General features: G+C 40.7%; 1 protein-coding gene across 2 annotated transcripts; it reads right to left on the bottom strand.

Annotated features, from left to right (window-relative positions):
- Positions 1-25,594: 25,594 nt before the first annotated feature.
- LOC131227930 (uncharacterized) lies at positions 25,595-67,601 on the bottom strand. 2 transcript variants are annotated; one of them, XR_009162623.1, is made up of 5 exons: positions 67,450-67,601; positions 64,152-64,327; positions 55,270-55,508; positions 55,010-55,108; positions 25,595-25,742 (listed from the first exon to the last, which is right to left on the bottom strand). XR_009162623.1 is itself a non-coding variant. In XM_058223760.1 (4 exons), exons 1-4 carry the CDS (start codon positions 67,502-67,504, stop codon positions 55,093-55,095), a joined length of 486 nt encoding a protein of 161 aa, XP_058079743.1. In that variant the 5' UTR covers positions 67,505-67,601; the 3' UTR covers positions 54,882-55,092. The 2 variants fall into 2 exon arrangements, 1 of the variants encoding a protein (XP_058079743.1); XM_058223760.1 differs by lacking the exon at positions 25,595-25,742 and having other exon boundaries at positions 54,882-55,108.
- Between the last annotated feature and the right edge of the window lie 4,488 nt (positions 67,602-72,089).

Below are 72,089 nucleotides of genomic sequence, written 5' to 3'. Positions count from 1 at the left end.
ATATACAGTATGCCTTACGACTTGGATTCCAAGCGTCGAACAATACAACAGAATATGAAGCATTGTTACTCGGCCTTCGACTCGCCGCTAGCATGGGAGTCACGCACCTAAGCGTTTTCAGCGATTCTCAGTTGGTTGTTAATCAAGTTACCGGTGTATACCAGACACGGAAAGACCAATTAAGAGCATACATGGAGAAAGCGAAAGAACTTATCAATGGATTTCAACTCTGTCGTGTCACTCGGATCTCTCGTACAGAAAACGGCAAAGCTGATTTATTAGCAAAGCTCGCCTCCGCCGATGAAGATGATTTACCCAGGTCCGTCCCTGTCAAATACGTCAATAAGCCGAGTATAAATGAACCAATTAGCGAGGCCGTCAATACAATCGACTCGGAACCAACCTGGATCGATCCAATCCGCCAATACTTTGACAAGGGAAAGCTGCCTGAAGATCGTGCCGAGGCTCGACGAGTTAAGATCCGAGCCTCCCGTTACACCATACTCAACGGAACCCTCTATAAGAAAGGTTACTACGCTCCGTTGCTGCGGTGCCTCAAACCCAGTGAGGCGAACTATGTATTACGTGAAATCCATGAAGGAATCTGCGGAAACCACTCTGGAGGGCGATCTCTCGCCCACAAGGTCCTACGACAGGGATATTACTGGCCCACTATCCAACACGACGCTCGCAAGCTCGTCCAAAAATGCGACAAATGTCAACGGTTCGCGGCAATTTCGAGGCAAGCCCCCGAGACACTGACGCCGATGACTGGTCCCTGGCCCTTCGCACAGTGGGGTGTCGACATCATAGGTCCACTCCCTATGGGAAAAGGTCAGACCAAGTTTGCTGTGGTAGCAGTGGATTATTTCACGAAGTGGGCCGAGACAGAGCCATTAGCTAAAATAACCGAGCAGAAGATCACCGAGTTTGTATGGAAAAACATTATCTGCCGATTCGGAGTACCCCGTACCATTATTACAGACAATGGAAGGCAATTTGATAATAGGAACTTTCGCGAGATGTGCGACAACCTCGGAATCAGAAACATCTATTCTTCACCTCATCATCCTCAAACTAACAGACAAGTCGAGGCAGTTAACAAGATTATCAAGCAACATCTTCGGACCAAGCTTGATCGGGCCAAAGGAGCATGGGCCGAAGAGCTCCCGAAAATTCTTTGGGCTTACCGAACTACAGCTCGAACCGCCACAGGAGAAACTCCCTTTTCACTTGCATATGGCTCGGAAGCCGTCACTCCCGTTGAAATCGGATTACCTTCGGCTCGAATCACTTCGTTCAATGCGGAAGAAAATGAAGAACTCCTTACACTCGGGCTCGATCTTCTGGACCAACAAAGGGAAGTGGCGCGGCTGCGCACGGAGGCACGGCAACGACAAGTGGCTCGGTTCTATAATACTCGAGTTAAGATCAGGAGGTTTCGAATGGGAGATATGGTTCTCCGAAAAGTATTTTCCAATACCAAGGAATTTGGATTGGGTACGTTGGGACCCAATTGGGAAGGACCCTATATCGTCTCGGGCACCATCCGACCAGGAACGTATCGGCTAGAAGATCTAAACGGACAATCATTGCCTCATCCTTGGAACGCTGAGCACCTCAAGATTTACTATTCTTAGCTCGGTACTTAATGTTTAAAGACTCTGAACTAAGAAAGATTAAAGCCAAGTCAAATGAATAAAACTAAGCGTTTTCTTTCATTCATCAACCACATGCGAAGTACAACATGTGAATACATCGATTTAAAAAAAAAAACGCAAGGGGCCCTGGTTACTGTCCTCCGGTAGGAACGGTACCCGAAGCATCCTCGCATGTACTGGCCTCATCCCCAGCAGTGACTTCAGCAGCGGCGTCCGGATTCTCGGATTTCGAGGCTCCTCCACCCTCGATTTCTGAGAGATCAAGGTCAGGAAAAGATTTCTTTATGTCTTTGACACATTCCAGAAATCCGCTTTGGAACAAGCGATCCCTCTCATCCTCGAACTCCGTTGACTCAAGGAAAGCTTGGACGGCTTGGTCCCTAGCCTTCTCACCCTCCCGAGTCTTCTCGTTGGCCTGCTGAATATGCCTCGCCGCCTCAAGCTTAACCCGAGCCAAGTCATCTGCACAAGAAGCATGGACTGCGAGAACTCGTCGGTTCTCTTCTTCAGCTCTGAAAAGGAGAGCCAATACCCGAGTAACCTCGGCTTGCGCTTCATCAAGGGCTCTCCTGGAGGAAGCCGCCTCTGCTTTTGCGTCTTCGGCAGCTTTCCGGGCAAGGGCCGCCTCGCCTATTAGAACGCCGACCCGAGTTTCAGCATCCTCGCGTCGCCCTTCGGCTTCCGACAGAAGAGTCTGCAGCCGATGAGTCGAAGATAACTCTTTGCTGGCCTTAACCAAGCAGGGAGCGAGTTCAAAAAGCACCCTTGCTGCATGGCCGATAGTTTGCGATGAAGGAGTGTTGTAGAGACTGATAAACTCTTTTTGGCTCCCATGGGCTAAGGCCCAGGGAACCATCCCCGACACCACCTTGTGCAGGACGGACGACCCTTCTTGGTTCGTTTCCTCCCCTCTGGAGGATGCAGTCCTCGCCTCTTCTTCCCCTCTGGAAGACGCAGCCCTAGTCTCTTCCTCCTGTCTCGGAACATCCGTCGCAACGTGTCCCGAGTCGGGTGCCGCCTGAGGTTTCGAGGCTGCGGCCACCGTCACTTCCACCCTTTCTTCTGGGTCAGAAATTACGACGACAGTGGGGGCAGAAGAACTCGCAGGCTCCTTCTCCTTCCGCACCACTCTTTGTCTCTTCGGCAGCCGAGGCTCCGACAGAAGAACTGATCGCGGAGGAGCCTTTCACTTTGAAACTGCCCTAAGAGGAGGATGAGCTCCAGTCATTTCCGAGGGGGCCAATTCGGGAACAATCCTGAGATGGGGTCAAGCTTCGGGCAAATCTAAAAATAATAATAAAAAAAAAACGAAGTCAGGAAAAATTCAGAAGATACATGAAAATACATTTTCAATTACCTGTGACGGCCGAATCTAGACCTGCGAGATGAAGACGCTCCGGCTGTAAGAGCACCTTCCAGGACCTATCTGCCGGATCCAACGTCCTCAACTCTTTGATCCGAGCTGAAGCACTAGAGTCGAGCTTTTGCCGCTTCTTTGGAATATCTGACAGACACAAGCCCGTCAGACTCAGAATATTATGAAAATAAAGAAGGGCAAGAGAGAAGACCTAAGTCACCTGCTCTCTGGAACGCCCGAGGAACACGAGCCTCGCAGGACCCGGACTCAGCCGTCTCCCAGCGACCGCAGGCCCAAAACCAACGTTCTCTCCAATGTTTGTTGGAAGTGGGAGGGTCAGTTATTAGGGAGCCGCCTCCGCCCCGCCAAGCAGCGAAGACATAAAAGCCAGGGTAGTTCGGGTTCACGCGCACTTGGTATAAGTGGAGAAATTCGTCGACTGTTAGCGGTGGCTGTTCCATCTCAGCCCACAACACCGCACACCCGAATAAGTTCCTCCACCCATTCGGAACTATTTGCCCCGGGGCAATCTGAATACGAGATAAAACTCCCCGGACAATGGCCTGAAGGGGCAGACGCAAGCCGCATTGCATCGAGACTTGGTAGATCGCGACCGCCCCAGCAGGAGGTTGATCCGGCAAGTCATTCGGACGGGGGAGATAAGTGATAACCGATTCGGGGATGTGATACCCGATTCGGATTCTGTCTAAATCCGCCTCAGTTAAAACTGAAGGAACCGGGCCGCTTAGATCATCCCCCGATCCTTCTCCTTCAGACTCGGCGTGTGCCGACTTATCAACAGGAACCGGCCCAGAGGTTCCCTCGGCAATCAATATTTCCTCTTCCTCCTCCTCTTCTTCCTCCATGCCCCTTGGAAGATTAGGCCTTCCCGGGCGGGTTATTAAAGACGACCCACCACGAGAAGGATCAACAGAAGCAGGGCGCTCCGCCGGAGCTTCAGTGACCCTCTCAGAAAGAAAAGCAGCGTTCGCATCAACTGCTATCTCTGTCAGTAAGGAAGGCGATTCCGCAACATTCCAAAGACGTTGCGCTTCGCCTTCATCTCCGGAAACTCCCTCCTGGGGACTTCGAGAACCTCTAGCCGCCATTATCACTAAATAAAGAGGAAGGGGAGACTCACCGGAGGGAGGAAGGCAAACGGAAATGGCGAAAGGAGCCGCTGACAGTTAAGAAAGAGGAAAGGAAGAAGACGAAAGACCGAAAAAGCCCCAAAGGAAATGCAAAGCGGGAATGGCAATAGAAGTTCGAAATGCGGGACCCCCACCATTTTATAAGATCGCCATGTGGCGGAAGCAATTAATGGGAAAATGATTCGACGCCTGCATCGACTCCCCCACTCGACACGTGGCGCACGTCGACTGACGACAATAATGCCCTTGCTACGTGTCCAACCCTCATTGGTGGGGTGAGCGATTTGACGGCTGACGGCGCATGCGATGTTAGGAACTGAACCGTCTCCCGTCAAAGGCGACACAGAATGCATTAAATGACTACTTATTGTCTCGGACTAAGTTATGAGCCGACTCAAAACTCGCTACTCCTAAGTGTCATATGAAACACACGGAGTAAGGGGGCTTACTGTTGGGGATAAAAGATACAGAGTTCGGAGACTCGGACTTAATGCCTCAGGTCGCCAAAGGATGTGTCAGATCTGAGGCATGGTTCACTAAACCGAGACAGAAGTTAAGTCGGTTCGGACGACACATCAGCAATCCGGGCATGCATCGGGCCGATCTTCTTATCGATCGGCCAGCGCAAGATAAAGCCTCATCCCGAATATCTTGGGATAAAATCCCCGACCCCGAAGCTCAAGGGATCGGATGAAGGCTGGAGATGGGCACGATCCTGTCTCCGTAATACCAGGAGAGGATCCCGCACACGATATCAGGAGAAGAATCCTCGTACGATTAAATGCTCCAGCAGCTATAAAAGAGGAACCTCCATCGTCTTGTGAGGTAAGACAAAAATTCTTTCTCAAAACCCCTCAATACCTTTAGACCCAGAATCCAGGCCTGACTTTGGCATCGGAGGGTCCCCTGCTCAAGCCAGGGTCTCCTTTGTCCTCTTTCCGTGCAGGTATACGAAGGTCCAAGAAGACGAACCAGATTTTTGCATCAACATACTCTAATGGGCTAATCCTAACTTAATTTAGTTATGGCACCAAACCATGAGTAGTTTAAACGAATGGTCCTGCGGCAAATCCTATGAGGACGCCTCAGTACACTGTTCTGGTTAGACAGGACGTTACATGATTAACCGGACTCGTGTGGTTCTTCACTAGTACACCCTGTATAAATTGACATTGAGTGCTAATGGTCATTAAGTAATATTTAGGTTAATTAAATAAAATAAAAATAAAAATAAAAATTGATGGGTTTTTTTTGAAAATCCAAAACAGTGAAAATCCAGTTTATACAAAATTCTTGGGAAAGCCCTTGGCAGGAACTTCCTGCGCGCTGGAAACCTATGTGGGGCAAACGTGATGTTTGTCAGAAATCTACCCCGTTCATCCGTTTTGGGGGCTCATTTTAAGACTTGAGACCAAAATTTAGCATGATCCGAGACTCAGGGGCTGCATTAAAGGAAAAGGTAGTTAGGAAAATTCTTACCATTGAAACCTACGTGGGGTCGAAAGTGATGTTTACATGTCATTCATACAGTTCATAACGTCATTACTATTGCCATGAACTGAAAACACAAAAATTATCCCCCGTGAATATTTCAAAAGTGGACGTTCAATTCTAAGTTTTCATCCAACTTGAGTCCTGAATCCGGCTCATTTTTGTACCCATACGCGTCCAATCCGCGTTGGACGGGATTTCTTGTGAAACGCGAGGTTCTTGCGCGGAAAACTTAGTTTGGGCCATTTTGTAAAAAATCTAAGCTATCTATCTATTTTTTAAGCTAATTTTAATTCTCTGTAGGAAAAATAAGAAAGATCCACCATTCACACTATAGCAAAACCAAATATTTTAATTTCCTTTTATCCTTGTAATTTAAATTTAAATTTAATCTCACCGCGGGCATGGGTCACACGTGCATATGACTCTAGAGTAGTTTCCTAACCATTGTCTATATATAGCATGTACAACACGTTGTAAGTAGGGCTGAAAGTTGGGCAGGTTCAACTCGACCGACCAATGATTGACCCATCATTGGGTTGGGCTTACGCAGGATGTATCTAGTTTGTTCCGGAGCTTGGGCTATATAAACACCAACCCGATAAAACTTGGGTTAGGCTCAGGTTGAGGTCTCGGGTTGCCCAACCCAACTCTAATCCGATCAATATATATAAATTATACTTATAAATTATAATTGAGTATGGATCATATGTGTTGAGGGCACATGAAATTCCAATGTCATCGGGTCTCATTGGTCCACGCCATTTGCGATAACTCAAGCTACCAAGATATGTCGAATTTCTCTCTCCCAAATAGATTGCGTGCTACACAACACGACTTTTAGAGTAGTATCCTATATTTTAGATTGTTTGTCTAGAAAAATTGAAGTTTTTTACGATAAATAACTACATATAAAATCATAGATACAAAAAATAAGATATATATTAAAATATAATAAACTAATGTAATAACGAAAATATAAGCATGTATCCACCCAATCAACTTGATTCATCCCGCTTGAGTTGGGCTCGAGTTGAGAATTCTCAACCCGAGGTTGAGTTGGATAAGGCATAGGAACCTTGAGTTGGGCTAGGGTTGAGCACCATCTTGACCCAACCCGCCCGACTTTCAGCCCTAGCATCAGCTGTAGCATTATATATATATATATATATATATATATATATATATATATATATATATATATATATATATATATATAAACAAAGAGATAATTAAAAAAATTGAACAGCCCTGTTGTTGTCTAGCATTCATCCACGACTCCTTGCTGGTTTAGAGAGAGAGAGAGAGAGAGAGAGAGAGAGAGAGAGAGATTAAAGAAAAAAGGTGGCAGGAGACGCTCCTTTTTGCATTATTTGGACAAACATGTGAGTGAAATTTCAACACATTTTTTTATTTTTCTTTTATTAATTTATGCACTCATTTTCTTGCTTCAATCTTTTTGTATTTTGTATATTCTTTATCCGTAAATGTTAGCAGTTCACCATCCTTTTTTGAATAGTTTGATTGGAGTAAAATTTTACACAGATTTGATTAATTGATTTCCATAAATTGTAGAGTATTTTGAATTGTTTAATTGGCATGAATTTTTGGACAGATTTAAATAGTTTGATTAATATAGATTTGGATACTTTAATTTGGTATGGAATTCGATAGTTTTTGTATAGGATGAATGACAGGAATTTTGGATAGATTTGGACAGTCCAAATCGCATGAATATTGGACCGAATTGGGTGTCCCAATCTTTTAAAATTTTAACAGTTGTTTAGGCACCCAATCTGCTCAAAATCTAACTGTTGATTGGACATCTAATTTATCAAAAAATTGATCATTGTTTGGACGTCCAATTTGTCTAAATTCAAACATTAAAAAGATCCGTAAATTTGTCCAAACTGAACTTATAGATGGATGTGGAAATCTGTCAACTGATCAACTGTAGAAAGATGCATAAATCTATTCGGATTGAATCTAGCTAGGAATAAACATGCAGATCTGTCTACTGATCAAGTGTATAGTCATGCACATGGTTGTCTTTTGATCACGTGAATCATCTTGAATAAATCTATTAAGAAATAAGAAGCATTAAACCATGTGTATTATTCATTAGATTGGGTATTCAAACCACCTTCTTTTAGCCATTAAGCATATATAGATTTTGTCTAAAGCTAGCGACCCATTGGACGTATAAATTTGTATACTTATACCGTTAGTTTTGATGAGTAAATGTATATAAATATGATCATCAATTGATGTGCAAATATATACAAATTAGGTTATTGATTAATATGTAAATTTATATAAACCTAGCCATTAGTTGGATACACAAATTTTGACTAAATATAGATATGCATTTTACATGAACGTGTATAAATCTGACCATAGTTTAACTTTCACATTTTATATTACGTATAATCATTAGTTTGTCCTAACATTGTAGTTGTTTTAATCTTTTTTTATGTGCTATCATAGCTATCATTTTGTGCTTATATTATTTTGATTTAAAATAGATAACCATAAATGTTTAGATTATATCTTAATCAATTATCTTATTATGAGGTTTTGAATGAAATAAGTTATTTTTTTTCCATTTAGATCAGAATTTACCGATGTATGAAAATCATGCGTTTTATCTCAACATGAATATTTGGTTAATTTTTTTGGAATGATGTACATTCTATAATAGTATTGTGAACATTTTTATTTACTTATTTTTTTTTATAATGATTAGATGTGAGTAATCGTATGTTTGGCTAAGATCTATAACCATGTAACTTATTCTGAAAAATATACATGTAATGGTTAGGATCCTTGAGATTCATTGAATTTTCATTAATTGCGCCACTTATATAATAGTTTTTGTAGGTTATACAACAATTAGATCAATAACCTTTGTATGGAATAGGATTGTATCCGAATTTTGTTACTGCATGTATACATATACGCTTCGAATCTACACTGTATATTAGATATTTGCATTTTTTAAGTATTAGATCATTTTTTATTTAAAAATCTAACGAGGTGTTTAATGCTCATTACTATTATATTTCATTTATATTTATAAAGAAGAAAAATTTCTACTTTTATATATATATGCATATGATGTTAGAAAAGACTTATGCCTTGGATAATTGTTATGGAAGGATACTTACATGAAATTGTGTGAATGCAAAGATAGTAAAGTTATACTTCAAAATATATTTCATAGAAAAATAGATGATAAAAAATTTATTTTTAGAAAGTTTTGTGAGGAGAACATGAACATAGATTCCCAAGAAATAATAGGGCGATACACCCTCCCTCTGATTGCAAGTTTCGGAAAGTAAAATATAAGAGCTTTTTAGACCCATTAGATTGAAATTACCTTAAATGTTAATTGGATCCTCTTAGCCTACCTTAGCCTAAGTGTAATATTGTGATAAGGCATCACTTACATAAAAATGACATATAGTTTTTTCCCGAACAAGCTGATCACATCTCTTACCATGGTTTACATGGATGGATATGATGAGAATTAATTTAAGAGGCTACATATTAGAAAGGTATTGTATTAGTAAAGAATTGTAGCCTATTGGTGATAAAATGCCCTGATGTTACCAATGACTTGTTTATGTAGGTAATAGTACACCCCTTGTGCATTACATAATGCATATTAGTGTAATTTGATACTATAATTTATATTAACATTAAGATTTTGTTCACTTTATAATTATTTATATTTTTAAACTCACTTGTATTAATTGTTTTAATTAAATGTTATAGTAGGAAACCTGTCATATATGAAATTGTTATTTTTGAAAATGCTAGATTTTTTTCACTATTTTATTTGAAAATTGTCGTATTAAATTGATCATTATTACGAAACTTTCCTTATTTAGGAACATGTTTTATTTGAAATTTATAAATTTGGGATTATTATCATTGTTGATATGTATTTTAGTATTGTTGTATTTGAAAATTTATTATTTTTGTATTTCTACTATTTTTTGTAAGTACTTATTTTGGAAACTAATTGAGATCATTATTTCTGGGCTTTTCAACTCACTTATGTTTGGGACATTTTAGTTGCAAGAATTATCGTGGAGGATAGTGATCATAAGAATAAAGATTACCTTAAAGAACGAATTAGTTTGTTTACATTCTGTTCTGGAACAATTGCTTGGTGAAGAAAGCCTTGTAATAAGACCTATATAATAAGTCTGATGATTAGTAAGACTTTATTTATGGTTGTGGATTTCTTACTTTAGTTTGTAGTTGCGGTTTTCTTATTTTATTTATAAACATAAGTTTAATATCCTTCAGCAGTTAATGTGATTGAAGTTCTTATTATATTTCATGAGATTTAGTTTTAATGTGATTATGAAAAGAAAATATTGTGTAATTCATATACATCATACCTTCAAACTCGGGACTAAGGCATTGTACTCGGTGCCGAATTTTAGGAGATTAACAGTAAATTGGGAGAATGTTGGGAAGAAAATTTAGCTATAAAACTAATATTAGAGTGGAAGACAGAAATGATCGAGCTGGTTGATGGGCTTTAGACTTTAAGTTTAAGCCCAAATTAACCTGCCCTCGGGCCTAATGCTCCAACCCAAGTCTGGCTACCAATATTAGGAGTTAAGACCAATGAAACTGGGAGCGGATTGGGTGTTACCCTATGCCCTACTCATGGGCCCACCTTAATATATGTGTTTATATCCACATTGCCCATCAATTTTTCTAGCTCATTTTAGCACATGGTTCCAAAAATGAAGCAGATCAAATCTCAAGTGGACCACACAAAGGGGAATGAATGCCCACCATTAAAAACCTTTTGGGGGCCACAAAAGTTTGGATCAAGCTGATATTTGTGTTTTCTATTTATCTAGTTTTGTGTGACCTTATCAAGAGGTTCGATAGCAAATAAACGTTATAGTGGGTCCTAGGAAAATTTTAATGGCGAGCTTTCAATTGACCGTTGTTTCTTGTGTTGTTGTCCACTTGAGATGTGGATCTTCTTAACTTTTGTGACCATGCCTTAAAATGAACCGGAAAAACCAATGGATAGCGTGGATATACAACACAAGCATTAAGGTGAGCCCCATGGTCAGGGAAACACCCACTAACATATTACCTGAGTAATACCAAATCTGCTCTTCGTAAAACTTGGGGCCCATGATTGATGACCCATGTAACTTGGGGTCTACCATTTTGACCATTTATTAAATTTAAATGTGTGCCAGGTGTATAATTTATAAATGCATGCTCATAAACAATCCATCTCTAGGACATATATAGTTATTAATTTATGAAGGCGTGCTTATAAACAATCCGTCTCTAAGACGCGAAATTATAGGGCCCACTGTGATGTGTGTGTGAGAGAGAGACAGATTAACATCCACTTTGTCCATCACTTGGCCTAGCTCATGTTAGGACATGATCCCAATAATAAGGCCAATCTCAGGCTCAAGTAGGTCACACCATGAGGAGAAATGTGAATAGAGATACCAACCATTGAAACCTTGGTGTGTCCCACTCAAGTATTAGATTAAGTTGATATTTCGCTTGTACTTTTATCTTGGTGGCACTTAACTTATGAACGGATTAGATGGCATACAAACAAAACGGTGGGATACAGGACAATTTCAATGGTGGGCATCCCCATTCCTCTATTCACCCAACTTGAGTTTTGGATTGGCCTGATCCCCAATACCACGTCAAATGCATGTGTAGGATTTGAGATATTCACTGGATGACAACTTTAACGCATGTCATATCCAAAGACTTATGTTAGCCCACCCATTAAGTGAGTAACGTATGTACATTGAATGTAGATAAATGATCTCGTTGACTGTCTATTTTCTATAGAAGTGTTTGTCTTACTTGATTACCTATGTACTTCCACAATAGATGTTCTCAATTCAAGGATGCAGATTGCATGTTGACGCTATTAATAACTTGTAGCCATTAGATGTTGCCTGTGGAATTCACCAAGATGTATATGATTTATCCATGCTGTCCATCCATATTTTATATCATTTTAGGGCTATGAACACTTAGGAAAACTTTCCCTGTGCTGCCCACTAGGCGTCCAAGTTTGATCGTCTAATGATTGCATGAGTTGAACAATGCACGTGTGTGTGTGTGTGTGTGTTGGGGGGCGTCGACGCGGATTAGAGGGGTTGATAAAAGAGTTTTAGGTATTTGATTGATATGTGTAGTAACGTATAAAGGCCCATATCCGAAGTCTATCTAGATCTAGTAGAACTCATCGCTAAGACTTTCATACTCGAACCTCGAGGAGGGGTTAAGAAGAAAAGCTAATAATTGTACTTATCCCATTCGTAACCCCTTATGCAAGATGTTCATATCCTCAAACGCTGGACCCAGGGGGTTGCACTTGGTTTAAAATAACCCAATGATTTTAGGTTCACAAGATTGATAGAATGACTCAACTGAGCACTATTTAAAAGTTGCCACTAGTCAGAAAATGGCTTCATAATTCACAGTTGGATAGAATCCGTGAAATTTCTAGAGATATGGAAAAGTAAAGAATTCCTAACTTGAGTAACCCTATTTTGATTAGGATTATGAATTTTAAATAAGGGCCTCAATTATACAAAAGGAAAAAAAAAAAAAAAAAGGTTAGGCAGCCTTTTACCGCTTGTGTGAAACATGGTATCTACTTTACAATATTGTATGCTTTCAAAGGGGATTCAAATAACTTCCAGTAAAATACTAAGCTTTACATGTCTAAATTACAAAAGATAAATTAAAAATGAAATAATAATGGTAGAAAAGAAAATTAATTTTTTTATAGAAGTACAGAAAAGACAAAGAACATAAAATTTTCGATTACTCCTTCAAGTTGCGTATTCTGATATAGAAGATCCTCAAGAGGGACAACTGTAGAACATACTTTACATGATGTCAGATCAGAGCCTACTACCTCGGGTGTTCAAACAGTGAGATTGAAATATACAGACTGAAAAAAGATAAATCAAGAATACAACATTAGCTATAAAGTTGAAATAGAATAAAAGAGATTGAAAGAACATAAGAGATTGAGAGAATAGACAGAAAGCCGAGCTTCGGCTTTTGGATGATAGAGGTTAGCAGGAAAAGCTTTGCCTTTGTCTCTCACTTTCTTTCTCTCTCTATTGCAACTCTCTCTCTCTCTCTTTAGTCCCCCTCGTCAGACTCACTCTTTATCCCTGAGGGCTCTCTTTTGTATGCGAGTGGGGGGTGAAACCCTCTTTTATAGGTGTTCAAGGCAAGGACACGTAAGGCTAAATTGTTATACCTGTATTACGGAATCGACGGATCGTCTATGCATCAACAATGGAGACTTAAAACCATAATCTAAAAGCGTACCTAATTGGAAAGACATTTTGCCGACAGGAATCTTGATCTTCCATACCTTATACCTTTAGGAGAACATTCAATGGACTAGGTTTTCTCTATTGTGTTGGTGAGAGGACCAAGACGTCTATATATAGGAAAGAGGGCTAGAAGCTTACCCATCACACTTCTCCCTCTAGGGTTTTCACACTGCAGGTTTCCATATCTAGCTTAATAACCGAGTATAGGGACCGCGGTTCAAGCGTCCCGCCCCAAACCTATTTACAATAATCACAACTATAGTGGGGCTCACTGAATCACTCGATTTGAATAATCCAACGGTCATATCTGATGATCATGTGTGGCCCACCTAATAGGAGTCTTACATAAATGAGTAAGATGGAGCAAGTTCAGTTTTCTCAAGCCTTAAGCCTTGGCATCAATGCCAAGCTTGGGCAAGCCGAAGCATATCATAAATTGGTGTAAATCAGGGGTTGGTCCAATATATAAGTAAGGCCAAATCAAGATAAACCCGCATCCAGCTGAGAGGAGGCCGGTCCGATGTAAAAAGACCGCAACCGATAGTGTTGGTACCAGTTTTGTGCAAAGTTAGTGCTGGTAGCAACGACTTTGTGCAAAAAGCCAGCACTTCGGCAAAGTCGACACTTTGAACCATTGTTTGCCTTCCTGTTGTGATTTTAATCGTGTTTACTTGCTCAGATTGAGGACTTACCAAAGTAATCAAAGCACGTAGTCGTGTTTTGACTATGAGGTGCATGAGCCCAAAAATGAGGCAGATCCAATTCTCACGGAACCTGTGGAGATTAAACTCCGACCATTCAAAACTTCATAGGCCACAAAAGTTTTGAATGAAGCTAATATTTGTTCTTTTACCTTCATCCACTTCTACATAACCAAATTAATAGATTAGATGGCAAATAAACATTATAGTGGACCTTAGCAAGTTTTTCATGGTGGGCGTTAAATCACTATTATTTTCTTGTAGTGTGCGATATGGATCCATCTCAATTTTAGGCACATATCTTAAAATGATCTAGAAAAATAGATGGCCATCATAGATAAAACACATATATCATGGTGGGCCCACAGAGAGCTATCCAGTAGCCACTTCATTACTGGCAGCGTCAGCAGGCAATCCGTGTCCCTAATCCAACGCTTGAACAAGTGGGCCAGTGGATGTTCCTTAATACAGTACTTGATCAGGTGGGCCAGACATCAACAAAGTAATAGAAATTTAGAAAAATGATAACCAAGGTATATATGGTAGATGCATGTGTTGCCTAAGGACGCGGATTAGCCACTGAAAGGTTGAGTAGCTAGTCTAGCTACTGAAGTGATGTCACCAAGTTTTGTTGGTCCCTCCATGATGTATTTTTTGTATCCACACCGTCCATATCCGTTTGCAGAGATCATTTTAGGGCATGATCCAAAGCTCCAGTGGAACCCACCACAGAAAATAGTGGAGAGAGTGACACCCACCATTAAAAACTTTAACGACTACGAAAGTTTTCGATCAAGTTGATATTTGATTTTTTCCCTTATTTTATGTCCGTGATAACTTATGAATAGGTTGTATTTCAGAGAAACATTATAGTGGACCTTAGGAAGGTTTCAACGGTGGTCATTACTCTCCTCACTATTTTCTGTGGCGGGGTCCACTCCAGATTTAGATATGAGTCATTCTTTGTATCATACCTTAAAATGATCTCTTCAAATGTATGGACGGTGTGGATACAACACATACATCATGATGGATCCCACATAACTTGGTGACGTCACTTCAGTAGTGAGCCTCGCTACTCAACCTGTCATTAGCTAATCCGCGTCTGTTGCTTAACAGAAGATTGAAATAAGATGCATGCATCAGTGGCCACATGTAGACATGAAATCACTCCGCACCAGGCCCAAACCCGGGCTCAGAAATGGATCGGTCCACACAAGCTGGATACAAGCCTACCCAACGGGCCAAATTAATAAGTCCAAGTGCAAATCAGCACCAGCTTCGACCCAAAACCTCATTGGGTGGGGCTGCCAATGGGCCAGACCAAGGCTGTCTTAGCCCATCCTGCAAAGTAAATTTTAGACCAGTGACCGAAAACAGGCTGAACCCAGCCCAGGCTGATTATGCATGGTCTGGTCCCAAGTAGACCCGTACCCAAGCCCAACTACCCTCTTTAGTGCAAGATCTGGGTTGTTTATTAGGTGAGCCAATCATGCTTGATATTGACAAGAATGCCCTTGAAACCCTAAATAGGCCGTGCTGATGGGCTCTTATGCATGGCCCAAGCCCAGCCAATTAATGTACCTACGTAATGATTTAGGCTAAGGCTCACCCCTTGATGCACTATTTTCTCCCAAAGCCCAATAATCAAGGCTGGCCCATTAATAGACCTATTAATGGATGAAATTGGACTATCAATGGGATGGACCCAGGCCAATCAAACTTCGAATTTTGAATAGATGAACGCACAAATCCTAGCTTGAACGGTAGCCTACATGGGCCTATTTAAGAGGCCCAAGCCCACCCAAAAATGGTTGGGCCCGAGGTAGACGCTCCTTGACCTGAGTATATTCCATCACTGTGGATTAGGCAATCCAAAGCTATGCCTTCTTCGGCATGCCAGACGTTGAGCTGTGAACTAACTCTTACCAGAGTTTCAATACTCACTTTATGAGTGCAAGATTTCAGTTACTGATCGAATCGGTTTCTCCATGTATGTGGCGTGGATTGAAATCGATCCATTTATCAGATGGGCTTGAATGTAGACTTCCCCGTTTTTTTAGTGGATGTGGAACTGAACTGACTATTGGATCAGTTGGGTCACAGAACCTAATGAATGTCCGGACCTCGCACACACATACTAAACATGTGTAACAATCAAACATGAGATTTTGGGTCCTTTTTTTTTTAAAGAAAAAGATTCCATTTCTTTGATATTAGGTTGGCCATTTAATGCATTTTATTTCTTTCTTGAGAAATTAGAAATTACTTATAATTTTTGTCTAAGAAGTACCAAAAATGACCATTTTATAGTAACAGACAGGTTGGTTGGGGATTAGGCCTAGACAATGATGTTGATTAGAGGTTGTTTCCTCTTCAGGTCCTTGTAGAATAAGGTATCATAAAAAGTGCTCCATGTGAGGCCCACTGGGACTGTAATGTGGGGGCATTTTCACACCGGGCTTGAGTGGGGTGACATATAGGATGCAGGGGCACCCTCGGAGTGGGCAGCTAATGGAACCCATGGATTTAGGGGCTATGTGATACGGGTGGCTTATGTGAGGCGGAACTCATAGATTTGGGGCTCATGAGGAGGGTTTGGCCGATGATCTAACCCATGAATTTGAGGCTTAGGCTATGAGATAAAAGGATTAATTCGCCATGCTCTATCAGTTTGAGCTTTTAGCGCTAGTGGTTAATTGTCTTGGATCAACTTGTCAATAAGTTAGGTTCAGGTCAAGTCATGTGCTACCTATACCCGTATTAATTGGGCTCTGGTCTTGCTGGGTCTAGGTCTAGTTCTTGAAGGTTGGACCCAAATCCGTTTACGTTCAGGTTTTCATCAAGTCTTTGAATATATGTTTTGAGTTGAGTTTGGGACATCTGAGAGCTTTTTCATGGTTGGGCCCACACGATGATGGATTAGAATGCACTCACATGTGCCACTTTAACACTTGTATCGTGTGTAAACAATCTCTTAGAAACTTTTGAATTACATCTGTCTTTACTGGTGAATCTTAATGAAGATAAGAAATGGTTTGGGATCCATATACATACATGACTAACCGCATGATTTTCTCATCTACAATTACTTGCATGAGGAATGTTCTCATTGCACCAAAAGTTTTTTAGTTTTTGAAAGAAATGTAAATTGAAGGAAAGCTACTTTAACCTAATTAGTTTATGGCATTTCTCTTAATTAAACTGATAGTTGGCAATTCAGTTCGCATGTGCATTCAAATGCGGCATGATGATCATTTACAAGGGCCTTTTTTATTTTTATTTTTATTTGTGTGTGTTTTCTGAAAATGTAACCACTAAAAGGTGTTGATTTTCTGAGCATAAACCCTTGCCACAACATATTTGCATTCGCTAAATTAGGTTTCTTGGTTGATGGATTATTTCTTAAGGATTAGAGGATTGCATCGAGATTCTTCCATCTCTATGCTGTAAGTGCCTGCATGAGGAGTTTATTGGTAGCTGCTGATTATGAAATACCCCATCCATCACCATTGTTGCTCCACATAGGAAATTTATAGAAATTTTTTAGGGGCACTATTTTAGGTCATCCCATTATCAAATACTTGATAACCCAAATCATGAATCAACTTATCTTGGGACCTTTCATCATGACCTTCAAACTTTGTACTAGTCAAAAGTTTGTGTGGAAGAGTGGGCCCTCAGGATCTGACAGTGTATACAATATGAGACCTCCACAAAGCCGAGGATGAATGGTCCAGGTATAGCAGTCCACCTAATCACTAATGGAGCAGATTGGTCTAATCACCCCTTTGATTCTACAGTATAGATGGCATCGAATTATGATTTATGACTTAGATTATTTAAGGGACAAGATATATGGACAATATTATTCTCTTAATTTCCTCTATATCCTTTTATTATTGCTTGATATCATTTTCATGAGAGGACATCTTCACATTCATTAGGAAATACCTCTTTCCATTTATAGGAAAGGACTATGGTAACAAAATCTGCAATTTTCTCTATTAAGGCAAAGGCTTTTTTCTGGAGAGCTAGGACTATAAAGGATGCTTTAGAATTCAAAGGTTTTAACCTAGAACAGAATATATGAAATGCAATTTTAGTAATAGTAGGAGCGAAAGTGAAGAGTACTTAATTAGTATTATAGACACAAAATGATCATTTTAAATATCTTGAGTTAATAGTTCACATTAATAGAGAAATTGATAAGGCCGTTGCTCATAAAATTTAAAGTTGGGCAAAAGAAGTGAAATAACCCACTTTAGTGATTTAAATTGTCTTTATGTTGTCACTTGGAACCATGTTCACCGTTCTAAACTGGCCGTGTACGAAGCCGAACAAGGGAAAGTGAATTGCATGCCGCGGTGTGTTGACGTTACCAAGTTCTATGAGCCCTACCATAAGACGTGTTATATACATATTGTCTATCTATTTTTACATATCATTTTACGGCATGAACAAAAAAAAAGAAAAAAAAAAAAGATCCAAAGTTCAAGTGGACAACACCATAGAAAGCAATGGAGACAATGATCCCCCACCGTTGATCACCTTTCAAGGGCCACCACTATGTTTGCCATGTAACCTGTTCATGACATTCAATCCCTACTACTTTTTGTGGTGTATTTTACTTGAGCTTTGTTCTACCTCATTTTTGTATTCTGCACTAAAAGAATCTTAAAAAAAGTAGACGATTGCCAACAGACGTCACAAGTGGTGGTGTGTGGCACACCCTACAATCCGCTTCACAGGAAATAGAGCGAGGCATTGGATGGATTTCACGGAAGGTGGACACTGAGAAGTGCACGTGCAATCTTTTAAGAATACACAAGAAAACGTAACGAAATGGTATTTTTATGATTTTATGATTACCGGCAAAATAGAAAAGGGATGACCAGATTCCTCTACAATATCTGTTTCAACACAACCGTTAAAACATGTAAGATCTGTGGGGACCAACATTTTGAATATATAAAATCCACTCCGTCCATCAGCTTCTATCCTTGATTATGGTTGCTGAAGTCAAATATCAGAAAGTTCCACAAATCAAGTGAGCCACACTACAAGGAAGAATGCCTATGGTATGCTAACCATAAGTTTGTGTGTGAGGTAACCATGGTACGTAGCTTTCATCAGGGGTGCTATGGTACATAACTTTCATTAAACCTGTTAATCAGTTGCAACTTATGAGGATGAAATGAAGATGCAAAAAATCCCCATGATTCAGTAATCAAGTGAGCCACACTGCATGAACTTAGTGGTATTGAGAGTAATTTTACATTATTTCCATTGGTGTGGCTCATGTAAATTAATTTCTATGGTATGAACGGTCCAAATAAAACTTCTCACCTGATGGACGGAGTAGATTTTGCATATACAATACATGTGGACCCAGAGAGATGGGGTCTTTTACCACTTTGGAAAATATGCCAGTGTAAACCACCCAAGCTCCATCCGTAGAGGATCATATTGTATATGTGAAATAAACTCCACTCATCATGTGGGAAATCTTATGTTAGCTATGCATACAAATCATCATTTTGATGAAAATATCATATGGACCGCACAATCAATCATCTACGGCTCAGTGGTAAATAGACTATCTCAACATTGAGATCATGAGATCAAGTGTCGATGTGGTGTGGTATCCATACTCATTGTTTGCTGGGCCCACATCAAAGTTGATTTTATACTATCAAGGAGCTTTACTGTTGTCTCCAGCTGGGAACTGGCAGGAGGTTTGAGTGGCCACTGTGATGTATGGGTTTTATCCACACCGTCCTTCCATTTTTATGTATCATTTCACGATATATTACCAAAATTTAGGCAGTTAAAAGGGTCAAGTGTAACACACAATAGGAAGCAGCGGTGATAATGATTCTTACCGTTGAAACTTTTCTAGAGCCCATCGTGATGTTTATTTGCCATCCAACCTATTCATAAAGTTACGTATAACTGGATGAAGAGAAAACACAAATATCAGCTCCATCAACAACTTCTGTGGCCCCCAATAAGTTTTCAATGGTAAGAGTTTAATCCCTATTGTGTAGTTCACATATATCTAGGATCTACCTAAGTTTTGGGCGTATGTCCTAAAATGATAGGAAAAAATGGATGGACGGTGTGAATAAGACTCATACATCATGGTGGCCACTCAAAGCTCCTGACCGTTCTGAGTCGGAGACGGGCAAATCGCAATCCATCCAGCGAACACGATATTTCTGTAATTCCTCCTCAATGGGCAAAATGATTGACCAAGCTTCAAGTAGAATTTGGATTCGGTGTGTGTACCTTTGGGATCGTTTTCGTCCTGCCCCGGCTGGACATCAATCCGTCCACGCAGATGCTCCGTGGAACCACCGTGATATATTAGTTTTATCACGCCATCCATCCAATTCTAAACATTAATTTAGAGTATATGAGTACAAATGAGGAACATCCAAAGCTTAAGTGGATCACGCAAGAGTAGAAGCAGACATCCACCGTTGAAACCGTTCTAAGGGTCAGTCTAATGTTTATTTGTCATCCTACCTCTTCATAACGTCGCATATACTAGGATGAAGGGAAAACACAAATATCAACTGGATTCAAAACTTCTGAAGATCTCAATAAATTTTTAACGGTGACCATTTAATCCCCAATGTGTGGTACAATTGAGAGTTGGATATAACTCATTTTTTCTTTATATCCTAAATGATATGGTAGACGGTGGGGATAAAACATACATCATGTGGCACTCAAAGCTCCTGGCCATTCCCAGTAGGAGACGGGTCGGAACGACAACAAAGTGAAAAATGATTGGCCAAAAGTCTAGGCTCTACGGTAGAGACGGGCGGGAGTAGGAGACAATCCGCGCAAACGCATAAGGTAGTGGGGGGAGTGCCTTTTACAAAAAACTAATCGAGTCCTTCCGGCTGCACGTCAATCCGTCCATGGCATTTGTTCCATTGGACTACTAATATATTGGTTTTATCCATGCCGTCCATCCACTTCTTTACATTATTTAGAGTATATGATCATAAATGAGGGACGTCCAAAGCTTAAGTAGATCAAACAAGAGGAAGCAGACATCCACCGTTGAAACTGTCCTAAGGTCCAGTCTAATGTTTATTTGCCATCCTACCTGTTTGAAAAGCTCACATAGACTAGGATGAGGTGAAAACACAAATATTAACTTGATTCAAAACTTCCGCAGAGCTCAATAAACTTTTAACGCGTGACCATTTAAATATTCCTAATGTGTGGTCTAATTCAGATTTGGATATAAATCGTTTTTCTTTATGTCGTGAAATGATATGAAAAATGGATTAGACGGCATGGATAAAACATACATCATGTGGCACTCAAAGCTGGTGGCCGTTCCAAGTTGGAGGATCCAACGCAATCGTACCGTGACAAATTGAAAACAGAATGCAAAATGATTGACCAAAAGCCCAGGCTCGGAAGTGTCATTTCCATTAAACTGATTGAGTCCTACGCCGGCTGCACGTCTATCTGTCCATGGCATTTGTTCCGTGGGACCACTAATATATTGGTTTTATCCACACTGTCCATCCATTTCTTCACATTATTTTAGAGTATATAACCATAAAAGAGGGACGTCCAAATTTTAAGTAAATCACACAAGAGGAAGCAGACATTCACCGTTGAAACCGTCCTAAGAGTCATTTTAATGTTTATTTGCCCGTCTAATGTTTATTTACCATCCTACCTGTTCATAACGTCACATAGACTATGACTAAGGGAAAACAGAAATATCAGCTTGATTCAAAACTTATGTATATCTCAATAAGTTTTTAGTGGTGACCGTTTAATTCCCAATGTGTTGGATATAACTCATTTTTTTTTTTTTAATATCCTAAAATGATATGGAAAAATGGATTAGACGGCGGGTACAAAACATTTAAATCACGGTGGAACCGGAAAGAGACCTGACGACGAATCAACATGGCAGCGACGGCGGACACAATCCGCTTAACTCCTCGCGCGTAAATGGTATTTACCTAAAATAGGATCCACCTGTGTGGGCCCCACCATGATCGGAAGCGGATTGCGTACTGAGTAAACTCTGTGCGGTCCGCCATGATTTATGTATTTCATCCACTCCATTCATCAATTTTAACAGATAATTTTAGGCGTGAGCCCAAAAATGAAGTATACCGAAAGCTCAAGTGGACCTCACCATAGGAAACATTGTGAATTGAAATTCTACCATTGAAAAACTTTTAGGGCCCAAAGAAGTTTTGGATCAAGCTGTTATTATCTGTATTTTCCCTTCATCCATGTCTATGTGATATTATGAACAGGTTGGATGAAAAATAAACATCATTGTCAGCCTTAGCAAGGTTTCAACGGTGTAAGTCATTATTCCCGCTCTTTCCTGTGGTGTGGTTCACATGAGATTTTTATATGCTTAGATTTTGGTCTCAACGAATAAAATGAGAGGAAAAAATGGATGGACGGCGTGGATAACTAAATACGTTCAAAGTGACGCTAACTGAGTTTACTCAGTACCATAAAAGCCTACTGAGTCACTCAGTACGCAATCCAATTTCACCATCATCTATATCGAACAGCGTAAAACACAATCACTCGGAAGCTTCCTCTTCCTAATAAATACCCCATGTCTCTCCGTTCCCTCCCTCAACCTCTCTCTCTCTCTCTCTCTCTCTCTCTCTCTCTTCCTCTCTCTGATGGGGGATTCTGAGACAGAGAACACTGACATGGGAGCAGCTATGGAGTTTCACCTGGACGTTGAAGAAGGTCCAGGTGAAGAATCTGTGATCCGGAATCCATCAAGAATGAATTTTTTTCAGGTGGGATTTCCTGCCATATCTGTGAGCGGTGCCTTCATCTATCTCTCGTTTAAGCCACTCTCAGGACTCTACGACTTTGTAATCTACAGCATTTTGTTCATGGGATTGCTGCTGCTACTGGCAGCCGCATTTCCCTCATCGTTCTCAGCAACCACTGCTAAAAGGATGATCTTTATTACCAAATTCATTATATATGTTGGAATTGCACTCAAAATGAAGCTTTCTGTCTCATCTTAGAAAGTTGATTATATATCTTGATTTATTCTTCTTCTTCTTTTTTACTAAGGTCCTGTTTTATTATTGTTGTTGTTACGATACTCAGAGCTGAGTGTGTATCATATATTACAGTTATATACTGAGATTTCATGATATCATCTATTACAGTTATTTCATTTTCTGAAGGAGTACCATATCTGTATTTATTTATAATGGTGCAGTATACATGGCCTATATGCACGTTAATCATGTACCACTTGAGGAGTGAGGGTTTCAAAGGGCCGGATTAGGCGGGTCAAGCTCTGTTCAAGCCCAGCCCGTATGTTTACGCAGTGTTTGGCCCCAGCCCAAGCCCAGGAGAAATGAAAAAAAAAAAAATTGAAGAAAAAGAAACGGTATTCATATTTGGAGGATTAGGGTTGGGTTTGGAGTTCTTCTTCATGTGGTTGGGATTTCGGTTCGATTTTGAGGCAAAATAGGAAGGAGATATAGGTCTAGAAACGGGCCAGGCTGACGAGATTTTAGACATCTAGTCCAAGCACAGCCCGATTAGAAACAGGCTCGAAGTTTAAGCCCGAGCCCGCCGGTTAGGCCTCACGAAACTGGCCCAGAAACCCAGGCCATTGATGGACCCATGAAAATTGGGAGAGGATTAGGTGTTACTCGGGCAACACGTTGATCGGTGTTGTCCTGACCTTGATGTATTAATTGTATATCCACACCGTCCATAATTGTTTCCAGATAATTTTAGCACATGGTCCCAAAAATGAAGCAGATCCAAGTCTCAAGTGGACCACACAGTAAGATTGAATTCCCACCATTAAAAAACATAAAAGTTTTCGATCAAGCTAATATTTGTGTTTTCTCTTCATCCAAGTCTTCCAGACATTATCAACAAATTGGATGGAAAATAAACATTATGGTGGGCCCACTTTTCAACGGTGGGTGTTAAATGATCACTGTGTTTCCTATACTGTGGTCCACTTGAGATTTGGATGCACTAAAATGAACTGGAAAAACTGATAAACAGCATGGATATACAATACTGGAATCAAGGTGGGTCCCATGGTCGAATGGTATTACCCGGATAACACCTAATCCAATAACCCCATGTAACTTGGGGTCTACCATTTGGACCGTTTATTAGAGTTACACATATGTTAGGTGTGCAATTCATGAGTACATGCTCATAAACGATCCATTTCTGAGCCTGTGATGATTATGCGAGGTCTAGCCCCAAGAGGACTCAAACCGACACCCAAACTGCCAAACCCGTGATGATGGGCTCTTATACACGACCCAAGTCCAACTAATTAATAAACCAGCAAAATGATTTGGGGCCTGGCTCGTCCCTCAAGTCCGACCCAAAAGCCCAATAATCCAGCCTGGCTAATTAACAGACCCATCAATGGCTGAAATTGGTCTATCAATGGGCTCGACCCATGCCGAGTAAACTCCAAATTTCGAATAGACCAGCGTGCAAAGCCCAGCTTGAAGGCCCGGAACCATGCATAGCCCGGATGGGCCCTTGATAGCGGACCCAAGCCCGTCCCAACAAAGGTTGGGCCTGAAGATGACACTCCCTGGCCTGAAAATTAATCAAATCCCTATTTTGGACGTCAAAGTTTCTAATCCATCCATTGATCAGGTGGACCACATTCACAAAGAGATGGAGACTTGGATAAATGATCAATCCTTCGGTTGGTTAACATACAATTAATTGGAAGATGGACCACATGTATTCGTGAACATATGAAGTTGGACCGGCCTGTCTGAACCCGCCCCAGTCGGGTAGGCTGCTGGCCCATTGCTACCTCTATGCCCCGACCATTGGCTGGATCTGATCAGCTGAAAATCCAGGCCGAAGGTTACCATAGGCTCACAGCCATAACTTGGAGGAGTACGAAGTTCCTGCGCAAGGATTCTGGGTGGGGCCCACTACGATGTTTGTGAGGAATCCAATCCGTCCATCCATTTTTCTAGCTCATTTTAGTATATGCGACCAAAAATGAGGAGGATCCGGAACTCAAGTGAGCCATGCTAGATGAAATAGTGGGGGAAATGAATGATTACCGTTGAAACCTTCATAGGCTCCACCTCGATGTTTATATGCTACCCAAACCGTTTATAAAGTCATTTTCACTGGAATGAAGTGAAAACACCAAAAAGTTTGACCGATACCGAACTTCTGTGGCCATATAAATATATCAACGTGGTCACTAAATACCCACTGTTTCTTCTCGTGTGACCCATTTGAGTTTTGGATACACCTTATTTCTGGTTGGATGTCCCAAAATGAGCTCTAAAAATGGATGGACGGGTTGAATTCTCACAAACATCACAGTGGCTCCACCCAAAATCCTTGCGCAGGAACTTCCTGACATAGGCTTTCGCAGGAAATCCGCTGTCCCTAGGTGGGCTATGAATGTCCATATCAACGTACATTTAAAAAGACCTACCTAATGAGCTGATCTCCCTTACTTTTGGTTTAGGCTTTATGGAGGGCCTAACCTGATGAATGTCTCTGATTTTAAAACATCCTGACCATCCAATTAACCGGTTAACATATCATGCTTATGATTAGAGATCAATTTTGGTGGTTGAGGACCTAAAGAGAATCATAAACCTCGATGCATCAGGATGTAAATGGTGCTGTGCACAAGATTTTGGAAATGGGGGTCCATGATTTGGGTGATCCAAACCTTTGCTTTAATGGACCACACTGTGGACAGGGGATGCCTTGAAATAGACACTAATCCTGTGATTAGTCACCTACAAATAGACACACGAGAAATGATTTGAATTAACTTCAAGGATCCATGGTTCAGGACCTCTGGAGCAGTTCTAAGGAGCACCATCTCCTCTTCCTGATATGCTTTCCATCAAATATATCATCCATTGGAAGGAGGAAATTGTCTATATTTACACTGCATGGTTCAATGATCCAGATCGTTAATCTGCTGGACCCCACTAGAGAGAGAGAGAGAGAGAGAGAGAGAGAGAGAGAGAGAGAGAGAAATCAGGTGATCAAGTGCAGATCGCCGTACCGAGGCCCTTCTCCTTCGGATCCATACCCTGCAGCCATCCTGCATCTTCCCCAGCCAGGTAAGCCTTTGATTAGCAAATAAGTTCTCTCGCGGTGTATACGCATCTTTCTCCTAATTTCTAGTAATTTGAAGCTATTAGGTTTGGAAACTCATCATGTTCAAGTAAATCTTTAAATTTTTTATGTTAGGGTTTGTCAGTGATTAGCTTGGGGTCCTCGCAAGCAATTTATGACGGCTCATTCTCAACCTGGAGCTGTATTCGAGTGCGGCTTCGTGTGAGCTTTGGATCTGCAGTACTGACCTTAAGCTCCTCTTGCCGAATCGATAAAGGATTATCTAAATCGAGATGGATAAGTTATGTTAGAATTTAAGTTATTAACGATATATTTGTCGATGAATTAGGGTTTAAAGCTTTCCCCTCAAATTCTCTATGCCTAGGTTGCATTGTGTCACGCCTCGAAAGTCAGATACTGAGTGTGCACCTTCAGACCTGAGTTAGGATCCATGACTCATACGCTTAATATACTTAAATCAATGAGTCACATCTTTTTAATAGATGCATAATATAATCTGAATTCTATATTCTTATTAACATCTATCAATACACTCATACCAACCACTAATCTATTTACAAACATTCACCACTACACATACATAATAATTAACAATACAAGCTAAAATATTTTTGTCCACCAATTTAGGATTTTTATTAAATCATTGTTAAAAATAATTTTGAAACAGAAATGAGAATAGTAATAGGAAACACATGTCCCATTTAATTATTCTACTGATACTGTGAAGTAAGTTCGTCTTCTGTTAAATATGATCATTGTTCATGTGGATCGTATACTTGTTTGGCTTCATATTCTTACTCTTGAGTTGTTGTATCTACTTCAATTCCATTTGTACTGTTTTTTCAAAAATACACCGTTGGCTAGTCAGGCCCAGTGAGTGAACCCATCACGGTTCGTGCACGATACCATTAAAATAATACATATAAGTAAAGCATAACAGTTAAGCATAAAAATTAGAAATACAATGCAACTAATGTAATTAATGTGAATACTGTGAATGATGTTGATGATGTATTAAGTGGGTATAAATAGAAATCGTCCACTTGCTTGAGTTGGATATTGACAACCCGCATCTGCACTCAGTATGATTCTACCATTGGTAGGCATGGGTAAGGCCCGCATCCCCTCCCATTGGACAGGCTTTCACATATAGTGAGCTTCTAATGGGTACAATGGGTTGTCTCACAGGTAATAGTACAAGAGTATTAACAATGCAAGGCATGAATGTTTAATACATTAGTAATTATAATACACCAATTTATTTTAATCATATGAAGAGGAAATATGTTGGGATTACTCAGGCCATGCACGCTAAGCACAAGCACTGTCGAAAGTCAGGTGGGCCACCTGGCCCATTATCACCTGTGCACGGACCATATCAGCTGAAATGCCAGTCCAAAGGTTACCTTAGGCCCAGCTGATTCACATCCTTCACATGTGTCAAGATGGAACATGTGTGTAAAATTAGTTTCAAGACGAGGTCATGTGTTCAAGTACTCATTGTGGTGAAATTCTATGTGCTGTGTGTGTGGGTGTGAGTGGAAAGTAAAATAATAATAATAATAATAATACAATAAAATAAAAAGTTATGCTTTTTGTCTAAGAGGTACCCAAAATGACCATTTTCAAATAGCAGCAGACTAGTTAGTTGGAGATAAGGCCTAGATAATGATGTTGATTAGATGTATGATTTTTGTGTAAGACGTACCCAAAATGACCATTTTCAAGTAGTAGCAGACTAGTTAGTCGGGGATAAGGCCTAGATAATGATGTTGATTAGATGTAGGTTCCTCTGCAGGTTCTTGTTGAATAAGCTATTATACAAGTATTCCATGTGGGCCCACTAGGCTTGTCAACAGGTTGGGTTTGAGTTGGTTCCTATACTACCGTACCCACATTAACTGGGTTCTGGTCTTGCTTGGTCTGGGTCTAGTTCTTGAACACTGGACCCAGATCCTTTCAGGTTGGGTTTTCATCAAGTCTTTGCATATAGGTTTTGAGTTGATTTTGGGCCCATGGGATGATGGATTAGATTTCACTCACATGTGCCACTTTACATACATGGTGTCTAAACAAAATTCTTAGAAACTTTTGAATTGCGTATCTTTATTTACTTGCAAATCTTAATGAAGATAATAAATGGGTTGGGTTCCATCTGCATTTGAAGGATATTCTCGTTGTAATAAAAGCTTTTTAGTTTTTGAAATAACTGTAAATTGAAGGAGGCCTACTATTACCTTAGTTTATGGCATTTCTTTTTATTTAAACTGATCATTTGCAATTGAGTTTGCATGTGCATCCATACGTGGCATAAGTATTGAATAATTCCCAAATGGCCTAACTGGTTAACGGTTTCAAGGGCATTTTTGTCAATATTATGTATGATTGGTCATACAAAAGAGGGTGGCTTGGCTTGGAACCTGGTTGTGCAAGATCATTGTAAGCTGGGCTCAAGCCTGTTTGTTTTGGCTCATTCTAGGGTTGGGCCAAACTCGGGTTTGAGTTGTAATTGTGGGTGACGCTTGGTTTAGACATCGGCCCAACTCAAACCTGGACCATGGATAACAGTAATTCTATTTGAAAGTGGGAAATACCTTTGTAAATTCTGATACTTGATGTCTTCTTAAAAATTGGACCATTGCGTTGAGATTCTTCTGTATCTCAGGAGATTTATTGGTAGCCGTTGATTCGGAAATGGCCCATCTGTTACCATTTTTGCTCTACCACATGGCCCTTGGAGCCATGCTTACCGATCCAAACTGTCTGCATGTTGGCTCGACAAGTGGAGCCCATGCTCAAGGATCCAAACCATCTATACATTGGCGATGTTTTGTGATCCAAGCCATTTATATGTTGGCACATGAGAGCCATGTACACTGGTCCAATGAATGCTGTTAAAGAGGGTCAATAGACACATATGTCCATGATGATGCTTTTGCAGATAGACATGAATGCAATGTTCAAGTACTTTGCTAGATCGGTGCGCCTGGGCCCGATGGTTTTTTCTGGCGCTTTCTTCAATAGTTGTTGGAATATTGTGAGCGTAGATATTCATGCAGCTGTAGTGGATTTCTTCAAAGGTGGCGTCCTTCCTAGAGCTTTCATGTCCACCCTGGTGGTCTTGGTGCCCAAAATCGCAGGGCCGAAATCCTTTTTTGATTACCGCCCAATAAGTTTGTGTAATTGCATATATAAGATTTTTGCTAAGATTGTGGCGAATAAGTTAGGATCCTTCCTCCCTAAGCTCATATCGTCAGAGCAAAGCGCGTTTGTTAGGGGGCGGTCTATAGCGGAGAACATTGCTATAGCTCAAGAAGCAGTAAGAGATATTAACAGGAAGGTGCGTGGAGGGAACCTTCTTCTGAAGCTGGACATGGAGAAGGCTTACGATAGAGTAGATTGGAACTTCTTGAAGCTAGTCCTTTCCCAAATTGGTTTCGCCCTGGCCTGGGTTAAGTTGGTGGAGTCCTGCTAAAATAACAACTAGTTCTCGGTGTTGATCAACGGTGAAAGTTGCGGCTTCTTCAAATCTTCTCGAGGTTTAAGGCAGGGCGACCCCCTATCTCCCAGCCTTTTCATTCTGATGGCTGAGACTTTCAGTAGGGGCTTCTCTAGGTTGGTTGCGGGTGGGTTGTGCTCTCCTTTCAAGTTGAAGCAGGGTTGTCATCAGATCACTCACCTCCTTTATGCTGACGATACAGTCCTTTTCCTTAACGGATCTCGTCGCTCGCTTCTTCAGGTCGTCGTCTTCTTATCTTCCTATTAGCGGGCGTCAGGCCAAAGAGTAAACATGCATAAGAGTTCTTTCTATTGTTCGTCCAAGCTTTCTGTGGGCAGAGTCAGAGATATTGAGAAAACGTTGGGGTTTCGGAAGGCCGCTGGGGGGCTCACGTATCTAGGGGTCCCCATTATTCAAGGGAGGATTAAGTGTAGGGATTTCAGCCCGTTAATTAGTAGAATTTCAGCCAAGATTCAGGGTTGGAGCGCTCGCCTTCTTTCCCAGGCTGGGAGGCTGACACTGATTGCCTCTGTCTTCAGCAGCATGCCGCTGCATACCATGGCTACTTCAGTTATTCCGTTGAAATCCCTGCATGTTCTCGAGCAGTCTTTTGCCTCCTTTCTTTGGAGATGGAGTGATGGTCGGAAAAAATAACATTGGAGAAGTTGGAGGTTCATTTTCACTCCAAAGGCTGAAGGTGGGCTTGGCATCAGAAAAATGAAGAATATGTTGCAGGCGCTTCATCTTAAGATGGCTTGGGGGTTCAAATACAGCGGTTTGAACAGTCTTTGGGCTAAATTTTTGGCTTCTAAGTATCGAATTTCAAGCCCAGCTGGGAGCTTGTTCAGGTCAGGCGCTGTTTGTTCCCCTCTCTGGAATAATTTAGTGAAACTCTTTCCTATCCTTGACAGAAATGCTCAGTGGGAAGTTGGTAGAGGGGGTTGTAACGTTTGGCAATGTAACTGGACCGGGCTGGGCCCTTTACAGAATATCCATTCTATCCTGATCCCGTCCGATCTCAGAGGGCTAGTGGTGGCTGATTTCCTGGGTGCAAAAGGGCTAACGCAGAATCCCCCCTTCCCCCTCCCGGACTGGATTCGAGCCCATATCTAGCAAGAGGGTATCTTCACGTCTAATAGGGATGATGTATGCATCTGGCCTCTTGGCCCCTCTAGTATGTCTCAGTTAAATCAGCGTGGGAAGTTATTAGGGAAGCTAGTCAACGGAAATCCTGGGCTCGTTGGGTGTGGCACCCTATTATTCCCCCGAAGATCTCTGTCTTCTTATGGCGAGTTTTGTTCTGCGCTTTGCCTACTGACGACAATATCCAAAGGAAAGGTATCACATTAGCCTCTATGTGTATCTGCTGCAGTCTGGTCGAAGATGCTCCTTCCTCTGAGACCCTCTCTCACCTTCTTTTACACAGCAGCTTTGCTAGCAAAATGTGGGACAAGCTGGCCTGTCTTTTTGGTATCTCGCTGTCGGCCCATGCCTCCATACAAGATCGTCTTCTGTGGTGGTGGTCGCTTTCCTCCCGCAGGTCCTCCTCTGCCTCCCTTCGTTTAGCCTCTATTTTTCTCCTTTGGGAAATTTGGAAGGCCAGGAATAGAGCAAGATTTGACGGGTTAAGGGCGTCTATCCAGGTTACCTTCTGTTCCGTCAGCTGGTGGTTGGAAGCTCTATCCTTGTCGTCACAGCCTAATCGTCCAACTCATCCAGCCCCAGCTCATCCGGTTCCCTCCCCGCGGCTTCTTTCCCCCCGTCAATCCCCTAACTGTGTGGTTGTGAATTGGTCTAAGCCCCCGAAGGGTTGGCATAAACTTAACATTGACCGGTCCGCATTAGGCAACCCAGGGCCAGCTGGTGGAGGGAGCATCTGCAGAGACTGCTCAAGTTCACTCCTGTTTGCCTTTTGCAACGGCTATGGAGTATCCTCCAATAACAGGGCAGAGCTTAGGGCCTTTCACGATGGTTTGGATATGTGTGTCAGAGCTGGCTTCTCGCATGTGCTAATCGAATCTGACTCTAAGTGGGTCGTGGACTGCATTCTTGAGATTGCGTCGGTTACTTGGAAATGGAGATACTGGCTCTCTAGGATAAAAACTCTTCTCCAAAAGGGTTGCTTTAGAGTTTCCCTCATCCCCAGGGAGGCCATTGGGCCGGCTGATAGCTTGGCTAGGCTGGGCAGTGGGTCAAATGAAGGTCGGACCTTCTGTGAGATTTCTCACCTTCCTAGGTTGACGAGAGGGAGGTTTCTGGACAAAGCTGGTGTGGGCTCTATTAGGAAGAGAAAAAAAAAAGTCCCGATTGTATAGGATATATAGGCAGTCCAGGCCCTTTTGTCCCTAGCCTCTGCCCGAAGATCTTCTGTCCCAGGTTCGTGGTCTCCTCTTCATGGGCTTCGTGGGGCCTGGGGCAATCCGGATGGCCTCTGGGAGCAGGTTCTACTAGTTGTTCTTCGTTATTCTACTCCTTTTCTCCCAGCAGTTGGCTTTGTTTCTACTGGGAGTCGCCTTTCGGGATAGTCTGCAGCTCTCAATTTCTATTAGCCCTCCATCAGAGCTAGCCCAAGTTTGTTTGTCAGTTTGGAGTTTCTCTCTCTCCGGTTGAGCTGCCCCTTGTGTTCTGGAGCTGAGAAGTTGTAAGTGCTATAGTTTATATCCCTGTTTGTTGTCAAATTTGTGGTGCCAAAATCTCTGTTATGTTTTATATAACCTGCTTAAGTGAAGCTCTCTCAAGGATCAACATTCATGACTTCATGAACAAGCTAAGCTCACATCAAGCAAAGCTCTCAAGTACAAGACTCAGGATCTTGAATGAAAGAACTGATCACAAGACAAGACTCTTGAATGCAAGAACTGCTCACAAGACTCAAGCTGAAAAGAAAAAGAAAGTACAAGGCAAGACTCAAGCTGAACTCAAGACTCAAGTTGAAAGTCAAGCTGAAATCAAGACTCAAGCTGAAACTCAAGCCACTTTCAAGATTGAGCTACTTCAAGGTTTAGTCTACATCAAGACTTCAAGGCTCATTCTTCATGGTCTCTTGTTTCAATGTCCATACTTCATGATTGAGGTTTGTTTGACCATAGGATGACCTTAGAAGTAGGTCATTTCGGATACATAAGCCGAATGTTATTTTACATGTGATTGGTCTGTTCTTCGACCAGTCTTAGGTCTGCTTCGACTAGTCCTAGACTTGCTTCGACCAGTCTAAGAAAATCCTCGACCAGTCGTAAGTTTGTTACAAATTCCGGATAAAATCTGTTAGCCTTCGACTAGTCCTGGAATCTGTTCGACCAGTCGTAGGAACAGTGTTTCTGCATCTTCGACCAGTCGTAGAATCTACGACTCGAAGTCCAGCGAACTTTTGCAGGATCTACGACCAGTCGAAGGAAACCTACGACCAGTCGTAGGTGACCTACGACCAGTCGTAGAACGGTCTGCGCTTATCCCGCCTAATCTTTCAAATATCTGTTAGAGCTTCGACTAGTCGTAGAGCACTCTAGACCAGTCGAAGACCTGATCTTCTCACTTATAAATAGTGCACGAATCTCCGAAGAAATCATCGATTTAATTATAGTATTCAAGCCAATCTTCGTCGAACTTCTGAGAGATAATTTTGTGCTCCATCTAAGCTAAGTGTGCTTATTTAATATCTTCTTTCCTTAGCTTTATTTTAATTGATTTTGTTTCGTATATTCAATCTGATTTGAAAAGAGGAATTGTTATTCCCTTTCTTTGGAATCAAAATCAATTAAGGCAAGCCCTATTTGGTTTAATTTAAAATCTATTAGAACTAGAACCATTGTAATCGAGTACTGGACATTGAACTTGGACATTCAATCATCTACTTTGATTTGGTTCTACCGGGCTGCTACAACGAAGAAGATATTCAGGTATTTTACATATTGTAAATTCCTTTCTATTATTTTGGTTTCTTTCAAGATTTTCCAGAAAAATCTTGTTATTTTGGTTATCTGAGGAGAGCCAGGAAAACTCAGAAGTGGGGGTTTTTTTAATTGTGTAAGCCCACATACAAAGACACAATTGTAAGGGTTTTAGGTGAACCTGGGAAAACCTATCTTTAGTGAACGCTAATATCCCCTGTGTGAGGATAGTAGGAGTGGAGTAGCTTTTTGTGTGGCTGTTGGATAACAGTTGGTGAACACACAGGCGAACCACTATAAACCCTTATGTTGTGGTTGATTGTTTTACTCTTCTAATTTTTATTCTTTTTGTGGGATGTATGTATGGTGGTGAATGTTGTAATTATTTCAAGCTTTGTGAGAATGTTGTAATAGCTTAGAATTTACTTTCTGCTATTCCTTTATAAGCTTGATTTTCAATTTCATTTGAAAGTTGTTCCAGCAAGGTTGCCCTGCCATTTTTATGGTGTATGGCTGTCCCTAGAACAATACATCTTTAATTACAAGTTATTTCATTTCAGTTTATATTTAATTCTGTATTCCTCTTCGATTTGAGACTTGATACAAAGACCTTTCTAGAAATAAGGTTGTCCTACCATAAACTCTGTTTTTGGTGTAAGGTTGTCCTTAGAATAACGTTTGTATCAACCTCTCAAGATCTGAATTTTGAGGTTGTTTTTCTTTCCTGCATTATTATTTAATTTGGCTATCATTTTCTTTATTATTCCGCTGTTATAAGTTTTTATTTGGCATTGTCCTATTCACCCCCCCTCTAGGACATATAGCTTGGCCTTTTCAAGTGGCATCAAAGCCTAATAGCTCCTTTTAATTCTTGGATTTAATTCCTGAGCTAACGATTTAAGCTATTCAGATGTCAAATTTTGATAGCCTTTCAGTCACTAGGCCTCCACCCTTTGATGGCTCCAACTATGCTTATTGGAAAGCCAGAATGAGGATCTTCCTCAAATCAATGGATGAAAATGTGTGGCAAGCCACAGTGACTGAATGGAATCCTCCTATCATGGAAGTTACTGGGGTTGATGGTTCAAAGTCTATGAAAACCACACCATATTACCAATGGACCACCCTTCAGAAAAGTGAGAGTAGTGCAAATACTAAAGTACTAAATGCAATTACTTGCGCACTATCACCGGATGAGTTCAAAAGAATCATCTCTTGTGATACTGCAAAGCAAGCTTGGGATATATTAGAAATGACACACGAGGGTACTACAATTGTTCAAAAATCTAAAGTCCAACTCCTCACAACCAGATTTGAAGAAATTCATATGGAGGAAAATGAGATGTTTATGGACTTTTACACTAGATTGAATGACATTGTAAACTCAATGTGGGGTCTTGGCGATAAAATCCCAGAAAGTAAAGTATGTGCAAAAATATTACGCTCACTTCCTGAACGGTTCAATTCTAAAGTAACCGCAATCCAGGAACTTCGTGATACGGATAATATGAGGGTTGAAGAACTAGTTGGTTCTCTACAAACCTACGAGTTAAACTTTAAAGCTCCTAAAGGTAAATCTATCGCTCTAAAATCTTCTAAATGTAGTTCAAAAGAAAATTCTGATTCAGAAGATGACATGGCTCTTTTAGCTAAAAATTTTATAAGATTTTCAAAAGCAAGAAAAGAGTTGATTTTCAAAAATCAAATGATAAAAGAAGTTTAGACCCAAATCTCGAAAATCTTTGAAAGATAGTCAATGTTACAACTGTCTAGAATATGGGCACTTAGCAAATAGATGTCCTAAAAGGGACAAACCCAAGAAGAAGGGTATGTTGGCTACATGGGATGAATCATCTGATTCTGAAGGTTCTTCTGAATCAGAAGATTCTGAAACCGAGTCGGGCAATGAGGTCAAAGCTCTTATGACTCTAGCCAAATTCACATTTTCAGATAATGACTCTACAAGTGAAGAAAATCTGAATAGTGAATGTGAAAATGAAGATGATCTTCAAGACGCTTACAATGCCCTATATAAGGAAAGTTGTAAAATTGTTACAAACTTAAACTTCAAAAAGAAAAGTTTTCTAAACTCAAAAATTGTTTTGAATCGCTTGTCTTAGAAAAATCACAAATTTCAGATAATTTTGAAAATCAAAATGCGATTTGGAATTTAAAAACTCTCAAATTGTTGATTTAAAATCTGAAATTGAGAAACTTAAAACTGAAGTTTCCTCTCTTCTGAGTTTAAAGGACACATGGAAATATGCCCAAGGTGATCCAAAGTTAGAAAAATTGTTATCCGGATCAAGAAAATGTGGCGATCGATCCGGGTTGGGCTATGATAAAAATCAACCTCCTAAACAAAAATATACTCCTCCTATGTTTGTTAAAGGAGAGTCCTCAAACTCAAAAGGGAAAAGTACTTATCAAGATTTTTTTAAAAATTCAAAAACTTTTCAAAAACCTAGAAATAGCCATGTCAACTTTAATCAGAATCGAAATCCACTAGCTGAAAAGATAGTTGATTTACTCAAGGAGCTATTAAAATCTAACTCTATAGGTCATTCCTACAAGTATACACAAAAGAAGACCAACTATGTTCCTAAACCCAAAACAATTATGAAATGGGTTCCTAAAGTCACCGCTTGGTTGCTCACACCGCTTTCAAAGCAACAAGTCATTCAAAGTGGTACCTAGACAAAGTGGATGCTCCAGCATATGACAGTGACAAAGCCTTATTCACCGATTTGAAAGACATGACTGATGGTTCATCACATTTGGTGATGGAAGCAAGCTGCAAGATTTTAGGCCAAGGTACGGTTCAACTTTTTAATCTTCCAGTGTTTAAAAATGTTTTATATGTTGAAGGCCTAAAGCACAACTTGCTTAGTATATCACAAATATGTGATAATAACCATAATGTTCGGTTTTCTAATCAAAGCTGTGAAATACTAAATAATAAGGGTTCTGTAATATTAACTGGACGTAGAACGTCTGAAAATTGCTATATTATTAGCGAATCCAGCTCATCTAATCAAACATGTTACATGGTCCATACAGACAAGACTGATTTATGGCACAAACGTCTTGGACATGTACATTATCGAAATCTATATCGATTGAGCAAACGAGAACTTGTAAGAGGTTTACCCAAACTTCAGAAATTAGATAAAATATGTGGTGAGTGCCAGATAGGCAAACAAACAAAGAACTCACACAAAAAGGTGAATTCAAATACCACATCAAGACCACTCGAACTTCTCCACATGGACTTGATAGGACCTACCAGAACGGAAAGTCGTGGTGGTAAAAAGTATATCTTGGTAATAGTTGATGACTTTACCAGATTCACTTGGGTAGTCTTCTTAAGGGATAAATCTGAAACCCTTGAAGAAGTAAGAAAAGTTCTTAAAAGGATTCAAACTGAAAAATCTTCTCAAATCAGTAAAATTCGTAGTGATCATGGATCTGAATTTGAGAATAGCAATTTTGAGAAGTTCTGTACCGACCAAGGAATATTACATGAATTCTCTGCTCCCAAAACTCCACAACAAAATGGAATTGTAGAAAGGAAGAATAGGGTGCTTCAAGAAATGGCTAATGTCATGTTGAATAGCATGAAGCTCTCTAAAAATCTTTGGGTGAAGCAGTCAACACAACTTGCTATATTATTAACCGAGTCTACACAAAAAAAGATAATAATAAGACGGCTTACGAATTGTGGTTCAATAAAAAGCCTACTGTTAAATACTTTCGAGTTTTTGGCAGCAAGTGCTATATTTTACGTGATCGTGAAAATTTGGGAAAGTTCGATACGAAGAGTGATGAAGGTATTTTTCTAGGATACTCTTTAAACAGTCGAGCTTATAGGGTCCTGAACAAAAGGACTGGTGTGATTCAAGAATCCATTAATGTTGTCATTGATGATCATTTAAACACACCAACTTCTAATTCAGATAATGATGAAGTACTAATCTTTGATAAACCTGATACTTCATCAAATCAAACTGATTCTGAGTTGAGGACTGTTAAAGATCATCCAACCACACAAATTCTTGGAAACCCTCTCACTGGTGTTCGCACCCGTAGACAACTTGAGGATATATGTAATTATGTATGTTTTACATCCCAAATTGATCCATCTAACGTAAAAGATGCGCTTATTGAAGAACTGGATTGTTGCGATGCAAGATGAACTCAACCAATTCATAAGAAATGATGTTTGGTATCTCGTACCAAGACCTAAAAATAAACACATCATCGGAACAAAATGGATTTTCAAAAATAAGTCTGACGAATGTGGAAATATAATGAGAAACAAGGCTAGACTGGTGGTACAAGGTTATACTCAAATTGAAGGAATTGATTTCGATGAAACCTTTGCGCCAGTAGCACGTCTTGAATCTATCAGACTATTTATATCCATTGCATGTTTTAAAAAGATAAAGATCTATCAGATGGATGTGAAAAGTGCTTTTCTAAATGGCGATTTACATGAAGAAGTCTATGTTGAACAGCCAATGGGATTTGAAGATTCCAAAAATAATGATCATGGGTCTCGGCATAAAAAGGCACATTAAGGAATAAAACACGCACCTAGGTCATGGAATGAGAAACTAACGAAATTTCTTTTATGTCATAAATTTCAAATGGGATCTGTTGATAAAACTCTGTTTGTTAAAAACATAATGATCATATCTTAATGGTGCAGATTTATGTTGATGATATCATTTATGGATCAACTTGTACTGACTTGACTACTGAGTTTGCAGATTTGATGAAATCACAGTTCGAAATGAACATGGTTGGGGAATTGACTTATTTCCTTGGATTGCAAGTAAAGCAACAATCGAAGGAATATTCATTTCTCAATCTAAGTATGCCTTGAATCTAATTAAGAGATTTGGATTTGAGAATGGCAAGAATTTCGATACTCCTATGAGTACTACCACGAAACTATCAAAAGACTCTAATGGTAAAAATGTTGACTCAAAACTTTATCGGAGTATGATTGGTAGTTTGTTATATCTAACTGTAGACCCGATATTTCTCTAAGTGTTGGTATTTGCGCAAGATATCAATCGATCCAAAAGAATCTCACTTGATTCCTGGTCCAGCGAATTATTAGATATGTCGCAATTCTGTAAATCTCGGTCTGGTATCCTCATGAAACCAATGTTCAATTAGTTGGGTACTGGATTGGTAATCTAGATGATAGAAAATCAACCGGTGGTGGTTGTTTTTCATTAGAAATTGTCTAGTTTCTGGTTTAGTAAGAAACAAAATTCTATATCACTTTCAACAACTGGTATATAGCTGGTAATGCATGTACACAGCTTGTTTGGATGCAACGAATGCTAAGTGATTATGGAATTAAACAGGATTCTATGTTATTACACTGTGATAATTCCAGTGCGATAAATATTTCAAAAAATCCTATTCAGCATTCTCGTACTAAGCATATTGACATTAGATTTCATTATATAAGGGAATTAGTAGAAGAAAAAGTTATATCTCTAGAATATATTCCTACTGAAGATCAACGTGCTGATATTTTCACAAAACCTCTTGATAAAAGCAGGTTCAAAAAGATGAAATTTGATCTTGGCATGTGCATTTTAAATTGATAATTTATGCCTTCTTGTATAATATTGTATATATTTGCTAGATTAAATTTCAATTTTTGTGTATATTGCAAGATATTAAATTTTTGGGATTTGTACGACCAGTCGTGAGTATACACGACCAGTCGTACTACGACCGGTCGTAGATACCCATGACCAGTCGTGGAGCACGGGTTTCACTTCAATTGGAGTATAAATCTGACCTGACTTCATTTATAGTTCGTGTTATCCATGCTATCTCAAATGGTACTCAGATTTGTTTGCCATCCTTAATCTGTCATTTCATTCTTCAGTTTCGACTCCATCCTGGTCATAGTGACATTCCATTTGCATACTTTATGACTGTATTGGCTACTCATATGTTAGTCGATATGCCTGTTGATGAAGCACCAATCCATCATCTGATCTTCAACAATACAAATATTAATAAGATGAAGTTGGATCTGCTTCCTGAACAAGGTGGTGGTGTTGATGGTGGTCCTGAAGAAGCTGGTGTTGATATTAATATGGATGATATTTTTGAGGAACTGGATTCTGACTCTGCTAATGATCCAGATTTTGTACCATCTGATGTTGATGCACGTCTGAGTGCATTAGAAGGTAGAGTTGAGGATATAAATGTTAAGTTGGAAAACATGTCTGTTGCTCATGATTTGCAATTCAAGTATATGCGCAAATATCTTAGGCGCTTAAACAAAGGCATGCACCAACTTGATCCTTCTATTCCTGCTCCATCTTCAAGTTCTAATTCTGACTAGTTTCTATGAGACTTTTGGGTTGTAATAACTTTATTTCTTTGCTCTTGTTTGCTTGAGTTTGAGTTGGATTCTATGCTGGATGTTTGTTCTTAATGTAATATTTATGCTGGATATCTGTGATGCTATCTTGAGTATCTCTATGACTCTTTTGCTATACTCTATTTCCTCCTCATGTTTACTCTCATTCCTTTATTTAGTTCTCCTTTGTCATCTTGTGACAAAAAGGGGGAGAATGGTTTGTTGTTAATGTGATTGTGAGAGGAGTAGCATTGGTTATGTTACTCAGGGGGAGTGGGGTGTCAAGAAGAATATATGTTTGATCTTGTTGAATGTATGTTGATTATTGATTTGCATGTATTAACCAGTTGTTTTACTTTTGTTTGGTTATGTGTTTTGTCACTAATTTGACAAAGGGGGAGATTGTAAGTGCTATAGTTTATATCCCTGTTTGTTGTCAAATTTGTGGTGCCAAAATCTCTGTTATGTTTTATATAACCTGCTTAAGTGAAGCTCTCTCAAGGATCAACATTCATGACTTCATGAACAAGCTAAGCTCACATCAAGCAAAGCTCTCAAGTACAAGACTCAGGATCTTGAATGAAAGAACTGATCACAAGACAAGACTCTTGAATGCAAGAACTGCTCACAAGACTCAAGCTGAAAAGAAAAAGAAAGTACAAGGCAAGACTCAAGCTGAACTCAAGACTCAAGTTGAAAGTCAAGCTGAAATCAAGACTCAAGCTGAAACTCAAGCCACTTTCAAGATTGAGCTACTTCAAGGTTTAGTCTACATCAAGACTTCAAGGCTCATTCTTCATGGTCTCTTGTTTCAATGTCCATACTTCATGATTGAGGTTTGTTTGACCATAGGATGACCTTAGAAGTAGGTTATTTCGGATACATAAGCCGAATGTTATTTTACATGTGATTGGTCTGTTCTTCGACCAGTCTTAGGTCTGCCGACTAGTCTAGACTTGCTTCGACCGATCTAAGAAATTCCTGGATCGATCGTAAGTTTGTTACAAATTAGGATAAAATGCTAGCCTTCGACTAGTCACGGAATGCATTCGACCAGTCGTAGGAACAGTGTTTCTGCATCTTCGACCAGTCGTAGAATCTACGACTCGAAGTCCAGCGAAGGTTTATAGGACCTACGACCAGTCGAAGGAAACCTACGACCAGTCGTAGGTGACCTACGACCAGTCGTAGGAGGGCTACGACCAGTCGTAGAACGGTCTGCGCTTATCCCGCCTAATTTTTCAAATATCTGTTAGAGCTTCGACTAGTCGTAGAGCACTCTAGACCAGTCGAAGACCTGATCTTCTCACTTATAAATAGTGCACGAATCTCAGAAGAAATCATCGATTTAATTATAGTATTCAAGCCAATCTTCGTCGAACTTCTGAGAGATAATTTTGTGCTCCATCTAAGCTAAGTGTGCTTATTTAATATCTTCTTTCCTTAGCTTTATTTTAATTGATTTTGTTTCTGTTATTCCAATCTGATTTGAAAAGAGGAATTGTTATTCCCTTTCTTTGGAATCAAAATCAATTAAGGCAAGCCCTATTTGGTTTAATTTAAAATCTATTAGAACTAGAACCATTGTAATCGAGTACTGGACATTGAACTTGGACATTCAATCATCTACTTTGATTTGGTTCTACCGCATACAACGAAGAAGATATTCGGGTATTTTACATATTGTAAATTCCTTTTTATTATTTTGGTTTCTTTCAAGATTTTCCGAGAAAAATCTTGTTATTTTGGTTATCCGAGGAGAGCCAGGAAAAACTCAGAAGTGGGGGTTTTTAATTGTGTAAGCCCACATACAAAGACACAATTGTAAGGGTTTTGGGTGAACCTGGGAAAACTTATCTTTAGTGAACGCTAATATCCCCTGTGTGAGGATATTAGGAGTGGAGTAGCTTTTTGTGTGGCTGTTGGATAACAGTTGGTGAACACACAGGCGAACCACTATAAACCCTTATGTTGTGGTTGATTGTTTTACTCTTCTAATTTTTATTCTTTTTGTGGGATGTATGTATGGTGGTGAATGTTGTAATTATTTCAAGCTTTGTGAGAATGTTGTAATAGCTTAGAATTTACTTTCTGCTATTCCTTTATAAGCTTGATTTTCAATTTCATTTGAAAGTTGTTCCAGAGGTTGCCTGCCATTTTTATGGTGTATGGCTGTCCCTAGAACAATACATCTTTAATTACAAGTTATTTCATTTCAGTTTATATTTAATTCTGTATTCCTCTTCGATTTGAGACTTGATACAAAGACCTTTCTAGAAATAAGGTTGTCCTACCATAAACTCTGTTTTTGGTGTAAGGTTGTCCTTAGAATAACGTTTGTATCAACCTCTCAAGATCTGAATTTTGAGGTTGTTTTTCTTTCCTGCATTATTATTTAATTTGGCTATCATTTTCTTTATTATTCCGCTGTTATAAGTTTTTATTTGGCATTGTCCTATTCACCCCCCCTCTAGGACATATAGCTTGGCCTTTTCAGAAGTTGCCTGTGGATCTCTGTTTCAGCTTAGGGTGTTGGTTTTTTCTCGGTGGAGGCAGCGGTCAGCCTCTGTTTTCTCTGCAGGTTTCCTTTCGGGTTGGTAGGGACCTGATGCCTGGTGCATCAGGTGACGCTGGCCTATCCCTAGTTCTCCCCAAATTGGTTGGCTATTGTGTTTTCCTTCTTGTTTGAATTGGTGTAGAGCGGTATATGATAGGTGCGGTCCAGTTTTGTTGGGACCCACCTGAATGTCTGTAAATTTCAGATTTCATCTATGAAATTTAAGTGGATTGTTTTAAAAAAAAAAAGTACTTTGCTAGATGTTACTGTCACGGTGGAGAAAGATGCAAGTTCTATCATCATGGTCCACCACTGATGACCCTAGAAAGGAAGGTCAAGATGATGAGTTAAGTCATGATCTAGGTATTGAGAATTGATCGTGGAATGCCCCACAAAAGAGCGAAAAACACACAATTTCCCCCAGTGGGTGGCCCACCTCAGAAACGACCATGGGATCGTTAAAAAGTGGGAGTGATGAAGCATTGGATGGATTTCATTGAAGGCGAAATTTTTTTTAAGAATACATAAGAAAAAGTAATGAAATGATTTTTTTACGATTAACGGCAATAAGGAAAAAGGAGGACCAAATTCTTCTGTAACATCAATTTCATCACAACAGGTAAAATTGTTATAACTATATCGCGAAATTGACGGATCGTCTGTGCATTAATAACTGAGATTCAACACAATAATCTTAACGTAACCAACATAAATATCAATCTTTCGCACACCCTTGGGAGAACTTTTCAATGTGATGTAACACCTTGAAAATCGAGGGTCGTGTATACGCTCGACTCTCGAGTTCCTGGGGTCACTTATAATCGGTTTTCATTAATATGTGATTAATTCAGTCTAAATGCGCATTCTGAAATTTCCCGGAACATGAAGCACAACTACACAAGTCTACTGAAATGGAAGAAAATCAACTACACCTATATATACATGTCCAAAAGAATATAAACGGGCGCACAAGGTGTCGCCCAACAAAATCACAAAAAATGGCATGTCCAAAAAGAATAAAGCTGAGCCGCTGCTCGGCGATCCAACGACCCATCTACTGATCCGACGGGGTCCCGCTCATCAACTGGAAGTAAGGGAACTCGTCCTCCTCCTCGAGACTCGCATAACCAAGCTCCACGTAATCTGTATCTCCTACATCTACGAGCGGGTCTGGTTGGTGTTTTAAAACACCGTCCCAGAGTGGAAGTGAGTGATCAACTCAGTGGGTGATATTAGTCTTAAGTTGCAACAAGCATCAATTATAATAAGAATTTAATGAAAAGTAATCATTTACAAATACCTAACTAATCTTATTAAGGCACATGCATGGTAGATGATATGATGTATTCCCTCACCATAACTCTCCCTCGAGTGACTTCGTCTAACGATCGCATATGTCAACACTCCCTCAGAGCAACCTCGACTGCCGAGTCGCCAACTTAGCTAATGTCGTGCAATGATGATGTTAACCGGGTTCTTAGTTAAGTCCATTCATCTAGCAGATTTGGGAATCTAATACACCCCACGTATCAAATGCCCTAAACTAGTTGTTGGCCAAGACCCACCAACGTATGAGGCCAAGACCCCGTGATCCTTGATCCCGTCGGATTCCCCGTCCCCGACTTCAAGCACACGGGGAGTGCTAAGAGAAAGGGATCGCTCGCGGTCACTACGGGGAGGAGCGTCACCCCAGTGTAGGCCGACAGCTCAGACACAGTGTCCCATTTCACCATGCCCGACTCATGAGCTGTGGATCAATATTTCATCCAGTATCGATGGGCTACAACGGTGGTAGGGTGTTCTAGATTCCATACATAAGTGATCAAACATGATTAACAAACAGGGTTGGACAGTAAATAGGCCAAACCACATGAGTCAGGCGAGCATGCGATGAACAACATCAGGTACAAGGGACCCATATAGTCGAACTACTGCCGCTCGTACACACTCGCCCAAATCCTTGGGTGTAGCCTCAAGGCGGTTCTACGAACGGAACCACCTTCATTCTCCTCATGTTCCCGACCAACCAAGGGTCTAACGTTAATTCATAACATACCAACCACCAATATTACCAACTAGCATAATGTATTATGTTTGCATACATCACAACATACGGTTCAATTATTCCTAACAAGCATGCTACAACAACATGAACAAGGTGAATGTGAGTGGTGTAGGTTAGCGAGGAAGTTAAGCACTTCCTACACCTCAAGGGATCAAATACACAAGAGTAGTGAATCATGTACACCATGAAGCAACACATGTGAGAAAAAGAAATCAAATAAACATGAGTATATAATCATCCATACACTAGATTGTGAGAGGCAAGATTTAACATTAAGAAGAACTAAACATGTCATTTCATACAATCCCAACAACACACCATTCCTAGGTTCCTCTAGATTCTTCCATACAACATATCAAGCAAACAAAATCATTAAACTTCTACTAAAATTGGTGTTAAGCCACCTAAGGATAATAGTCTGTACCTATGGTTCGTTGGAGACTTGGAAAATGACCTAGGAATGAGGGCTTTTGGGGTCGGATGGCCGGATTCCCTAAAACAACCATTTGTATGTTAGAAATCCATGAAATCCCTTCTCATCACAAGAGTTTTAAGGAAAAAGGGATAAGGGGTCTTACCTAGACAATCAACAGAACGATTCTTGTGGTTGGGGTGTAAGGATTTTCTTGGAGAAAGGGTAGAGAGTTGCAAGGTTGAGCTTCCTTAGGCCCCACCACCAACAACACCCTCCTTCACTCTCTTCTTCCTCTCTCTTTCTCCTCCTTCTCTTCTCCCCTTACTCTCTCTCTCTCTTCTAGGGCAAAATCGTATGGGGAGAGGGGGTGCCCAAATAAAGCCCTTTTATAATGTCAAATTTGGTGGAAATGGCCCCAAGTGTTGGGTTTTTACTACACTAGACCTATGGGAAGGTCTTTCTAAGCTCTAGGGCCCACTATGAGGTGTACAAGTCAATATACACCGTAGGATAGTTAGCCCTAATGATGATCTACGTATGGATATGATCAGCCCGCCATTTAGATGCGCCGATCGACAGATATGATGAGAAGTCTGTTCAACGGTCGCCGATGGTCGATTGGGGCCGCAGCTATACGGATATGAGTAGGAAAATATCCTCACTCTATGTGTGAAGTTTGGTCGTAAACCGACAGTCCGAAATCCTCAACTTTGCATAAGAGTGGATGACCCAATTCACTTAAATTCCAGTTCCTTTCTTTGGGGTATTTGCGTTTCTCATGCACTCGTCCTTTAGCTCAAGTTAAGCAGTTCTGGACAGTACCCAGGTCCGACTCCCGCGATGGACGTCAAGCCTAATGAGACGGACATTATTCTATAGTTTTGGAACTAGTGGCCCGCCAACAAGCGTTCTAGAGCTTGTTAGGAAAATCAGGGCATTTCTGGAATGAATTAGGTATTGAATTTCTCGAGGGCAATGATTAAGGTTTGGATTAACTATGTTCATAATGTGGTCTATTTATAACTAGTGAAAGTGAAGATATGATCATGATTACTCTAAGCCGTTGGTTTTAGGCTAAAAGAGTAATGGGGTTGCTCTGATGGGTCCCTGGTCACGAAATTTATAGAATAGGCGCTCCATGGCCTGATGAAGGGCAATACAAAATTTGAAGACAAACGGATGCGGGGTTTTACCGCAACGATCTGATTTGCAATCAACGGTCACCGTTTCACGATCGGGTCCCAGATTTTTATGATTGGGTGTAGAAAAATACATTAGACCCTCATTGTAAATTATGAAGAAATCCGACGGCCGAAATGTCTTACATTTTAGTTTTATTTTCATGTGCCAGATTTCAATTCTGGCATTGGTGGGGCGTATCTGGCAAGTGCCAGATTCCACTTTTAGGTGTCTACTGGGTCCGTGGTCCGTGATGGTCCCCAAGCCCAATGAGATCTATGATCTCCTAAATTTTTATAATTTTCTGACCTTCCCGTGTCGCGGTGTAGCCCGCACGAGCCATCACTAAGTGTAAACGGTCATCTGGCTTGGAGGCCCGCACCAGGTTCTATCAGGGCCCGTTTGGTTTATTTAATTGGGCTATTTTTGGTCTAATTTATTTATAATACCTCACTATGAGTGGCTTAAACGAACAATCCTGTGAAAAATCCTACGTGGACGCCCCAAGATACTATTCTGGTTGGGCGGGACATTATACTACACCTGATATTCAAGTGATCGGGTGGATTCATTGGCTTTCTACGGCTGATTAATCAGACTTGTACGATTCTTTACTGGTAAACCCTTGTATAAATTAACATTGAGTGTTAATGGTCATTAAGTGATATTATAAGTTAATTAATAGAAAAATTTTCAAGGATTTTTGGAAATTTAAAATAGTAAAAATTCGGGACGTTACATGTGACTAAAGTTTTCTTGCTTATGTTGGTGAAGAGAACAAAACACGTATTTCTAAGAAAGAGGGCTAAAAGCTTAGCCATCATACTTCTCCATTTAGGATTTCCACACCGTAGGTTTCCATATATGGCTTAATAATCGTGTACAGGGACTACGGTTCAAGCATCTTGCACCAAACCTATTTACAATGATTATAATTATAGTGGAGCATACTGAATCACTCAATCTGAATAATCTAACTGTCAAATCTAAACTGATGATCATATGTGGCCCATCTGATAAGAGTCTTACAAAAAAAACTTCACTGTATTGAGCCCACCATTTTTAATATGTAAAATCTACTCCTTCCATCAGCTTCTATCTAATTCTGGGCTCTGAGGTCAAATATCAGCAAGATCCACAACTCAGCTGTGTCACACTACAAGGAAGAATGGATATGAGATGCCCACCAAAGGTTTGTGTGTGGGGCCACAATGGTGCGTAGCTTTCATAAGAGGTACCATGGTACATAACTTTCATCAAACCTGTTAATCAGGTGTAACTCATCAGGGTGAAATGACAATGCAAAAAATCACCTGATTCCGAACTCAGTCGAGCCACACCTCATAAACTTAGTGGTATTGGGAGCAATTTTGCATTGTTCTCGTTGGTGTGGCCCATTTAAGTTTTTAATCAAGTTTAGCTACTGTATGAATGGTCCAACTAATTGTTCTCACCCGACGGGCAAAGTGAATTTATGTGTTGTGCAGACTTCGCAAAAATGCGTCAGTGTAAAAACACCCAAACTCTATATGTGGGGACCCAGAGACATTGCGTCTTTTAGACCCCGCGAGAATGCGTCAGTGTAAAAGCACCCAAGCTCCATCTGTGGGACCAGAGATTGTAGGTTAGTGTAAAAACACCGAAGCTCCATCTGTGGACAACCATGTTGTATATGTGAAATAAACTCTATCCATCACGTGAGAATCCATACGTTAGCCATGCATACAGACGATCTTGATAAAAATATCGTATGACCCACAACAATAAAAACAATGTAAAATTGCGCCTAAAACCTATAAATTTGGGCGGCGTGGCGCACCTGAGTTTTGGGTGAGGCCAATTTTTGGAATTTTCCATTTATTCTTCTAATCCACACCTGATGAACGGGTTTGATGAAAGCTATGGACGCTGTTTCACTAGTGACCATGCCACTAGCCAATGCCTAGTGGTCGGTGCTCCGTGGGCACACCATAATGTATGTGTTTCATCCATACCTTCCGTCTATTTTTCAGATCATGCTATGGTACGAGCCTGAAAATAAGGTACGTCATTACATCACATGAAACAATGTTAATAAAATGTGCATCATTAAAAAAAATAAAAATAAGATTGGAGTCCACAAAAGTTACGGATCAAGCGGATATTTTGTTTTTTTTTTTCCCCTTTAGGTCTGTATGACTAGGTTGGATGTCAAATAAGCATTACAGTGATCCCCAGGAAGTTTTTAACGGTGGACATTCAATCACTACTATTTTCTACTGTGTGTTCCACTTGAGATTTAGATCTGCCTCATTTTTTGGGATCAAGCACTAAAATGATCCGTAAAAATAAATGTACGGTGTGGATAAAACAAATACATCATGATGGGGCTTACAGAGAACCGACCACTAGCCGCATCCGCGTGTGGGACCATCATGAGTATATCAAAAACACAAATCTATTGCTGGCATCTATCCCCATCGTTTTCTGTGGTGTGACCCACCTGAGTTGTAGATCTGATTTTAACATGGTATAACCAAAGAGTTTTATTGTCGCACGCTTTGCATGTAACAGGATTTGTATGATTGTCATAAGACGCTTGCGAATTTTAGTAGCCAGATGATGGACGCCAATTCCGTAGATCCGGCAGACCACCGAGCTCGGAGGATCCGTCAGTGTAGGGCCCACTGTGATATATGTCACCGTTCATCCATTTTTTCAGCTCATTTTATGACAAGTTTCTAAAAATGAAACAGATCCAAATCTTAAGTGGACCACATCACAGGAAACGGTGGTGATTGAATTCTCACCATTAAAAACTTCACGAGGATATAAAGTTTTAGATCAAACTGATATTTGTGTTTTTATTTCATCCGGGTCCGTGTGACCTTATCAACAGGTTGGATGGCAAGTAAACATTACAGTGGGCCCAAGGAAGCTTTTAATTGTGGGGCCTCAGTCACTACTGTTTCCTATGGTGGCCCACCTGAGACCTGCATCTGCTTCATGCTCTAAAATGAGTTGTATAAAACAAATACATCATTGTTCACTGATCTATGCAATCTGCGCTGGCATATGGGGGTGTGACATTCGTTGATGTAGATGGAACAACTTAATGTGGATGGGATCCATGCCGTCCATCAGGAGCAACACCTTGTATTTGGACCGGGTCCAAGAATCCGGCCGACAACACTTAAAGTAGCCCAAATGTGCATGGAGCCTACCATGATGTGTATATACCATCCAATCCTTTCATCTGACGTGCAATACAAGGATGGATAGATTCCCCAAAATCCAGGACATTGCAAGACTCGTGTGGGACACACAGGTGAATTCAGAGGTCTAGGGCACGATTTTACACCTTTCCTATTGTGGGGCCACCTAACGAAGCAAACCAAATCATAGCTTGGAATCTCCCACTTCATGAACCTAATAATTACAAGTCCATATTTTGTCGGACCAACAAATGTTTCTAGATACCTGCTTAAAAGTTCCTCACCTACTTAGAGGTTCCTCATGGACGCGGTTGAACGGATTAGCTAATGATATTCACATGTTGAATAGGGAGACTTGAAGTGACATCACCGTGGGTCCCACCATGATATATGTTGTATTCACACCGTCCATCCATTTGGAGAGACCATTTTAGGGCATGATCCAAAGAATGAGTCAGATCCAAAGCTCGAGTGGACCTCACCAAAAAAACAGTGGATAGGTTGATGCCCACCATTAAAAACTTCTAAGGGCCACAAAAATTTTTGATCAAGCTGATATTTATTTTTTCCCTTCAGTAATGTCTGTTTTAAGTTATGAACAGGTTGGATCTCAAATGAACGTCACGGTGGATCTTAGGAAGGTTTCAACGGTGGGTGTCACTCTCTCTACTATTTTCTTTTGTGTGGTCCATTATAGCTTTGGATCTGACTCATTCTTTGTATCATGCGCTAAAATCATATTTCCAAATGGATGGACGGTGTGGATATAGCATATACATCATGGTGGGACACACAGAACTTGGTAACGTCACTTCTTTAGCCAATCCGCTTCCACGCTACCGGTCCGACAGTATTTCTAATATTTTATAATGATATGCTGCATAGCTTGGCTTCACCCGCGCGGCGGAAAGCGATTTTGCCAGCAACCCATGTCATCTTAGTTGGCATATACATCCAGAATTAGGGGGTTGGGATGCTACTGTTAGTAGCATACAACCCATTACATGAATTCTGAATGTATATCATAACTTAGTGGGGCATGCTGGTGCGCCCGGTCACATTATCCAATCCTTTAGACAAATTTAGGCTGTTGATCAATGAGGCCTATCTTACAGGATTCTTACGTCCAAAACTCAGATGTGACCGATCAAGTGATTTTAGATCTTTTAGTCATGATTTATGATGGTGTGACCCACTTGAATTTTGGATACGGCTGACTTTTGGGATATCCCATAACCTAGAGGAGATCCACCAAATGAACAGTATGTATGTAGTAAAATCACAGTGGAGCCCAGATTTAGCTGCATGCATATGAGGGCAGCTACAAGTGACGCGACATATGCATGCAAAATGATGGTGAAATAAAATGCAGTCGTTAGGATGCAATTCCAGTGCTATGCATTGCTTGACTTTACCCATCGGGCTGAAAGTGATTTCGCCTGTATGAAAGCAAGCGTTCCATAATAGGGAGCATACTACCCATTATACAAATTTTGTATATATCACAACTTAGTGGGGCATGCTGGTGCGCCCGGTCACATTATCCAATCCTTTAGGTAAATTTAGGCTGTTGATCAATGAGGCCTACCTTATAGGATTCTTACGTCCAAAACTCAGATGTGACTGATCAAGTGATTTTAAATCTTTTAGTCATGATTTATGATGGTGTGACCCACTTAAATTCTGGATATGGCTGACTTTTAGAATATCCCATAACCTAGAGGAGATCCACCAAATGAACCGTGTGTATGTAGTAAAATCCCAATAGGGTTCAGATTTAGCTGCATGCATATGATGGCAGCTACAAGTGTCGCGGGACATGCATGCAAAATGATGCTGAAATAAAATGCAGTCGTTAGGATGCAATTCCAGTACTATGCATTGCTTGACTTAACCCACCGGGCTGAAAGTGATTTCGCCCATACGAAAACAAGCGTTCGATAATAGTGAGCATACCACCCATTATAGGAATTTTGTATATATCACAACTTAGTGGGACATACTGGTGCACCCGGTCACATTATCCAATCCTTTAGGCAAATTTAGGCTGTTGATCAATGAGGCCTATCTTATAGGATTCTTACGTCCAAAACTCAGATGTGACCGATCAAGTGATTTTAGATCTTTTAGTCATGATTTATGATGGTGTGACCCACTTGAATTCTGGATACGGCTGACTTTTGGGATATCCCATAACCTAGAGGAGATCCACCAAATGAACCGTGTGTATGTAGTAATTAAAATCACGGTAGGCCCCAGATTTAGCTGCATGCATACGATGGCAGCTATGTGTGTGGCGACATGTGTAAAATGAAGTTAGGAATAAAACAAAGATGTTGGCATGCAAATTCGAGTCACCTCCTTCTTCCCAAAAACACTCCCAACAACGTATCAGAGCCCAGTCTCTACAATGGCAGATTCTGAGATGGAAAGCATTGAAATCGAAATGGTTCCAGATGTTCAAGTCCAAGTAGAGGAACCTGTTGAAGCTGAGATCGACAACACTGAAATCGAAGCGCCTTTAGAGGTTCACCTAAACGTTGGGGAACATCCAGGTGAAGCAGCTGAGAACGGAAACCCCCCAAGAATTGGTTTATTTCAAGAAGGATTTCTTTCCAATATTGCTGTGAACGGCATTTTGGTGATGGGATTGGTGCTACTACTGGCTGCGGCATTCCTATCATCCATCTCAGATATCACTGCTAAAAGGATGATATCTACGGGTACGTTGTTGATCTATGTTGGACTAGCACTCAAGTTGAAGCTTCCTCTCTCATCTTAGAAGTTGAGAAATGGTTATTTAAAGGTATTTATAAGTATGTAGTCAATAAAATTATCTATCTTCAGTCAATTTCTTCTTTCGAGGGTTTGTTTTCGTAATAATGTTTGGATACAACAGTTATATGATAGTATATGGTGAGATTTCAAGGCTATTCTTGTCAACATCATGCATGTTTTCTTGTCTTATATGTGAAATCAACTCTGTCCGTTATGTGAGAACCCTTATCTTATCCGTGCAGACAAACGATCATCTTGATAAAATTATCACATGAGTCGTACCAATGAAAAAAAAAATGTAAAATTACTCATAAAACCTCTACGTTTGGGCAGCGTGGCCCACCTGAGTGTTGTATGAGGCTGATTTTTGTTTTTTTTCCATTGATTCTTCTAAGCCACACATGAAGAACGGGTTTGATGAAAGATATACATCATGATGGTACCACACATAAACCTATGGTTGGCGCCGAATCCAAAGGAGAAACGAAAAAAAAAAAAATTGAAGAAGAATAAGAAACGGCGTTCATATTTGGAGTAGGGTTAGGGTTAGGCTTTGGAGTTCTTCTTCATGTGGTTAGGATTTCGGTTCAATTTTGGGGCAAAATGGGAAGGAGAAGGAGATTTAGGTCGAGAAATGGGATTGGAGAAGCCATGGAAGAGAGAAACGGGACAGCTTGACTAGATTTTAGACATATATATAGTCCAAACCCAGCCCGTAAGAAACAGGGTTGAAGTTTGAGCCCGAGCCGCTGGTCGGCAAGCCCGGCCCATTGATGGACCCGTGAAAATTGGGAGAGGATTAGGTGTTACTCGGGTAACACGTTAGTGGGTGTTGTCTTGACTGTGGGGCTGACCTTGATGTATGCATTATATATCCACCCCGTCCATCACTTTTTCCAGCTAATTTTAGCTCATGGTCTCAAAATTGTAGTAGATCCAAGTCTCAAGTGGACCACACAATGGGATTGAATTCCCACCATTAAAATTTTCCTGGGGGACAAGCTGATATTTGTGTTTTCTCTTCATCCAAGTCTTCCAGACCTTATCGAAAAGTTGGATGGGAAATAAACATTATCGTGGGCCCTAGGAACTCTTCAACGGTGGGTGTTAAATGACCACCGTTTCCTATACGGGCATAGATATACAACACTGACATCAAGGTGGGCCCCATGGTCCAATGGTATTACCCGGCTAACACCTAATCCAATAACCCCATGTAACTTGGGGTCTACCATTTTGACCTTTTATTAGAGTTACACATATGTTACATGTGCAATTCATGAGTACATGCTCATAAACGATCCATTTCTGAGCCCTTGATGATTATGCATGGTCTAACCCCAAGCGGACCCAAACCAAAGCCAAGCTACTTCAAGATCCGGGCTGTTTATGAGGTGAGCCAATCAGGCTTGATATTGATCAGAATGTCCTTGAAACCGTAAACAGGCTGAGCCGATGGGCTCTTATCCACAACCCAAGTCAGGCCAATTAATAAGCCAGCGAAATCATTTTTAGCCCAAGTCTGACCCAAAACCCAAATAATCCAGCGTGGCCTATTAACAGACCCATCATATGGCTGAAATTGGTCTATCAATGGAATGGACCCAAGCCTAGCAAACTCCAAATTTCGAATAGCAAAGCACAAAGCCCAGCCTGAAGGCCCGGAACCATGCATAGTCCAAATGGGCCCTTGATAGCAGACCCAAGCCCGTGCCAACAAAGGTTGGGCCTGAAGATGACACACCCTGGCCTGAAAATTAATCAAATCCCTATTTCTAATCCATCCATTGATCAGGTGGACCACATGCACAAAGAGATGGACACTTATAGAAATGAATCCTTGGGTTGGTTAACATACAACAAGCATGTTGTCCAATGGATAATTGGAAGATGGACCACATGAATTCGTGAACATATGAAGTTGGACCGGCCTGTCTGAACGTGCCCTAGTCGGGTGAACTGCTTGGCCCATTGCTACCTCTGTGCCCCAACCATTGGCTGGATCTGATCAGCTGAAAATCCTGGCCGAAGGTTACCATAGGCCCGGCCAGTTCACAGCCCTATCTTGAGGAGTACGAAGTTCCTGCGCAAGGATTCTGGGTGGGCCCACTGCAATGTTTTTGAGAAATCCAACCCATCCATCCATTTTTTGAGATCATTTTAGGACACGCAACCAAAAATGAAGAAGATCCAAAACTCAAGGGAGACATACTAGATGAAACAGTGGGGAAAGCCCTCCTGGGTAACCTTCCTAGACTCCACCTTGATGTTTACATGCCAACCAAACCGTTTATAAGGTCATTTTCACTAGGATGAAGTGAAAACACCAGAAACTTACACCGATACCAAACTTTTGTGGCCGTATAAATATATCAACAGTGGTCACTAAATCCCCACCGTTTCCTCTCGTGTGGCCCATTTGAGTTGTGGATACACCTTATTTTTGGTTGGATGTCCTAAAATAAGCTCGAAAAAATGGATGACAGGTTGGATTTCTCACAAACATCGCAGTGGGCCCCACCCACAATCCTTGCGCAGTAACTTCCTGCGAAAGGCTTTCGCAGGGAATCCGCGTCCCTAGGTTGGCTATGACTGCCCATATCAACGTACATTTAAAAGACCTACCTGATGATCTTATCTCCCTTCCTTTTGGTTTAGGCTTTCATGGAGGGCCTAACCTGATGAATGTCTCTGATTTTAAAACATCCTGACCATCCAATTAACCCGTTAACATATCATGCTTATGATTAGAGATCAATTTTGGTGGCTGACCTAAAGAGAGTCATAAACCTTAATGCATCAGGATGTAAATGGTGTTGTGGACCAGATTTTGGAAATGGGGGGTCCATGATTTGGGTGATCCAAACCATTCCTTTAATGGGCCCCACTGTGGACAGGGGATGCCTTGAAATAGACACTAACCCTGTGACCAGTCACCTACAACTAGACACACGAGAAATGGTTTGGATTTACTTCAAGTGTCCATGATTCAGGACCTCTGGAGCAGTTCTTCCTGATATGATTTCCATCCAATATATAATCCATTAAAAGGGGAAAAAATGTCTATATTTACACTGCATGGTTCAATGATCCGGATCATTGATCGGCTGGACCCCACATTGGATTGATCATGAAGATGAACTCTTGGATTGAAAGATGCTAGATGCCAATCTTGGTCCTCTTCCACTTGAACGCAGATCACTTAGTATTTGTCACCTTGACTATCTATTTGCTGATCATCCTTCAAAAGCAAACAAAACAAAAAAATAAAAATAAAATAAAAAAATCTATTTGTTGGCCAAATAATTGAAAGGTAACGACGATCATCCTGATGAGGGCCATGGTCCATCAACAAATGGAGCCAACGAAAGAATGGTTTGGATCATGGAACCATAGCCTCACCTGTAGAAACTGAAAACCAAAGTAGGATGTGCATTTCTCAGGTTGAAGATCATATCATTCTTCTTCAACAAACAATCACACACCCATGGAGTGAAAACAAACACCATAACAACAATAAAAAGCCTTTTCTTTTCTTCTTCCTTGAGCTGTATGAAAGAATACGTCTGAACACCACCCCTTGAACTTGACTGGGGACCCTTTGCCATGGCAGCTTCACGTTCCTGGCGACGACGTTCTCTCTAAGACACCGAATATAAGCAAATCAATGTAATGGCTAATGCAGAATATTTAAGCACATACAAACAAATTAATTAATTTAACTTAGGCTGCATTTGGTTGCATTCGCGATATTTGATGCAACCAAATGCAGCCATAGGCAATGGTTTGCTTGCTCAGATATGCTTTTGCAATACAATGTTTTGATTTCAGAGGCAGTCTTCAATAGACAGGTAAGTTCGCCAAAAAAGCCTCCAGATTCAATCATTCTAAGTGGACAGATGCACAGTCTCTTAGGGTGCATTTGGATGTACAAGTGAATTTATCCTTACTTTCCATACCACCACCACGGCTGGTTATTCTTTGGCAGATCCCGCTCCAAAACACGAGGGATAGAGCAAAGGTGGCGAGGCCTATCATATCAATAGGGTTGTGTGAAGAGAAGCAGGCCACTCATCCAGTCGACATTATGTGGCAGAGGCCGCCCAGTTCGACCAACCAATGGGGCGAGCTGGTCTGCTTTGATCCAGGAGAGAGCCAAGCCAGCAAGCTGCCTTGTCAGTGCAGGCCATGGATTCAGTTAAGTGAAGACAAATTCATATTGAAACAGCACTCAAATTTCAGTTGCATTCATTTCGAGTCCAAATTGAAAGAAATGAAATTGCTGTTTGGAGCATAAGAACCTCCCACTTCATGAACCTAATAATTGCAATACAATTCGATGGTGCATCTAAATCCAACTTTGTATCAGGTTGGCTTTGTAGTCCGCAATTTCATGTGGCATAGCCAAATTGTTTATTCATCGCATTGATAAGCTCAGTTTGCAGACCCAACTCGTCTTTAAAGTTAGACTTTTTCTTCGGTGGATATGTCATTATACTCGTCTTTAACAATAGAAGCGGAAATGAGGAATTAGTTTTAGATTGATGGCCAACAAGTACCCCAAAAAGACCATTTCCAATATCTTAGGTCAATAATTCAAGACAGTGGAGAGATTGACAAGGAAATTGCTCATAGAATTATAGCTAGGCAGATGAAGTAGAGGCCTCTAGAGTCTTATGTGATCGCCACATACCAATCAAATTAAAGGGGACATTTTATAGGATGGTTATAAGACCAGCCATGCTTTATGGAAATGTTGGGCAGTAAAGCACTAGTCGTTTAGAGTATAGCTAAAATGAGGACTTTGAAATGGACGAGTCCAGGATGAGGAAGGATAGAATTATAAATGAATGCATTCAAAGAAACTTGGGTGCAGCCCCAGTAGGTAATTTGACAGTGGAAAGTAGACTTAGACAGTTTGGCCATGTGCATTGGAGACAATGAACTACACCAATTGGGAGTTGGTTGTTTCAAGTTGAATGCTACAAAAGGGCAAGTGGATGACCAAAAAGGATGTGGTCTTTTTTTTTTTTTTTTTTTTAAACAATGTATTTCAATAAATAAAACTGGCCACAGCCATAATTACAAATATACAAAAAATAAACGAAAAACACAGGAAGCAACTACAAAGCAGCCCACGAATCGGGCAAATGGATATCTGCCTATGCTTTAAGCCATTCAATCACTAGCACCTTTGCTTTACCAAAAACTTCCTCTACTCGACCCTCCTCACAATTCCTGGAGCAACAATTATTCCGTTCCAACCATATAGGCCAAATACCCGCCAGAAGACATGATCGACAAACTTTCGAACCTACTCTGCTTGACCCTCCCCCATGCCACATCATGAAGAAATTTCCAATTGATTTTGGACATACCCAAATTATTTGAAAGAGATGAAAAAAATTTGTCCACACCTAACAAGCAAACTCACAATGGAAAAATAAATGATCCACCGATTCCTCATCTTTAAGGCACAAGATACAAAAATTCAGAAGAACCATTTTTTTCTTTTACGAAGGTTATCCACTGTGAGCACCTTGTTACCTCCCACTAACCAAGCTAACATAGCCACCTTCGTTGAAGCCCCGTAATACAAAACTGGAGCAATCGGAGAAAGCCCATAAACCAACTGACCTCCAGTAAGCATTCTGAAGAGTGACCTAACCGAGAATTTTCCTGACTTTCTTTTAACCACACCATTGAGTCTTGCTCTGAAGATACCGGCTTTACCTTGGATAAAAGGTCCAGCAAATTCACCAATTCCCCAAATTCGTCATCATTTAAATTTCCTCTACACTGCGGGGCCCAACCCTCTTTGTAAGGAATAACAACTAGCAGCTACCATCTGCTCTTCTCTTGCTAGACTTGCTAACCTAGGAAATATAAACCCCAATTTCTGCTCCCCCACCCATATATCATCTCAATACCTACTCTTTTGCCCATTTCCCAATGAGATACCCACCCCTTTCCATACCTTGCTTTTTATCGAGTTAACCACTTTTCATAGGTAAGAAGATCTATAGAGAGAAGAAGATCACGTCCATCCACCGACCCCCGGAACCTAACCCTACATCCTCCGAACTACTTCCCTCCATAGACTCCCCTCCACCCCAAATCTCCATACCCATTTAGCAAGGCTTGATTAACCACCTCCAAACTTCTCAACCCCACACCCCCTTGGCTCACTGACTTGCATGCGTCTTCCCATTTCATGCTATGGAACTTTTTCTTTTCTTCCATACCTTTCCAGAAGAAATCCCTCCAATTTTTTTTCAAATTTATCCGATACTGACTTTGGGCATTTAAGAAGGGACATAAAGTAAATCGAAAGGTTGGACATAGTCACCTTAATCATAGTTATCCTTCCCCCTAGAGACAAATACCTGCTTCTCCACTGTGATAGTTTATTATCGAATCTTTAACTGACTTTGTCCCCTTGCTGCAACCCCCTAGACGAAGAGAAGAAGCCATTTGGAGAGCCATTTACTAGAATTGAGAACTTTGGAGATGCGACACACATCCACATTCTCCATCTCCTTCCACACCCCAACCAACCTAGTATATAATCTAAGAAGCCCCAATCAACATGATCGTACGCCTTCCCTACGTCTAGCTTATAAACCACACCTTTCCTTCCGCTTCTGTTACATATATCTATATTTTCGTGAGCCGCTAAGATATTATCTGCAATTTGTCTTCCCACTACAAAGGACCCTGAGATTTAGAGACGACTCCACCTAAGGTCGCTTTAAATCTTGTGGCTAGAACTTTTGACAGAATTTTGTATGGCCCTCCCAATAAACTTATCGGTCTGTAGTCCTACAAGCTTTCCGCACCTTGCTTTTTTGGGATTAATGCAATGAACGTGGCACCAAACTTCGGGAGCAAGGAGACTATTTCATAAAATTTGTTAATAAAACCAATTACCTTGCCTTTAACCAAATCCCAAAACTTATGATAAAAGAGTGTTGGGAACCCATCCAGACCCCCATCCGGACCGGGCACCTTTTCTCCACCCAACTCTTCAATTGCAGACATTATTTCTGCCTCGGTAAATTGTTTTTCAAGGGATTCTTCCACATGGTTGTAGTAAGACAAGATTTAATGACTTATAGCTTTAGTAAGGTTACAACCCTTAATAGAGTGGTGTAGCGGAAAAACATTCATGAAGCAGACCCCAATTAATTGGGGTAAGGCTAAGATGATGATGAGGAGGAGGAGGAGGAGGAGGACAGACGATGATGATGAAGGGACCAAAAGCAAGTGACCCTCTTCTCACTCCCTCTTCAATAGGCCTATTGACCAACTCATTGACACCCCTCATAACAATATAACAAACGGCTCCCAATCTAGCTACTAAAAAGTGAACCTTTTTTCAATTCCCCAACTTATCGTTCTTGACCCACTAAAATATGAGAAGAATCTCCTTCAATGAGAAGCTTCCCATGATAGGAGGAGAAAATGCAAATCCCTTCTCTTAGCATATGAATCATTGCAAGATCTGACCCCACCTCACCTAAGGCCCAGAAAAAGCCATCATCACCTCCAAACATTCATTTCTCAAGATGCTCTTGATCCCAAAGGGGGCAAGGTTTTCCAAAGAGCCCCCAAAGGACCTAGATCGAGGCAGCTCCCACTTAATCTTAGAGTTCTTCCTTTCAAACTGTCCTAATGGAAAACCCCCAAAACTATGGTCTAGCAAAGCAAGATTCTTCATTTGATTGATTCCACCAAAGGTACTTCTTATCAAAGATCCTATTAATCCTTTCCTTCTACCAAAGCATGTTGATTATCTTTTTGAGGATTCTCTCTCTTGCTCCAGATCCATTGAAGGTGTGCTAGACACATTTCTATGTGACTGCATCCACAACTTTGTGACATCCCTTAGTATGGGACCTAGCATGCATAGCTTCCCAAGACAGCATAACACCCACCAAGCTGTCGCGCATAGAGCTGTCATAAAACTGAAACATTGTATGGCTAAGTGTAAATCCTAATACTTACATGCACCACAGAGCCTTCATCCACCATGATAACTTTAAATTCGTAATCTATGAGGATGCAACATCTGGTTTTCTTTGCCAACAATAGTTCCATTTTATTGGGACTTCCAATTTTTATTTTTTATTTTTAAAAGGGAAACTCCAGCCAGATAACTCTAGCTTGTGCCATTTCATTTGCATTGTTGTGTTGGACCATTGATGTGATATTCGGGTTTGGTCCTTTGATCACGTGTCCAAGCATTGACGCCTTCTCACCACTGTGAGATATTGATGCCTACAGTTAATCTTGCTTCAAATCAACTGCAACTATCATTCTTTATAGATCTTCTAGAACATGGGTGTGCTTCTCCGAACTACCGTTCAACAGTTTCAAATCCCTTCTATCAACTGCTTCATCTCCATCTCTCTTTCCCCTGTAGCATTATGTTGCCTAGTTTCATTTGCTCTCGTTTAACAGTTTGCTTTTCACAACCAAGAAGATGAAAATTATTAGTAATTTCCAGTTTGAGACCTCCTATGTGCAATACAGCAATAGGCACACAAGATACGTTTTTCATTACCTTTTCAATAGGTTACATCTCTAATTATTCCTCCTCCACATGACTCCTAAAACTTTTCACCCTTTCTTTGAATGAAAATGATAATTTATTAAAGCCCAACCTCTCATGGTATTCCTTAAAATCAGGCCCCAAGCATCAGTTATTTCTCTTAATTGGTTGCACTCCACGCATATGTAATCCTCAATTTTAACCACGTGCAAACTATTCCAACCATGCATTATCAAGCCATGCAAGCCTACTCCTATACACAACTCTCAACCTAGCAAATAAGTTTACGTACCACACGAGTTTCTTATTAGATGCAAAACTCCTACCAACAGGAGTATTTTATCTACCTCGAGAAATGTTTTTCAAAATGGTTGACCCACTCTTAAAACTGTGTTCACGAGACCCTGGTTTGAAGACTCTTCTTAGTCAACTCGTACTTGGTCAGGACTGGGTCAAGTATACACCATGCGTAGACTCGGGGTGACTTAGACAAGTCTAGAGTTTCTGACACACGAAGCATAATTTAAAATTTTCATATTTTAAATAACCTAATTCTACAAATCCCCATCTAGATATTCTCAAGTTTCTACGAATAAAAAATATAAGAGCTGTGATTTACTTGTACATTACTACCATTCAAAACCACGTAGACTGTCGATGTTGTTTCTTCAATCGAAAAGGCTCTCTCCCAAATCTATCCCAAATTAGGAGAAAATAAAAGCCAACACATCATTCCCTATAGCAATGTAGGGGCAGAGCATGAAAGCCGTCCAAAGGTGGACCCCGCACATAAGAACGTACGGATGTAAAGGAGGGACCTCAATTCTCTCTCCCTTTCCCCAAACGTTCAAGGCTCTTTTTCCAATCCCTCATTAGATCTATTTATAAGGAATTAAGGTTGTAGGGAGAGGGTTGAGAGACACCAGTATGGTGCTCTATTACCATACAAACTTTGGCATGCCCTACTACATCTAAAGTTTGTGATCCTGCCTAACCATGTACCCAAAGTGAACAAATCACTCCACTTATCATGGCCATCCACCCTCGATCCAATACCCATGCAAGTTTAGTGGAGCACAAGATCTCAACCATTGGAATTACCATTAAGCGTAATTAAAACCTTTTGACGATTAAAATAAAAGATCAATGATTAAAAACATTTATCAAACCATTTAAGACCTTTTTGAGTGCCAGTACCAACAAAAATACTTGATGGACATCTTCTTCTTTTTTTAATCACTTGATAGATGGTCCGATCTACCAAATCTCAGCCATAAGAATGTTACCAGTGGATCCCTTTTTGGATCATATGAACCTCAACCATATCTTAATGCATAAACCTAGCAACACCACATATGGGCCACTACAATTGACTCGTCGAAGCAGGCCAAAGCACATTACATCAAGAACTAGAACTTCTCGTATGTCCTTAGGTCTAAGGATTAGTCAAAGCTAGTACATAGACAAGTTGATAACATCAGGGATGACGGGTCTCCCGACCCAGAGACTTTTAAGTGATCCTCCAATATAAGTATCCAATGTGTCTAATAGCAAAATCTCATATCAATAAATACTAACACTCCTATATGGGGTAGGGTGGAGGGACCAACTCATCATCAAGCCTGATGGTAAAGACTCCCATCGTGATTCGTCATCAGTTCCTTCACACAAGATGACCATATAAGAATAATCAAAGGTTCGTCCTGAAACCTACTGGGTGTGATGGAATAATAGGACACTGAGATCTATGGAACACAACTCTCCCTTGACCAATGGTCGTTGTGCCCAAACTCAAATTCCTAAGGACAATAGAAGAAAGCCTCTCCTTATAACCCATGAATATGTTTGATTAGGACACACCTACATATTAGTTATGCCATTAATAACATGCCCACACAGATCCCATGGTCATCATGATCTAAGGATAAGATCATCGTATTGGAGTTTCGCGTCACACAACACTAATATCTTTGAGTTGCTTGAGAGTTAGGGCAACTCGGACGAGTCAATACCACGCAATTTGACGGACCTCCCCATTTTTCACTTCCAAATCGAACATCTAGGTTACTGAATTCTCTAGAGATGATTTAGGAGCCTCCCACAAATGCATTAATTTAATAAAATAAGTTATTACAAAATATTATTTTGTTAAAAATTAGATAACTATTTAGTATTTCAACAAAATGAATTGATATTTATTGCATTTCTAGGTCACATGTTAACTAGATTTTATCTTAAAATCAGTCCAAGTATCACTTTTTTATTTTTAAATTTTTTTTCTGTTTTGTATGTATTTCCTTTTATTTGGAGAAAAAGGTTTGTCAAACACTTTTTTACTCAAGACCAAACTAGTTTGTCCAAGTCTCCGAGCCGTAAAACCATGCATGCAACAAAATAATTATTGACTATATATAAAGAGATATCTTGTATTAAACCAAACTTTTCATTTGTTCTCCATTACTAAATTTAGAGTAAGGATATGAAATAGAGAAGCATACACAATATACCATATTGAGGAAACATACAATGTTAGACGAACTTTTGTTTTGCCCAACAAACTGCAAAAAGGAGCCCACCTTCTGGTTATCCAAGTTGTCTGTGTTGTGGGTAGAGCTAGGCACAGGACGACTTGACTCGTCCGACTCATTCAGACCTGATGCAACCCGAACCGAATGGGTGAGTCGGTCGGAACCGAGTAGGCTTTGCCCAATCCAAACTCAAACCGAGTCGAGTTCAAGTTACCCAGTAACTCGATCCGGTCAGACTCGACTCAATCCGAAACCCAACTTGACTCGGGTTTGGGTGTGGGTGGGTGTGTGTGTGTGTAATAAAAAAATTTTAAAAAAAATTTAAAAAAAAAAAAAAAAAAAAAAAAACACTAAGTTCTAACATCTATAACCTTACCCACTATACCCGACCCCGACCCGATTCCAAACTCTCTCTCCCTCCCTCATCTTCCTCCTCTTCCAAGGCCGCAGCCACCCACCACCGCGACCACCCTCCTCCTCCTCTCTCTCTCTCCTCTCAACTTCCTCCCTTCCTCATCTCTCGATCCAACTCGGTGCCAACTCGACTCGACTCAGTACTTCTACCCTGGTCGGACTCGGTCCGAATCAGTCCAGGCCAGACCGAACTCAAATCGGGTTAGGCATGCTGGACTTGGTACGGAGTTGGATCGAGTTCGAGTCAGGCCTATTTCAAAACCGGATCGAGTCGGATCAGCCCTGACTCGACTCGATGCCCAACTCTAGTTATGGGCCCCATGGCAGATGTAGGAACACCCAAAATTTCCCCAATCAGATTATCATAACCATCTAATCCCCACTAACTTTAAAATGTCCAGTCCCGTCAAATGTGAACAGTTGTTTGTAACTGTCCATTTTCATTGGATGGATAGGATCATCTAATTATTAGGAGAGCTATTAGAGCATGATCCGTATTATGACATCAGTCACTGGATCAAAGGCTTCGGTTACCAAAAGATGGGTCCTAGCTGCACCACTGTTGGTTCAAACAAAAGAACACCGTTCTCTAAGTCTTGAATACCTCAAAAGCTCTACTACCATGTGGTTATGTAGTTGGTATGAGAAGAGGGAATAGCATAGACAACAGATGAGACTAAGAAGGAAATAAAAACAAGTGCCTTACAAAAGTAAGGTGTAGTCTAGCTTGAATAGAAGCATTACAACAAAAATCATACTAACCAACGAAATAGAGGTGATGAACATACCCTTCTTTCCCAGTAAGGATGGAAGCACACAAAATCATAAACCGGAGTGATTGTCGACACCAAGACAACATTAACTCCCTTGAAAACCAAGAGTGCAGTCATAGGCCTTGTTCGGTGAGGCATTTTGTTCTTAATCCACCAACAAGATAATGAAATCAAGGATGCAAAGCTGGTCCCTGCTGAAAGATACATAGAATAAGACAGTAGATGAAAGGCATGGAAAGGTCAGAAATTATATTTGCACTCTGCATGAAAAATGTGACTAGCCTCTTCATGGCTGTAATTAGCTTTGATTCTTAGATTTGTAAACCAATGGATAGCATGCTAAAATACCTAGATATGACAAGGATATCACTTGGATAGTGCATGGATTTTAAGTTGAAATCGAAGTATCAAACAGGATACAGTATGGCAATATTCTTTTGAATTAAATGGTAACTTTGATAAAGAGGAATGATGCTATCACATGCAGGCAACATTTATTTCCATGAAGTCGTGCCAAAACATCTCTATTGTATGAGTGGCACTCGTCTCTAGAGATTACATTGATTGGGCAGGGCACCACATGAATGGGCCATAGCCCATCCACCAGGGCAATGGGACTGTGGCAGCCATCTGATTAATGACCTGAAAAGGTAACAATTAACTTCATCATCTAAGCTTTATCCTAACTGATTGGAATAAACTAAATGAATCACGTTCCACCATTCCACTCTATCAAGGGATAAACCTTCAGTTACACCATAGGTCATCAAATCTTTTTCTTACAACCTACATCCACGTCGGCCTTCCCCTAGCTCTTTAGAGTTTAGACCCTTCAACTTGTACCAACTCACTCCTAGCCGACGCAAGTGTTGGTCTCTGTTGCACATGACCAAACCATCTAAGTCTACTTTCCTTCATCTTATTACCTATCGGTACTACTCCTAAGTTAAATGCATTCATTTCTAATTATAAACTTCCTCGTCTTGCCACTCATCCACCTCGACATCCTCATTTCAGCTACGCTCACCCTATGAGAGCATGTTGTTCTTTAACCACCAACATTGTGTCCCATAAAAAAAAAAAAAAAAAGTTAACAGTAAAAGAAAGAAAGAAGTGCATTGGTCCAAATGCAACCTGAAAACCCCACAACAAGGAAATGGTCAGAGTTGTCCAATAAAGGGTGTGTTTGGATGCACTTCTCGAAAGGGGGTTTCAAGCCTACTTCTTCAATCGACTCCGACAAATCCTGAGTTGACATATTAGCACCTATTTTGTCAAGCGGGAGATGATATGGGGGTTTGCAAAGTGCTTATAAATGCACAACATCAATTGCCTTTTGGATCAAAACAGCAGTTAACCTCAAACACCCCTTCAGAGGGTGCATCCAAACAGCCTTGTATGGGATTATCATGCCTATGGCCCTGCACAGAGGGCACGTACCCATCCACAAGGCAGCCCACCAGGTTAATGGTCCTGATCACCATACAGTTCACCACATATATAGTTGACATAACACTTAAAACTATGCAGAACAAACAGAATAACAATTCTAAGCATCTAGGTATCATAGGAAACAAAATTTCAGCTACACCAGCAAAACTTTGAATCATGTTGTCTAAATATATCCGACTTCACCACAAGGACTGATCACCTGTGGGCAATAGCATCACAAGTAGTGACCATCTTTCTCACTAGCATGCCACTTGTTTATGAAATCAGTACCATTGAAACAATGGCCCCAACCATGAAGATCAGTCAAAAATCAAGCTGATTTGCTCACTAGGTGGGCCACATTTGTACGTTGGATCGGACCATCAGTTGTCCACTAATTACAACAGTTTGCCCACCTATGCCAGGTGATCTTCATGGTGGGGCCTGCTGTTTTCATGGCTCTAGTGTCCTACAAACGCAGGATGTTGGCGGGAAAGATTGTAAGGTACCACAAGTCGCAGTACCTTGCCTGCAGGTGTTCAGTTCTCTTTCACCAAATCACAATGCCTCGTCCATAATACACTTGGCATCCATAGACACCGATCTAGATCATCCAAATTGTGGGACCCACTGCACATATTACAACATGGCCTATGGTTTAATTCGTATCTACTCTGCTAACAAGAATTTGAGAACAATATCGAGACCATATAGTGCCAAGATCCCTCCGGACATCTGACTCAGTTCTGATGTGGAAGAAGTGCAGAATCCTCAAGACGAGTCTTTGCTAAGTATAATTGGGTTTCATTTCTAGAAAGTAGGGACCGTGGACAATTGGTCCATTGCGTCACACTGCAGATAGGCCATGCCCCAAAAATCTCCTCAGTGGGACAATCCTAACCTTTTGATTTGTGGCCTGAAAATTGATGGTTTAGAATATAAATACAGCATAAACTCCACATTCAACTGAAAAAAAAAAAAAAGGTCCCAAGATTAGTGTCAAGGATATTCCAACTAAAGAGATTTTTGGCAATGGCCAATCCACAGTATGAGCCCAACAGACCAACGGTCAGGATTAACTAACCCTGGGCTCATTTGTCAAAACTGGAAAAAAAAAAAAAAAATTTAATTAAAAAAAAAAAAAAACCAAGTACACTGTTGAAAGCCTCAGCTCACGGATCCTGTAAGTCCTATTGAGCAATGCTGTGATGATTTGTTTGAGGTGGGATTGAAGGGGTGAATCGAGACTGCGAACAACCACTACAGGTGGATAAAGACAATGGACAGTTAGAAATAAAATCACCAACGGCCTGTAATCAATGTAAAACTGTGGCCCACCCGGTGATTGAACCATCTTGGTTTTTAGTAAAGAGCACGCTCATGTTGAGCCCCACCTGATGCATAGCCCAGATCACACAAGTGTGGGCCGAGTTTGCGCGTTTTGAAGCTCACCTCTTCAACATCTCTGCATATATCCCTCCTCTTTGAAGTTTGATGTGAAGATCTACTCATGAGCATTCCATCGAACAGGTTGTGTGCAGGACACGGATCGTAATTCTTTTTTCCCACAATTAGAAATCTGTTTCGGGATTCGAATAAAATCAAAATCGGATCCAATCAAAATACAAAGTAAGGATTTTTTATTTATTTATTTATTTTTTTTAATTCCATTGCAAATATATAAAAACAAAATCAATCAAACGGTATGCATACAACAGCAAACTTATAAAATTCTGTAAAAACAGAGCTTACCCAATTAAAGAAATGAGAGTGAGAGAGAGCAGTGAAAGGAGTTGTTTGATACTCTGGCTACGTATGACGCCTAATACGCAGTCGCTGAGCCACCATCCAAAAAAAACAAGATTGGTTGAATAATCCTAACCTTTGATCCGTTGAAACTCGTCTTCTGACCGGGATTTTTCTATATATGGCCCCATAGACCAAAAACCCCTATTTTAAACCATTCTCGTAGAATCGCCTCTTCTTTCACCATAAGCACCTTATTAACGAATGGCTATGACCCCATGATGTAGGTGAGGCCCATCGTTATGTTGTGATGTGCTAAAGCTTTTTATATACTTTAATTTTGTAATCAACCCTTAAAATGAGCTGGAAAGATGGATGGACCGCGTGGATAAACCACGTACATTCAATGGTGATCATTGAATGTTTTGGATTTGACTCTTTTTTTTTTTTTTTCCTTCTGTGGGACCCTCCAAAATGAAACCGATGGATGGGAAGGATTTGTCACAAACATTAGGATTGGCCCACGTTTTTTACTAAGGTTCCTGAAATGTTTGAAACAGAAGTCAGAGAGAGTCAATGGTGAGCATTCAATAACATCTGTTTTCTTCCCCGTGGCTAAGTTGCGTTTTGGATCTGCTTTAAATTTTGGCCCCCTCCCTTAAAATGATCTGGTAAAACTGGTGAATGGGAAGGATTCTTCAAAAGGCTTCCCCAGGAACTTATTGTCCAAGGGATGCTTAATGTTTGTGATTAACATATAATCATATCAGAACACAAGATTAGGGCTGTACACCAACCGGCTAGTCCAATTAACTTGCTCGACTCGGACCGACCTGAAACTGAGTTCGGGTCGGGACGGGCCATTTTCTTCGGCTCGAAACTGAGTTCGGGTCGAGTTCAGATAGTGGAACACCCCATACTTCTAGTACTCGGGTGTTACCCTGTACAATATGTCTGTATTGGTTGGTGCTGTGGGCCCAGCATGTCTTTTAGTGCAAGATCCAGGATGTTTATTAGGTGAGCCAACAGTGCTTGATATTCACAAGAATGCCCTGAAACGCTAAAACACACGAGCTGATGGGCTTTCATGCACAGCCCAAGACCGGCCAATTAATATAAGGGAGTAATGATTTAGGGACGTGGATTAGCTACAGACAGGTTGAGTGGCCTGGCTACTAAAGTAACGTCACCAAGTTCTACTGGCCTACTGTGGTGTATGTGTTGTATCCACCCCATCCATCCATTTGCAGAGATCATTTTAGGGCATCAGCAATAGAATGAGGCAGATCCAAAGCTCGAATGTACCCCACCACAGAAAACAGTGGGGAGAGTGACGCCCACCATTGCAACCTTCCTAGGTCCACCATGATGTTTATTTGAGATTCAACCTGTTCATAAGTTCACACAAATATGAACAAAAGGAAAACACATTATCAACTTGATTGAAAACTTCCGTAGCCACTAAAAGTTTTTAATGGTAAGAGTTCAATTCTCACTGTTTTCTGTGGTGCAGTTCACTCGAGCTTTGGATCTGACTTATTCTTTAGCTAATGCCCTAAAATGATCTTTCTACCGTTACTTCAGCAGCTATCGTACCCACATTAACTGGGTTATGGGTCTTGCTTGGGCTGGGTCTACTTCTTGAAGGCTGGATTCATATCCTTTAAGTTGGGTTTTCATCAAGTCTGGTCTGATGGGGTTTTGGGTGTGGCCTGAATTGGGATGGGCTTTACCTGATATTGTAGGGCTGGTGCCGGACCCAGGCTCACACAGTGTCTAAGGACCCATCAGATTGGCCTGACTGGTTTACAGTTTCAAGGGCATTTTTGTCAATACTATGCATGATTGGGCATATGCTCAATGAACAGCCTAGATCTTGCACAAAAGAGGGTGGCTTGGCTCTGAACCTGGTTGTGCAAGATCATCATAGGCTGGGCTTGGACCTGTTTGTTTTAACTCGTCACAAGGTTGGGCCGGACTCAGGTCTGAGTTGTACTTGTGGGTGAGGCTTGGTTTTGACATTGGTTCAACTCAAACCTGGCCCATGGACAACAGTAATTCCATTTGAAAGTGGGGGAAATGACTTATGGGAAATTCCTTTGTGAATTTTGATACTTGATGTCTTTTTAAAGATTAGACCACTGCGTTGAGATTTTTCTGTATCTCAGGATATTTATTGGCCCATCTGTCACCATGTTTGCTCTACCACATAGTCTAAAATGAGCCCCATAGTCACTGCCATACAATCTCTGCCGGCATAGGGGGCGTGACATTCGTTGATATGGATGGAACGACTTAATGTGGATGGGATCCATGCCGTCCATCAGGTGCAACACCCTATATTTGGAATGGGTGCAAGAATCCGGCCGACAACACTTCAGTGGGCTACATGGGAAACTGTAGAGATGGGAGCCCTCCCATCATTAAAGTAATCCAAATGTGCATGGAGCCTACCAGGTTGTGTTTATACCATCCAATCTTTTCATCGGACGTACAATATAAGGATGAATGGATTCCCCAAAATCCAGGACATTCCAAGACTCATGTCGGACACACCAGGTGAATTTAGAGGTCTAGGGCATGATTTTACACCTGTGTGGCCCACCTAACGAAGCAAACCAAATCACAGCTTGGAATCTCCCACTTCATGAACCTAATAGTTACAATTTAAAATTTTCGTGGACCCACTAATGTTTCAACAGTCCGCCTTCAATCCCACTGCATTGAAGTTTATCTTCAGTACATCATGACTCAAGATCACCACCATCTTTGGCTCTGATTGGGATCAGTACATCATGACTCAAGATCACCACCATCTTTGGCTCTGATTGGGACCACATGCTGAGATTTCCAGTGATCGATCTGAACTGTCTATGCCGTAATTACTGTTTTATATGGAAAATTGTAAGAAATTAATTAAGCCGAAAGCATGATATATATATATATATATATATATATGGGAAAAGGTACTATGCGCTGGAACTCAGGATAAGCTCCCATGAGGTCAAGCTGTGTGGATTCCACCGTGATGCATGTCGACCATCAACACCATGCATTTGATGGGTCCCCTCTAAATTATGGGATATCCCAAAAATCAGCCGTATACGGAACTTAGGTGGGCCATACCATTTAAAATCATGTGAAGACATGCCAAAAACATATAAAAGCACTTGGTGGGGCCACCTGAGTTTTGAATGCTGCTGAAACTTGGTCTGAACCCTCATCCAAGTGGGACACACATAATGGATGGGCTGGATTTGCAAACCACATCTCGGTGGGCCCAAAAATGATTATGAATGTTTTAATGGTGCACAACCCCTCCCCACTTCTGTATGTGGTGTGGCCCACAAAAGTCACGGATTGACTTGATTTTTGAGCCGTAGGCCCATGATGGAATGGTGCATTTGACTGATGGGATAGATGTTCGAAACGCATCACAGTGGGGCCCACACAACTCGACCTCATGGGACGGTCCCAGAAGCTCGAGGGCATAGTACCTTTTCCCATATACAAAACATTGAAATAAGATAATTTAATTACTCACACTAAAAGACTAGGTTTTGAAACTCCCGTTGAAAGATACCGACACCCTCGGTCACTCTAGTCGCTCTTCCCATTGACTGCGGATGATCACCCTGATGGTGATCACCCACGTCATGAATCCATCGGAGAGGGCGGATTGGGTACTACCCTGCCTGTTCTCTGCTCAGGACAGGTGTAGGCTCCGAGGGCCATTGAGGGGTCACTGTGATGTATGAACTTTATCCACCCCGTCCATTCAATTTTTTATATAATTATAAAATATTGGACCGAAAATATGGCAGATTCAAGCTCAAATGGACCACACAGGGCGGATTAAATTCTTACCATTGAAAATTTCTCAGGGACTGCAGAAGCTTTGGATCAAGATGATATTTGTTTTTTCACTTAATACAGGTGTATATGACCATATCAACAGGTCGGATGGGAAATAAACGACACGGTGGACCCTAATAAGGTTTCAATGGTGGGCGTCCTTAGCACCGCTTCTTCCTGTGGTGTGGTCCAATTGAACCTTGGATCTATCTTATTTTCGGTCCAGTAATTTAGAATTATACGAAAATATAGATGGACGGTGTGGATAAAAGTTATACACCACGGTGGCCCTCGGAGTCTTTGCCTGTCCCGAGCTGGGAACAGGCTAGGGTAGTACCTAATCCGTGCCCTCTGCCAGTCCCGACCCCAGTCGGCTGTCGCTCTCGCCGAAAATGAAACGGACTATTGGTGCGGTGCATGTTAAGGTGTATCTTCCTAAGAAAATGGAGCTTCTCGTGAATTCAAGCTATGGAGCTTCATCATCATCTATATAGGTCATCCATCCAATTAATTAGATGTGTCTTTCCATGGTGATCTATAACCCTAAAAATCTGGCCAATTCATACTTTAGTTGTGCCACACCACACACAACAATTGAAAGTCGATACTAACCCATTGAAATTTTCATGATAGTTTATAGGGCCCATGGAGATGTGGTTCTGAAATACAGTACAGTTTTGTATTTGTTTCATTTGGATGAAGAGTCACACTAAGTTTCAAATGTATCAAAAACTCAGATGTGACCGACCAAGTGATTTTAGATCTTTTAGTCATGATTTCTGATTGTGTGACTCGCTTGAATACCATGTACGGTTGAATTTTGGGATATCTCATAACTTAGAGGAGACCCACCAAATGAACAGTGTGGATGTAGTACTTAAATCACGGTGGGCTCTGATTAATCTGCATACGATGGCAGTT

The sequence above is a fragment of the Magnolia sinica genome, chromosome 15 (assembly GCF_029962835.1).
Source record: "Magnolia sinica isolate HGM2019 chromosome 15, MsV1, whole genome shotgun sequence".
Lineage (NCBI taxonomy): Eukaryota > Viridiplantae > Streptophyta > Magnoliopsida > Magnoliales > Magnoliaceae > Magnolia > Magnolia sinica.
Note: the sequence above shows the minus strand (reverse complement) of the source record. Positions and strands in the feature narration are given on the sequence as shown.

Coding starts and splice junctions, on each gene's coding strand:
- LOC131227930 (XM_058223760.1), bottom strand. CDS start 67,504: ATGGGGCCATATATAGAAAAATCCCGGTCAGAAGACGAGTTTCAACGG. Junction 64,328..67,449: donor CGAGTTTCAACGGATCAAAG/GTTAGGATTATT, acceptor ATCTTTCAGCAG/GGACCAGCTTTGCATCCTTG. Junction 55,509..64,151: donor ATCCTTACTGGGAAAGAAGG/GTATGTTCATCA, acceptor TCGGTGTCTTAG/AGAGAACGTCGTCGCCAGGA.